The sequence below is a fragment of the Lolium perenne genome, chromosome 5 (assembly GCF_019359855.2).
Source record: "Lolium perenne isolate Kyuss_39 chromosome 5, Kyuss_2.0, whole genome shotgun sequence".
Lineage (NCBI taxonomy): Eukaryota > Viridiplantae > Streptophyta > Magnoliopsida > Poales > Poaceae > Lolium > Lolium perenne.
This window is the reverse complement of record NC_067248.2, coordinates 39,420,782-39,492,870: the sequence shown is the minus strand read 5'-3', so window position 1 is coordinate 39,492,870 and position 72,089 is coordinate 39,420,782. Positions and strand designations below refer to the sequence as shown.

The window sequence follows — 72,089 nt, the reverse complement described above, 5'->3', positions numbered from 1 at the left end:
AATCCAAATCTAGTATGAACCTTACTATCAACGACTTTACTTGGCACAACAATGCACAAAACTAAGATAAGGAGAGGTTGCTACACTAGTAACAACTTCCAAGACTCAAATATAAAATAAAATTACTATAGTAAAAACATGGGTTGTCTCCCATAAGCGCTTTTCTTTAACGCCTTTCAGCTAGGCGCAGAAAGTGTGTATCAAGTATTATCAAGAGACGAAGCATCAATATCATAATTTGTTCTAATGATAGAATCAAAAGGTAACTTCATTCTCTTTCTAGGGAAGTGTTCCATACCTTTCTTGAGAGTAAATTGATATTTAATATTACCTTCCTTCATATCAATGATAGCACCAACAGTTCGAAGAAAAGGTCTTCCCAATATAATGGGACAAGATGTATTGCATTCAATATCCAAGACAACAAAATCAACGGGGACAAGGTTATTGTTAACGGTAATGCGAACATTATCAACTCTCCCCAAAGGTCTCTTTGTAGAGTTATCAGCAAGATTAACATCCAAATAACAATTTTGCAATGGTGGCAAGTCAAGCATATTATAGATCTTTCTAGGCATAACGGAAATACTTGCACCAAGATCACATAAGGCATTACAATCAAAGTCATTGACCTTCATCTTAATGATGGGCTCCCAACCATCCTCTAGCTTCCTAGGAATAGAAGCTTCGCGTTCTAGTTTCTCTTCTCGAGCTTTTATGAGAGCATTTGTAATATGTTTCGTGAAAGCCAAATTTATAGCACTAGCATTAGGACTCTTAGCAAGTTTTTGTAAGAACTTTATAACTTCAGAGATATGGCAATCATCAAAATCCAAACCATTATAATCTAAAGCAATGGGATCATTGTCCCCAATGTTGGAAAAAATTTCAGCAGTTTTAGCAGTTTCAGGCAGTTTTTCGCGCTTTGCATTAGAAGTGGAAACATTGCCAAAACCAATTATTTTACCATTAATAGTAGGAGGTGCAGCAACATGTGGAGCATTAGCATTACTAGTGGTGGTAATAGTCCAAACTTTAGCTATATTGTTATCTTCTTTTTCGTTTTCTTCTTTCTCCCACCTAGCACGCAATTCGGCCATCAATCTTATATTCTCATTAATTCTAACTTGGATGGCATTTGCTGTAGTAACAATTTTATTATTATGATTTTCATTAGGCATAACTTTCGATTTCAAAAGATCAACATCAGCAGCAAGACTATCGACTTTAGAAGCAAGTATATCGATTTTCCCAAGCTTTTCTTCAACAGATTTGTTAAAAGCAGTTTGTGTACTAATAAATTCCTTAAGCATAGCTTCAAGTCCAGGGGGTGTGTTCCTATTATTGTTGTAAGAATTCCCATAAGAATAACCATAGCCGTTGCCATTATTATAAGGATATGGCCTATAGTTGTTACTAGAATTGTTCCGGTAAGCATTGTTGTTGAAATTGTTATTTTTAATGTAGTTTACATCAACATGTTCTTCTTGGGAAACCAATGAAGCTAACGGAACATTATTAGGATCAATATTTTTCCTATCATTCACAAGCATAGACATAATAGCATCAATCTTATCACTCAAGGAAGAGGTTTCTTCAACAGAATTTACCTTCTTACCTTGTGGAGCTCTTTCCGTGTGCTATTCAGAGTAATTAATCATCATATTATCAAGAAGCTTTGTTGCTTCGCCAAGAGTGATGGACATAAAGGTACCTCCAACAGCTGAATCCAATAGGTTCCGCGAAGAAAAATTCAGTCCTGCATAAAAGGTTTGGATGATCATCCAAGTAGCCAGTCCATGGGTTGGGCAATTTTTAACTAAAGATTTCATTCTTTCCCAAGCTTGTGCAACATGCTCATTATCCAATTGTTTAAAATTCATTATGCTACTCCTTAAAGATATAATTTTAGCAGGGGGATAATATCTACCAATAAAAGCATCCTTGCATTTAGTCCATGAATCAATACTATTCTTAGGCAGAGATAGCAACCAATCTTTAGCTCTTCCTCTTAATGAGAAAGGAAACAATTTTAATTTTATAATGTCACCATCTACATCCTTATACTTTTGCATTTCACATAATTCAACAAAATTATTAAGATGGGCAGCAGCATCATCGGAACTAACACCAGAAAATTGCTCTCTCATAACAAGATTCAGTAAAGCAGGTTTAATTTCAAAGAATTCCGCTGTAGTAGCAGGTGCAGCAATAGGTGTGCATAAGAAATCATTATTATCTGTGGTTGTGAAGTCACACAACTTAGTATTTCCAGGAGTACCCATTTTAGCAACAGTAAATAAAGCAAACTAGATAAAATAAATGCAAGTAACTAATTTTTTTGTGTTTTTGATATAGCAAACAAGATAGCAAATAAAGTAAAACTAGCAACTAATTTTTTTGTATTTTGATTTAGTGCAGCAAACAAAGTACTAAATAAAATAAAGCAAGACAAAAACAAAGTAAAGAGATTGGGATGTGGAGACTCCCCTTGCAGCGTGTCTTGATCTCCCTGGCAACGGCGCCAGAAAAAGAGCTTGATACGCGTACAGCACGCGTCCGTTGGGAACCCCAAGAGGAAGGTGTGATGCGTACAGCGGCAAGTTTTCCCTCAGTAAGAAACTAAGGTTTATCGAACCAGTAGGAGCCAAGAAGCACGTTGAAGGTTGATGGCGGCGAGATGGAGTGCGGCGCAACACCAGGGATTCCGGCGCCAATGTGGAACCTGCACAACACAACCAAAGTACTTTGCCCCAACGAAATAGTTTGTTGTCAATCTCACCGGCTTGCTGTAACAAAGGATTAGATGTATAGTGTGGATGATGATTGTTTGCAGAAAATAGTAGAACAAGTATTGCAGTAGATTGTATTCGATTAAAAGAATGGACCGGGGTCCACAGTTCACTAGAGGTGTCTCTCCCATAAGATAAATAGCATGTTGGGTGAACAAATTACAGTTGGGCAATTGACAAATAAAGAGGGCATAACCATGCACATACATGTTATGATGAGTATTGTGAGATTTAATTGAGCATTACGATAAAGTACATAGACCGCTATCCAGCATGCATCTATGCCTAAAAAGTCCACCTTCAGGTTATCATCCGAACCCCTTCCAGTATTAAGTTGCAAGCAACAGACAATTGCATTAAGTATGGTGCGTAATGTAATCAATAACTACATCCTCGGACATAGCATCAATGTTTTATCCCTAGTGGAACAGCACATCCACAACCTTAGAACTTTCTGTCACTGTCCCAGATTTAATGGAGGCATGAACCCACTATCGAGCATAAATACTCCCTCTTGGAGTTAAGAGTAAAAACTTGGCCAGAGCCTCTACTAATAACGGAGAGCATGCAAGATCATAAACAACACATAGGTAATAGATTGATAATCAACATAACATAGTATTCTCTATCCATCGGATCCCAACAAACACAACATATAGCATTACAGATAGATGATCTTGATCATGTTAGGCAGCTCACAAGATCCAACAATGAAGCACAATTAGGAGAAGACGAGCATCTATCTACTGCTATGGACCCATAGTCCATGGGTGAACTACTCACTCATCACTCCGGAGGCGACCATGGCGGTGAAGAGTCCTCCGGGTGACGAGGGAATACCTCGGCAATGCCTACGTATTGTAGACTAGGGTTTTGGGAGAGCGACGATGGAGATTCCGGGGACGAGATTAGGCACACGACATACCCAGCTTCGGGTCCCTCGGTGGAGGATCCCTACGTGCTGCTAGCAATCCAGTATAATATCATATGTATGTTTACAGGGTGTCGCCATAGGCGGATCTATGTTGTCTCTATTCTGTCTATCTGTTGTCCTCCCTATTTCGGGTGCCCTGGCTAGCTTTATATATGCAACCAGCCTAGGGTTTTACAAGAGTCCTAGTCAACTACTTCTTCGGGTTGCCTTGTTGGGCCTTCTCCATATTGGGTCTCCTCCATATTGGGCCGAGCCAGGTATACCAATAATGGGTACCCGAAGGGTATGCCCATGTCAGTAGCCCCCGAGTTTATAGGGAAGTCGAAGACTTGCGTAGAAACTCGAAGCATAACCATCTCCGAAGTCGAAGAAAATACAAGGCGAGGTCCATATCGTAGATCATGTGTAGCGTAGATGATGTCGACGATTCTTGAAATTATCGGGTGCGCGGCAGCGCTCCCGATGGGAGTAGCCCCCGAGTCTATGGACAAGTGCTTGCACTTGGGCATAGACTCAAGTTGTACTACTCAATGAAGAACTTAACTATATTTCTGGAAGACTTGATGAAATCCATGTGCTCCCGATGGGAGTAGGCTCCACTCGAGTCGTAGAATCGAGTTGAGTCTACAAACCTTAATTGCCGTAGATGCTGTCGAAGTTATCTTTCTATCGGGTGCGCGACCAGCGCTCCCGATGGGAGTAGCCCCCGAGGCTATAGCCAAGTGTTTGCACTTGGGTGTAGCCTCAACTTGCTTGTAATTGACTCCACAATTTTTCCTCTTTCTTATCGGGAGGGTGAACAATACTCTCGATAAGAGTAGCTCCCGAGCCTATGAGCAGGTACTTGCACCTAGGCATAGGCTCAAGTTGTACTACTCGATAAATAACTTGGTGCAGACCCTCTTTTTATCGACTCCAGGCCGTTGCTATTTTTATTTGACATCCATATCTATATTGTACAGGGATAATGGTAATTGGGGCTAGTTCATCTGACGGATCAGGTACTAGTTAACTGCTCTAGTGGCAATCCGCAAAAACCTACTTCAAGATCACGTCCCTGGACATGATCTCGGGATACTGGTGTTAACTCGACAGGTGCCGCTTAAGGTCTTACCATTCTGTCGAGTCCCAGTCATATTTTATCGGGTACCTAACGCGTCCGTTAGGATTTTCCTTCGTATCTGTTGATACGGATAAAAGTAGCAGAGCGCAGTCTTTGGCGATGCCACGCCACACAGAACGGATCTGGGGTCTTACCTTCGCAGAGTTTTGCGGCATTCAGAAATTGTTCGCAACTTTGACGTTCTGAGAATATTTTGTCAAGTGCCTTGTTCGGCTGATGCAATGACCCATTTTGCGGGTTTTTCTATTTTTCTCTCGGGCTTGATAAGACAGCTGAATATATTGGTTCTTCTATATTGTCAGGTACATCACCGATGCTCTTGCTCGGAACAATATGACGAGTCAATGGACCCGAAGATTTGTCCACCTTTTTTTTTTTGGGTTCCTCCTTGATGAAAATTTCGTCGAGTTCCTCCTTCAGGAAAATTTCTTCGGGTCCTCTTTGAGGATAATTCTTCGGGTCCTCCCTGAGGACAATTCTTCGAGACCTCCTTGAAGATAATTCTTCGAGACCTCCTTGAAGGTAATTTTTCGGGACCTCCTTGAAGATAATTCTTCGGATCCTCCTTAAGGAAAATACTTCGGATCCTCCTTAAGGAAAATACTTCGGGTTCCTCCTTCAGGAAAATTTCGCCGGGTGCTATTTTGATTTCGTCGGGTTCCTCCCTGAAGAAGATTTTGTCAGGTCATGTTCTCTCTTGAAAACAATTTCGTCGGGTTCTCTCTTATATATTTTGAAATTTTCTATCTCCTGCACAAATAAACAAACTTTTTCTATCTTTTCCTTGACTCTCTTTTTCGCATGCGGTGTCAGATGCTCGGATTCGATGATATGTAGAGTGAATATATACCGCGCAGCCCCCGAGTGTCGGGTGCGGTGAAATTAAATGATAATCAACTTTATGTGAAATAAAGGAACACTTAGCTTATTGGGCACGACGGAGTCGATGCGCGATGAGGTCTTTGAGTGCAGCGAAAAAGTTGAGCGGAAGTAGAAACACCGAATTAGCGAAAGTGGATACCACCAAATTGTTGATGAAGAGATAGCCGAGCCCCCGAGCACTGCTGGGGTGATGTCATGATTGTTGCTTAGACACGGTACCACAATTATAACCCAGGGAAAAGTCACTGTCAAGCCCCCGAGTATTTAGCCATGATGTCGAAAGAAGTTGACGGAGTTGCGACGTCATATAAGGTGACGCCATTTAAAATGAAGCCATAGACAATAATATATGAAGATGAACCCCAGATGAAGTATTTGAGATAAGTCCATATTGAAGATTACGCCGTTAAATATAGAGCATATATTGAAGATAAATCCATCGATATCATAGAGGATGAATCCATTGACCCGAAGAATCCAGTAATAACCATAGAAGATGAATCCGCTGACATCATAGAAGATGAATCCATTGATCCGAAGAAAATAGATCCAGTAATAATTATACAAAATTAATCCATTGAACCGAAGAATCCAGTAATATAGAAGATGAATCCACCGAAAAAAATAAATCCAGTAATAATCCTCGATGATAAATCCAGTGACCCGAAACGCCTCGGGTAATGTTGTATAAGAGTAAGCCAGTAATATTCATATAGATGAATTGTATAAGATGAATCCGATGAAAAAGAATCCAATAAGCCGAATAAGATGAATCCATTGATCCGAAGAAATTAATTCCATTGAGCCGAAAATAAATCCGCTTAGCCGAAGTAGATATATCCAGAGACGAAGAAAAGAATTTCACCAAGTAATCGAGTGTATTTATGGTAACAAAGTAATGACAAAGCCCCCCAGTGTTGATTGTATTTGCTGTAATATTGTAATGGCAAAGCCCCCGAGTATTTGGGTATAGCGAAAGTAAATAATAATTGACTATTGGAAGATAAACACTTAGCTTTATTGTTGGATGCGGCAAGGTCGAGTAGGTCATCCGGAAGATGGAGTCGACGAAGCGGATGTACTTGATGCAGCGGAGCCATGCGGCGTTTAGCCAAAAATATTTCGACACATTGGAAATAGTCGGCATGGAGAAGAGAATCGTCGAGTTCGCCGCGGGCGAGCCCCGGACGAGACGAGTGCGCATTGTCGGGTTCACGGCGGGCGAGCCCCTGAGCATGCGACAGCACGTGTTGAAAGTAATCGGAGCTTGTTCCGATCTGGAATTATACTGGGGCACGGAAATCTGCGCGCATAACAACACAAACCGAAAAAATATTTTGCAAAATAAATTTTTATAAATAATAGTTAACTGGAAATATAGCACCTGAGAGCCTTTGTGTCGGATGACGAATCCACGAAGATGAATTTCCGAACGGAACAAGTCCACCAAGTCTCTCTCTCTTTTTTTTTTCGCTTGGAAACTTACGTGAGAATTTTTGCCTGAACCTCATTGCAGATCGTCTCTTTCTTTTTTCTACACGAATCTTGCCACTTTGACCGGAGCTGCCAAAGGACAAGGCCACGTGATGACTTCGTATGATTGATGGATGTAGACATTGCTTCCTTCTGGCAGGTCAGATTTTCTTGGACTTGATGCACCGATTCCGTCGGGTTGCCTTTTCTCTCGAGCCCTGACACTTCTTCTTCTTCTTTCCTTTTACGGTAATTCCGTGCGCTGATACATCCGCGATCCGATCTGAATGCTTATTGACGGTGAATTCGATGATCCCGCCCGGATAACGAAATCCAGTCGTCGCGATTCCCACAGACGGCGCCAATTGACGAAGGAATACCTCGGCAATGCCTACGTATTGTAGACTAGAGTTTCGGGAGAGCGACGATGGAGATTCCGGGGACGAGATTTGGCACACGACATACCCAGCTTCGGGTCCCCTCGGTGGAGGATCCCTACGTGCTGCTAGCAATCCAGTATAATATCATATGTATGTTTACAGGGTGTCGCCATAGGCGGATCTATGTTGTCTCTATTATGTCTATCTGTTGTCCTCCCTATTTCGGGTGCCCTGGCTAGCTTTATATATGCAACCAGCCTAGGGTTTTACAAGAGTCCTAGTCGACTACTTCTTCGGGTTGCCTTGTTAGGCCTTCTCCATATTGGGTCTCCTCCATATTGGGCCGAGCCAGGTATACCAATAATGGGTACCCGAAGGGTATGCCCATGTCACCGGGAGATGATTCCCCTCTCCGGCAGGGTGCCGGAGGCGATCTCCTGAATCCCCCGAGATGGGATTGGCGGCGGCGGCGTCTCTGGAAGGTTTTCCGTATCGTGGCTCTCGGTACTGGGGGTTTCGCGACGAAGGCTATAAGTAGGCGGAGGAGATAGGTCAGAGGGCCACACGAGGGCCCCACACAACAGGCCGGCGCGGCCTGGGCTTGGGCCGCGCCGCCCTGCTGTGTGGCCACCTCGTGGCCCCACTTCGTATCATCTTCGGTCTTCTGGAAGCTTCATCTGAAAATAGGCCCCTGGGCGTTGATTTCGTCCAATTCCGAGAATATTTCCTTACTAGGATTTCTGAAACCAAAAACAGCAGAAAACAGCAACTGGCTCTTCGGCATCTCGTTAATAGGTTAGTGCCGGAAAATGCATAAAGTATGCATAAAACATGTAGATATCATCAATAATGTGGCATGGAACATAAGAAATTATCGATACGTCGGAGACGTATCAGGGGCCCCCACGGGTTGTACGGCGGAGGTGAAGGCGGCGGTTATGGCATGGCCGAGTCCTGTAGTGCCAGTCGTAGGGCTTCTTCCTCCGACAGGCCCGTCAGCATGATGCCGGTGGCGTACAGGGGCAGCGGCGGCTGCACACGTCGGTCGTTCTCCAAGACGAGGACGCCGAGCCTCGCGATCTCGTCGTCCGTCATGTTGTCTGGGTACTCTAACTTCCGGCCCTCCGCCATGGCCAGCCGCTATTCCTGGAAGATGAACGCTACGTAGTCGTCGCTGTCGTCCTTGGTCTCCTCGTTGTGGTACATCAGCGCCTCGTTGTAGTCGTCATCATCGTCGTCGTCGTGGTCGTCTTGCGCAGGCGTCGGCGCTTGCTGGGCACACGTTGGCGCCTGCTGTCTTCGACGATGAGGCGCCAGTGGACGGTCGAAGGGAAAGTCCCTGTCGCCCATGAAGCCTTCCCTCCTCCTCGGATCCCTCTCGGTCTCGAGATAGCTGCGCCAGCTATTGAAGTCGATATCGTAGGCGGGATTGGCGCGGAGGTCCGGTGGTAGGTACCGCCTCCTTCGCCGGATATCGGCGCTCCTATCTGGCTTGCGCGCAGGTACGGGAGGGATGGGCACCCGGCGTTAGCTAAGCCGCCAGCCGCGAGGCATTGCACGTCCCCCAGGCCTAGCACGGCGTCCAGTTCCGGTGCATCAGCCTCCCACGCTGACAGGTAGCGGCACCCTGTTCGGCCGCTCCTCCTTGGTGCCGGTGATGGACGTCTCGAAGTCGTTCTTCTTCCCCATGATGCTACGGCGGTGGTGGTGGGAGTGGAGGTGTGGGCGATGGAGGAACGATGCCGGTGGACTTTTAAGGCCGACCGCGCGTGGGAAACGATGTCATTGAAGGCGGCGCAGAAGCCCAGCCGCCGCCCGCTAGTGCGCGCGCAGAAGAGTCAGTCGCGACATTGATGACGAAGGCTGCGACTCACACCGGAAGCGCTGACCGCGGAAGCAATGACCTTGATACAGGCTCGCTGCCCGGCGGGCCCGGTGGAGATGCGAGCGATCATTTCGTGCGTCCGCCGCGACGCATTCTAGGCGCAAATATGTGCCGGGTTTGTGTGTCTACGGACGGCCCGGTCACGATGCGTCGCTCCACTGGAGGTTGGTACCAGACGCATTTTTGGTCCGGACGACTCAGCGTCCATTTGCGTCGCCCCGTTGAAGATGCCCTAAATCCTAATTTTTGACACTAAATTTATATAATTATGCAAAAAATAATATTAGAGCATTGCACATAAGTATTACCTTGATTCCTTTATGAAATCAAAGTGTGGAAGGGGGCACGGGAAGGTGATACCAAACTAACGCTACTAAGCATATACGAATGAAGACGCAAAAGAGCAATATCGAGCATTGAATCAATAATAATTGAAATATGAGCTAATGCATAATTCTACAAAATCATAAACGAAAATATCGACTGCCATACCAAATTTCATTAAAATTTCACTGACAATCAGCTGAAATATCAGCCACGAGAGTGAAAATGGCGCGAAATATCGGCTCTCATTATGAAAGTCGGCCGAAATATCGGTGGCGCGATAAACTGGCCGATATGCTAAAATCTTATCGGTTACCACCCGATTCACGATAAATCGGTATCTCGGCCGATTTTTTGAAATCTAGAACACTTTAGTTTGTCGAAGTAACCGGGTTGTCTCCAGTGTAACTTTTCTTGTGTTGTTTATTTGTCATTTTAGTTTTTAAAGCATGTGTACTTGTTTTGCCAGCAATATTGGCATGTTTTTTTTCAGAATTTATTCAGAAATAATTCATTGAGATCGTCATACCAGTATTTACATTTGTCGCTGCGTGAAGACAGATATGCACAGAATTGTGACCATGTGCAATTGACTTTCAGCAATCGCCATGTCGTCTCCTATGTTCGTTGGCAATGGTTGTCACAGCCTTGTTGGTAGTGCTGCCGGAGCTGCCATGCTTTTGTTCCTCTACCTCCAAACAACAAGGTCTCCTGACGCGATGGTAGGCATGGCTGTAACTTTCGTGATAGATGCCCACAGCTCCCAACCATTCTGATGACTAGGTGGCACCATAGCGCTTGATGGGGGGTGTTGATGTTGGTGACCACGACCCGTCGATCCAAGAAGATCTCGTTTGGGAGGGATCCTGCCCGGATTATGACCCCATGCACGACATTGTCCACTGTGGACGCCAAATATCATGGGTTTTTCCCCAACATCAGAGATTTTTTTTTTTTGAAGGAATTCAGCTCTTTATTGATTAAAACACATCAATACAAATGCGTGGAGTATCTAGGTAGATATCCTTCCCTGCGGTACAAGTGTTTTTTAACGCTTCCTGGTATACATGCGTTTGTATTTATTAAGATGGAGATTTTCAAGGATCGGAATTTCAACAATGTAGGCCAGTCTTACATCTTTTTTTTTTGACCAGGTAAGGCCCCGAAGGGCCGAGAAGCTCCATTAGTCGGTGGGTATAATTACAGAAAGGACCTTGGCTTTAGTAGCAATAGCACAAGAGTCCAAAGAAATTACAAAAAGGATCCCAGAAGGATAAAGAACAAATCAATCGGGTCCTTCTTCTCCACCGCGCTGATGATTGGACCTTGGACCATGGTCGCTGGCAGCGACGCCGGGGACTACGCCACTTGGTTCGTCGCCAGGATGGATCGCCACGCCAAGATCGAAGATCTTCCCTTTCAGCACTAAGGCCTGGAGGAAGTAGATACTCCCCGGAGCAGTTCCTTCCGAGGTGCGGAGAGGCCCCCTTGGCCAAAAATAGCGGCGGCTAAAGGCGCCGACGCTTGAGATCTGTCGTCGATAGTGAGCTTCCGTCATGGTGAGCACCACACGCTCACTAGTGTGCCTTTTAACTCCAGATCGACGAACTCTGGGCCTCTCACTCTCATGTCTGTCTCCACGACCACAAGGAGGAGGAAGAGCAGCCCAAGAACTCACCAAACCCAGAGCCAGAGAGAAGTACCTGGATCTCTGCTCCGCCGGGGAGAGCACACAGCTTGGCCTCTCCTCCTCGCATCCACGGCCGGCCAGAAGAAGCTCCATCGTGTGCCGCAGAAAGCATCGCCCCTCCCCCTCGCCTCCATGGCTGGCCAGGGGAGGCTCTACTTCACAGCGCCTCAGCAGCATCAGAAGATCCGCGGCCTCTACTTTATTTGCGGAGACCGTGGCTCCCTCCTCGTTTCTATGCTCCGACCACAGGAGGGTTAGCAGCAAGAAGAAGAACCCTAATGCCCAGATCTTGCCGCCTAGATCTGAGGTACACCTCCAAGCCGCCACTAGGGGATGAAAACTAGAAGAAAAACCTAAGTATGTACAGCCGGCGCCTTCTCCTTTCCATCTCCGGCCGGCTATTCCGGCGGAGAGGAGGAAGGAGCGGCCCGGAGAGGAGGGGGAAGAGGGAAGCTACTGTAGCGAGCTGAGAGCGGGTTGGGGGAGGGGGGGGGGGGGGATGAGCTCTTATTTCTGAACATCTGCAACTGTTACATCCTGACATGTCTTCCGGTCGACTGCGCGCGTGTCTTTCCATCTAGGCATCTAGCATATCTCTTTGCTGATCCCATGTGATAACGCCCACAGATGCTGCGACAAGCCATGCACCGCACCAAGGATCAGACCCTGCCGCGAGCTCCTGCATCTTGAGGTAGTTTGAATTATTAGTACATGATACTGCCGTACGATGATTCACTGAGTTCGTTCTCATCTTGCCTAAGCAGCTATATTCATGGTCACGCCTTCAATTTGAGCACCATGAAAGTAAACTGAATTCGCCTAATCTCGATCGGTGGTCTACAATCCAAGAAGTTCATGGTCACGTGTTAAATCGTGAGCGCCATAGAAGTAAATCGAGTTCGCCTAATCACGGTGGTCTACAATCCAGTAAGGAGATTACATGAAGAAACATCCATCAATATGTGAATTGGAGGAAGACCTATCCGAGGCTGCAAGCTGCTATGGCCGGCCTTGGAGCTATGGAGGATGAAGAAAAATATAATCAGGAACCGTTGAAGAACGATTTGCTTATCCAGATGGGCTCTCTGAAGAACAGACCACTTATTGATCCAAGATATGTGATCGATGTGCGCGAGAAATAAGCAAAGCTAGATCATGAGAAAAAAGCCGGGTCAACCGCCTGATGAAATTGGTATGGGCTCAAAAATCTATTTCCCTATTTTAAAATAAAACTTCAATGTTGATATGGTGAGGGGAGAACAGTCGCGCAACAATGAATAAGTTTTCATTGGGTGAATCCTAGCTATAATATATGTATGCGAAAACTGCAAATATGCCAAAAATAATAATAATAAGTGTACATCCTCTTCTCCAACATAGTCATCAGCTCACTTTAAAAACAGAATTTTTAAGATGAACTAAAATAAAAGAACGTAATAGAGATGTTTATTCGCTAGGAGAAGAGATCTCTACTTTACCCGTTAGCATTTGCGCAATTAAATCTCACCTTATTGGTACAAGTCTAGGATTTTTACTATAAAATTCCATACTCGGTTCTCATTATAATAAAACACGAAAGTGCTTCAAACTTTACAACGATTACGAATTTTACATTGTAGAGCATTTAATATTTGGACAGAGAACCAAAACTAATATGATCACCATGCACATATTTCTAGATTTATTTCACATCTGAGATCAATAGTATAAAAATAGGTCACCACAAATAGAACTGATACCAGAAAAAACACAAATGACCTAGAGCACCTGCAGATTACAGAGCGATAGGAAATGATAGATGTTTGGTAGAACTTAAGGATAAAGCAGCGATGTATTAATTAATGGAAAAAGTCTGTTTCAAACCTTGAATTCATAGATGAAGTCTGAAACAAACCTCAAACTCTTAATCCCTGAAAACTGAATCCTCAACTACTTGATCCCAGTCAGTCCCGGCTGATTTTGGTTGTACGCTCGTTTGATAATCTGGGAAGCTGACGTGCCACTCGGAAATCAGGATTAGAGGAGGATTAGGTGCCACGCTGGTCTATACGACGGGACCTGATGGTATGCCAGTTTTTTCCCCTCCCTGTTCGTCCGCAGGGAACGGAACCATCTCCGTATTCCCATGTTCCCATTCGAAGCTGCCATGTAGGCGAAATTAGGGTTTTAGAGGAAAATGGCTTGTCACCAGCGAGTTAGGAGAAGACTTCAACTATTACAGGGCCAAGCTTGCACTTGAAACACAAGATGCCAAAGACATCATGAATACAGAGCCAAAACATTGGGCAAGAGTATTTTTTGTAGTTGGATCCATGTGTGAGTCTGTAGACAACAATCTGAGCGAGTCATTTAACCATGCAATCCTAGTCGATCAAGATTCTATCGAACACCTCCGACAGCCTCTCCTAACTAATAAAACCTGATTTTCGAGTGGCACGTCAACTTCCCAAATTATCAAACGAGCGTACAACCAAAATTAGCCGGGACTGACCGAGATCAAATAGTTGAGGGTTAAGTTTTCAGGGATTATGAGTTCGAGGTTTGTTTCAGACTTCATCTATGAATTCAAGATTTAAAACAATTTTTTTCCTTAATTAAATCAAAGTTGAATAATAGAATGGTGCAAAGTAATGCCAATTATGCATATGTGTACCAAATCTAGCCGCGCAAATGCGCATGTTACCTAGCTAGTTCAAGTAAAAGGAAATATCAAACAAAATTATTCATATTTTTCGTTTAACCAGTAGTACATGTAATCAACAATTCGATTCGGCCGGCCACTCGCCGAGTCGCCATGGCGACCTAACTGTGCACAAACGTACGTTTATGTTTCAAGTTACATGCCAGCTTTTTTTTTTTGCAGGTAATACATGTCTTATTTATAGAATAAATATCAAGTTACAAGCCACATAAGCATCGACATGACATAACTGAAAAGATAGGAGAACCTAGCTTTTGCAAAAGGGATCCTCGGCTAGAAAAGAAAATTACAATCCTGACCACAGAAACCCTTAAGCAAAACACGAACGCATGTCCCTCGTCTTTGGCACCACCGTAGCAACCACCCAAGGAAAAGTGGACATATCAAATCTTCACCCGAGCTCGATGCGGCTCCATCGCTGTCCAACAGCTTTGCGAAACTCCAAGGTAGCCTGCCAAAGGCAGAGCCATTGCCACTAAAAGAATTAGACCAGGGCAACACCCCAAACACGCCATAGAACTTCAGATCTTGCACCCTCGCGCCAGTAACACGAAAGCATGTGAATCAAAAAAAACATGATATGTACATGGGATGCTACGAGTCGGGATTCAGAAGACGTGCAGTATAAAATTGCGTAGGATCCAGCGTAAGCGTTCGATGATATTTAACGTTCAGTTTTCACAACTAGATGCAACCCTTTTTGTTTAAAATCATTTTGAATCATTGCAAAATTTTAAATATTATTACTTTTTGGTTGTTAATTTTAAATATTGAGGATTATATATATCAAAAGTTTTTCCTATGTCTTGCTTGGCCGGAAGGAAAAAAAAAGTTATTTTAGTAATTCATTCTAAAAAAAACATCAGTTTTTTAGTCACTAGAATTTTATATTACTTTCATTCACAGAATATCAGTGTTCATGAATTTGTTGACCTGTTTCTTCTCTCGCAAAAATAAATACGATACCCACGCATCTGCGAGGGCCACCATGCTATTTTTTTAAAAGTCAAATCTGGTAGTGTTTGACCAAACCTTTAGAAGAATCTATCAACAAATATGATATTTTCTAGAATAATCTATCAATAAATATGATATTTTCTAGATACCATATGAATATATACTTCATTATCTATCTAATGGTATTGGATTTGTATTTTACCTGCTAATGGTTTCTAGTAAAAACTTAGTCAAACTTGACATAGTTTAACTTTCGAAAATAATATAAGTCTTATGTTTTGGGATGAAGATAGTAGGATGCATGGCCATTTTGTAGTAGCTTGATGATATTTGTCTCAATTTTCAATTATATATATAATTTATTTTTCGACTTTATCCTCGATTAAACTCAATATTGAGTTAGTTGTAGATTGTGTGTAAAGTACATGACACAAATCTAGCATAAAAATTGGATGTGCCCTTCTCGAGGTAGCTAGTGTGGTACTACCCAACAACGCATCGATCTTGACTCAGCATGTTCAAAGCAAATTTGAATCCAACATAATATATTTTTAAAGAAAAAATTGCACATGGAATCGTATGTGATGTAAACGATTGTAAGTACAAATACAGATCTAGGAATTGGAAGGTTTTATCAAAAACATTTCTTCACAAATATTCGATGTGTTTGCTTGGCTTTATTTGTATATATTGTAGGATAACGTTGCATAGAAAACAAAAAATTTCCTACCGCGAACACGCAATCCAAGCCAAGATGCAATCTAGAAGACGGTAGCAACGAGGGAGTATCGAGTCTCACCCTTGAAGTGATTCCAAAGCCTACAAGATGAGGCTCTTGTTGCTGCGGTAGACGTTCACTTGCCGCTTGCAAAAGCGCGTAGAAGATCTTGATCACGATCGCTTCCGGCGCCACGAACGGGCAGCACCTCCGTACTCGGTCACACGTTCGGTTGTTGATGAAGACGACGTCCACCTCCCCGTTCCAGCCGGCAGCGGAAGTAGTAGCTCCTCTTGAATCCGACAGCACGACGGCGTGGTGTCGGTGGTGGTGGAGAAATCCGGCGGAGCTTCGCTTAAGCGTGCGGGATGTGGTGGAGGAGAGAGACCGCTAGGGTTTGGGGAGAGAGGGGGGTTGGGCGCCGGCCCTCTAAGGGGTGCGGCCAAGGCTGAGGCTTGAAGTTGTCAGCCCGCTCTCCTATGCCCCTCATTATATAGGTGGAAGCCCCAAGAGTTGTAGTCCAAGTCTTCGAATAAGACCCCAACACTAAAACCTCCCATATGTGGGAAACCTACTCAAGGAGGGAGTCCCACTCAAGGTGGGACTCCCACCTTTCCTTGAGGTGGGGTGGCCGGCCACCTCTAGGTGGAGCCCACCTGGGACTCCTCCTTTAGGGTTTGGCTGGTCAAGCTTGTGGAGTCCTTCCGGGACTCCACCATCCATAGTGCGTTTCTTCCGGACTTTTCTAGAACCTTCTAGAACCTGCCATAAATACACCGGATCATTTCCAAACTTGGAATATGACTTCCTATATATGAATCTTATTCTCCGGACCATTCCGGAACTCCTCGTGATGTCCGGGATCTCATCCGGGACTCCGAACAAATATTCGAACTCCATTCCATATTCAAGTTCTACCATTTCAACATCCAACTTTAAGTGTGTCACCCTACGGTTCGTGAACTATGCGGACATGTGATGACCCACAAGTATAGGGGGTGTATCGTAGTATTTTCGATAAGTAAGAATGTCGATCCCAACGAGGAGCAGAAGGTGTTGACAAGCAGTTTCGATGAAGGATTCACTGTAAATGCTCACAGACAAGTATTCAGGGGGTTTTGATGTAACAGTTGAATAAAGTACGAGTAAGTAAAGTGCGAGAGTAACAATTGCAGCGAGTGGCCCAATCCTTTTTAGCACAAAGGACAAGCCGGTTTGTTTACTTATAATGACCAAACGTTCTCGAGGACACACGGGATTTTAGTCTAGTGCTTTCGCTACATACGGCTAAATAATCTTCATTGTTATGATAAGTGTTGTGTGGGTGAACCTATGCTAATGCACCGCCCTTCCTAGGACTAATACATACTTGTGATTATACCCCTTGCAAGCATCCGCAACTACAAGAAAGTAATTAAGAATAAATCTAACCACAGCCTTAAACTCTGAGATCCTGCAATCCCTCCTGCATCGATATACCAACGGGGGTTTAGGTTTCTGTCACTCCGGCAACCCCGCAATTGGAAAACGAATACAAGATGCATTCCCCTAGGCCCATAAATGGTGAAGTGTCATGTAGTCGACGTTCACATGACACCACTAGAAGAATAACACCACAACTTAAATATCATACCATTGAATATTACTCAACCATAGTTCACTACTAACATTTAGACTTCACCCATGTCCTCAAGAACTAAACGAACTACTCACGAGACATCATATGGAACATGATCAGAGGTGATATGATGATGAATAACAATCTGAACATAAACTTGGTTCAATGGTTTCACTCAATAGCATCAACAACAAGTAGAGATCGATACCGGGAGAGTTTCCCCTATCAAACAATCAAGATCAAACCCAAATTGCTACGGCGGTGACGGTGTCCAGCGGTGGAGACGGCGGTGATGATGGTGGAGATGATGATGATGGTGATGGAGATGATGTCCAGCTCGATGACGGTGACGATGGCGTCGATTTCCCCCTCCGGGAGGGAATTTCCCCGGCGGATTCCTGCCCGCCGGAGAGCTCTTTTCTCTCTGGTGTTCTCCGCCCCGCAGAGGCGGCTGTAACTCTTCGTGAGGTACCCTCTGTGGCTTAGGTTTTCGGGACGAAGGATTTCGCGAAGAAAATGAGGCGAAAGGGGTCGTGGGCCCCCCAAACCACATGGCGGCGCGGCCAGGGCATGGGCCGCGCCGCCCTAGGGTGTGGGCCCACCCTGGGTCCTCCTGGCCCCTCCTTCTGGCTTCCTTCGTCATCTTGAAAAATAGGATTTTTGGTATAATTTCCTTCCACAGTTGATCTTCTGAAATATTGCGTTCTGACGGTGCTTTTTCCAGCAGAATCCTGGCTCCGGTGCTTGATCCTCCAATAATGATGAAACATGCAAAATAGATGAAATAACATAAGTATTGTGTCCCAATGTGAAATATATCAATGAATAACAGCAAATTATGATATAAAATAGTGATGCAAATTGGACGTATCAACTCCCCCCAAGCTTAGACTTCGCTTGTCCCCAAGCGAAACTGAGCTCGATAGACAGGACCACATGTTTATGGAGTGAAGAGTCGATAAATAAAATACGGACAAGAAGCATCATATTCATTCACACAAGATATTATAGTAAACAACCTCTTATAACTCAACTTGAAACAAGTATAAGGTAATCACAAGTAAAGGTGCATAAAGAAATCATAATTGGTGATGGCAAACTTCGTTCTTGGTCAGAGAACAATTAACAGATTATATTTATCTCATTGAGCAGCGCTCTCATGTTAAAGTTTATAAGGCACAACTTGCATACTCAATCATAATGGTCTTTTCATAATCATTGATAACTTGCAAAGCTATATTCATTCAGATAAAACTTGTACTAAACAAGGAAGAGTAAAAAACATGATGAAGCGAATCACAATATAATGGTTTGATCACAACTACTCAAATGCTTGCTTTAGATGGAGGGAAATAGGTTTACTGACTCAACATAAAGTAAAAGACAGGCCCTTCGCAGAGGGAAGCAGGGATTAAATCATGTGCTAGAGCTTTTTCAGTTTTGCAATCATATAAAGAGAATAAAAGTAACATTTTGAGAGGTGTTTGTTGTTGTCAACGACTGGTAGCGGGTACTCTAACCCCCTTGCCAAACAACCTCCAAAGAGCGGCTCCCGTATTATTTTCATTTTATGTGGCACTCCTTCCAACCTTTCTTTCACAAACCATGGCTAACCGAATCCTTCGGGTGCCTGCCAACAATCTCATACCATGAAGGAGTGCCTTTTTATTTTAGCTTTATTATGATGATGACACTCCCCCCAACCTTTGCTTACACAAGCCATGGCTAATCGAATCCTTCGGGTGCCGTCCATCAATCACATACCATGGAGGAGTGTCTATTTAGTTTAATTAATTTGGGACTGGGAATCCCATTGCCAGCTCTTTTTGCAAAATTATTGGATAAGCGGATGAAGCCACTAGTCCATTGGTGGAAGTTGCCCAACAAGATTGAAAGATAAAACACCACATACTTCCTCATGAGCTATGAAACATTGACACAAATAAGAGATAACAAGTTTTGAATTGTTTAAAGGTAGCACATGAAATATTTACTTGGAATGGCAGAAAATACCATGTAGTAGGTAGGTATGGTGGACACAAATGGCATAGGTTTGGGTTAAGGTTTGGATGCACGAGAAGTATTCCCTCTCAGTACAGGTCTTTGGCTAGCAAGGTTAATTAGCAAGCATAAGAGTCGAGGAAAACAAACAAATATACATATGATAGAAACAATCATGCATCTTCCTTGTAAGCACAAACGATCTTAACTTTCGAATAGTAAGCTATGAGCTAACAAGAAAGACAATGAAACATCTACATGTATTTCTCTTTTCTACTTAAACCTCAAAGTGTTGTTGCTATTGACCAATGCTAAGTTTGCCAAAACCAAATAGATTTATTCAATGCTCCCAAAGTGATACCAATACTAACAACAAGGTAAATCATATAATAGAGATTGCAAACTAGAATAAGATGTGCAATATGTAAATGATAAGACTTCTCATTAATATTCCATAACGATAACTCACACCAAGGGATACATAGATAACCAACTAAAGAGAGATACTTCCAACTGCAACCCATCTTATATGATAACTTCCCTACTCATGATATGACACTACTTGACAATAAAAGTAAAAGGTAGTGATAATGTGATACCGCGGCACTCCCCCAAGCTTGGAACAAACCAAGGGGATGCCAATACCGATGATGAATTACTCCTGTGGTGATGGTGGTGATGAACTCCCTTCATCAAACTTCCAAGGAAGAGGCTCTCCATCAAGAAACGACATCTTGGTCTCGGGAATCCTGAAACTAGCAGCACGGCTTATGTATTTAAATCTGTTTTCATACTCACAGTTCTGATTATGAACATCATAGAGTTGTGCTTGGAGCTTGCTGGTGGTGTCATGAAGTGAGAGGATGTCGCTCCAAAGCTTTGCAGTTTCCTTCTCATGTTCAGCAATGAGTTCAGACACAATCCTGTGGAAAATATCCACCTCACGCTCAGCCATCTTCTTGTATTTGAAAACCTCCTGTTCTAGCTTCTCCATCCTGTCTTCCAAGCTTCCTTCTCCTTTAGGACCCTGGACATCCTTGACCTGCAGTTCTCCTTCAACGAGCAGCAACTCCTTGGGGTGCATCCTCAGCTCCTCCATGTACAAGTTGCCAACATCCTTGCTGGAGCTGTCCTTCGGAGTTTCCGATGAAGACATGATGGCTCTAGATCCGAAGCAAATCCTGGCAGAAACAACTCGAAACAAAACACGTCGAGAAAACGATATACGGACCTCCAGGGGTCCGAGGGATTATATAGCAAAAAATTTCACAACAAACGGAAAGTACCAGATCGAACCAGAGTCGGAAAGGGGCGACGGGGCGGCCAAACCATAGGGCGGCGCGGGCCCAGGCTTGGCCGCGCCGACCTATGGTGCCACGCCCTCGTGCGTCCTTTCCACTCCGTTTCGAACTCGTAATTTTTCATATTTTCCAAAAACAGTGAAAATATTGTTCGGAAAGTAAATTGCGTACTTTTCATTACCAGTACTGTTACCTATTCAAAGTCGAGTTCTGGCGGACTGTCAATTTGCCCTTTTATGAAAGCCTCCGGTGTTTCCACTTGAATAATATCAACATCAACATTATAGGAATCACCTGAGATATAATGCTTGAGTCTTTGTCCATTCACCACTTGCGTAGCATTGCCTTGGAGAGAGCTAATTTTGATTGCTCCTGAACGATACACCTCCTCGACAACATACGGTCCTTCCCATTTCGAGAGTAATTTCCCTGCAAAGAATCTGAGACGAGACCGATACAATAGGACTTTATCCCCAATATTAAATTCTCTTTTGATAATCCTCTTATCATGCCATTTTTTAACTTTCTCTTTAAAGAGTTTAGCATTTTCATAAGCTTCACTTCTCCATTCATCTAGAGAACTCAATTGCAACAACCTCTTATCACCGGCAAGTTTAGGATCTTTATTTAATTCTCTAACAGCCCAATAAGCTTTGTGCTCTAGTTCTAAAGGTAAATGACAAGCTTTCCCATAAACCATTTTATAAGGTGACATTCCCATGGGATTTTTATAAGCAGTTCTATAAGCCCATAGTGCATCCTTCAATTTACTAGCCCAATTCTTTCTAGTTTTATTAACGGTCTTTCCCAAAATAGATTTAATCTCTCTATTTGATAATTCTACTTGACCACTAGTTTGAGGATGATAAGCGGAAGCAATTCTATGATTAATACCATACTTAGCAAGAGTTTTTCTAAAACCTCCATGAATAAAATGAGAACCTCCATCAGTCATAATATATCTAGGTACTCCAAATCTAGGAAAAATAATATCTAAAAGCATTCTTAAAGAGGTCTCACCATCAGCACTTTTTGTAGGTATAGCTTCCACCCATTTAGTAACATAATCAACAGCAACAAGTATATGAGTGTTACCTTCTGAAGACGGAAAAGGTCCCATGAAGTCAAATCCCCAACAATCAAACGGTTCAATAACAAGAGTATAATTCATAGGCATTTCATTACGTCTGGAGATATTACCAACCCTTTGGCATTCATCACAAGATAAAATAAATTTCCTCGCATCCTTGAAGAGAGTTGGCCAATAAAAACCTGATTGTAGAACCTTTTGCGCGGTTCTTTCTCCGGCGTGATGTCCTCCATAAGCACTACCATGACATTTACTCAATATCTCTTGTTGTTCATATTCGGGAACACATCTTCGCATAATACCATCCACTCCTTTGTATAAGTGTGGGTCATCCCAGAAATAATGCCTCAAGTCATAAAAGAATTTCCTCCTTTGCTGAGCTGAAAAGGTTGGAGGCAAGTACTTGAAAACAATAAAGTTAGCATAATCAGCATACCAAGGACTGTGTCGCGAGCTCACCTTTATTACAGCCAATTGTTCATTTGGAAAACTATCATTAACAGGAACAGGATCATAAGCAATGTTTTCCAATCTAGACAAATTATCAGCAACAGGATTATCAGCACCTTTCCTATCTACAATATGTAAATCAAATTCTTGCAAAAGAAGTACCCATCTAATAAGCCTCGGCTTAGCATCTTTCTTTGTCATAAGGTATCTAATTGCAGCATGATCAGTATGAATAGTAACTTTTGAATCAACAATATAAGATCTAAATTTATCACAAGCAAAGACTACAGCTAATAATTCTTTTTCAGTTGTAGCATAATTTCTTTGAGCAGCATCAAGAGTTTTACTAGCATAATGAATAACATTCAGTTTTTTATCTACTCATTTGTCCAAGAACAGCGCCTACAAAGAAAATCACTAGCATCACACATAATCTCAAAGGGTAAGTTCCAATCAGGAGGTTCAACTATAGGAGCAGTTGTTAAGGCTTTCTTAAGAGTTTCAAAAGCTTCCTTACAATCATCATCAAAAACAAAAGGTACATCTTTTTGAAGAAGATTAGTAAGAGGCTTTGAAATCTTGGAGAAATCTTTAATAAATCTCCTATAAAACCCAAAGATGACCAAGAACACTACGAATACCTTTAACGTCCCTCGGATAGGGCATCTTCTCAATTGCTTCAACTTTAGCTCTATCAACTTCAATACCTCTCTCAGAAATTTTATGTCCCAATACAATTCCTTCATTAACCATAAAGTGGCATTTCTCCCAATTAAGAACAAGGTTAGTTTCTTCACATCTCTGCAAAACTTTATCAAGGTTTCGCAAGCAACTATCAAAAGAATTCCCATAGACGGAAAAATCATCCATGAATACCTCTACAATACTTTCACAAAAACCATGAAAAATAGCAGACATGCATCTTTGAAAAGTAGCAGGAGCATTACATAAACCAAAAGGCATGCGTCTATAAGCATAAGTTCCATAGGGACAAGTGAAAGTGGTTTTCTCTTGATCTTTAGCTTTAACAGCAATTTGTGAAAACCCAGAATAACCATCAAGAAAGCAAAAATGAGTATTTTTAGACAATCTTTCTAGCATTTGATCAATAAATGGTAAAGGGTAATGATCTTTCTTAGTAACTTTATTAACTTTTCGAAAATCAATGCACATTCTATACCCTACAACTACTCTTTGAGGGATGAGCTCATCATTATCATTAGGCACAACAGTCATTCCTCCCTTCTTGGGAACGCAATGCACAGGACTAACCCATCTACTATCAGCAATAGGATATATAATACCAGCTTCAAGAAGTCGTAATACCTCATTCCTTACCACTTCCTTCATTTTCGGAATTAGACGACGCTGATGTTCAACAACAGGCTTTGCATCATCTTCCATATTAATAGCATGTTGGCAAATAGAAGGAGAAATCCCTTTCAAATCATCAAGAGTGTAGCCAATAGCTCCTCGGTGCTTCTTCAATATTTCCAATAACCTTTCTTCCTCAATCTCTGAAAGCTTAGAACTAATAATAACAGGATATATTTTCTTATCATCAATATGAGCATATTTAAGATTATCAGGCAAAGGCTTTAAATCAAAAACAGGATCTTCCTTTGGTGGAGGTGTTGTACCCAAATCTTCCACCGGTAAATCGTGCTTCAGAATAGGTTGGCGGAGAAAAATTTCCTCAAGCTCATCACTTTCTTTCCTAAAAACTTCACTCTCGCTATCCTCCAAATGTTGCTGCAAAGGATTATTAGGAACAAGAACAATAGATGCACATTGCTCCATTTTAAAATCATTACTAGGCAAGTCAGCTTTATAAGGAGTTTTAGTAAATTTAGAGAAGTTAAACTCATAAGATTCACCAGCAAATTTAGTCAAAATTTTCTCTTTCTTGCAATCTATAATAGCTCCACAAGTATTTAGAAAAGGTCTACCAAAAATAATAGGACAATAATCACTAGCAGCAGAACCAAGTACCAAAAAGTTAGCAGGATATTTAATCTTACCGCATAATACTTCCACATCTTGAACAATACCAATCGGAGAAATAGTTTCTCTATTAGCCAGCTGAATAACCACATCAATTTCTTCAAGTTCACAAGAATCAATTTCATGCATAATCTCCGTGTAAAGCTCATAAGGAATAGCACTAACACTTGCACCAATATCACATAATCCATAATAGCAATGATCACCAATTCTAACAGATAGCATAGGAACACTAGCTTGTTTGGGTTTATTAGGATGTGAAACAATATTAGAAGCATCTTCACAGAAAATAATATGACCATCCTCCACATTTTCAGTCACAAGATCTTTGACTATTGCAACAGCAGGTTCAACTTTTATTTGTTCTTCAGGTTCTACAGGTTTCTTTTCACTTTTATGAACCGCACTATTTATAACAGAGTACTCCTTCATTTTAGCAGGGAAAGGAGTTTTTTCAATATAAGCTTCAGGAATAACATGATCAGCAGTTTCAACTACAACGCATTTATTAATAGATGAATCAATTTTATCTTTATACGGTTCATGATACTTATCAAAATTCTTCTTTGGCAATTCATAATGAGAGGCAAAAGCTTTATAAAGATTTACAGCAACTTGAGAATCAAGACCATATGTAGCACTCATATTACGAAATTTATCAAGATTCCATAAAAGCTTCAATGCATTTATAATCATAAATTATACCGATTCTCTATCCTTGTCGTTCTCCCAACCTTCAGGTATTTTCTTGGATTCGATCAAGAAGGTCCCTTTTAAACTCTTCTTTATTGCGTGTAAATGATCCAGAACAAGAAGTATCCAAAGAAGGTCTTGTCTTGAAAAGAAAGTCTTGCATAGAAATTATCAATAATAACATTACCAGGAAGCTCATGAATGGGGCATTTGAGCATTAAAGACTTCAATCTCCCCCAAGCTTGGGCAATACTCTCTCCATCATGAGGCCAAAAATTATATATGCGATTCCGATCCTTATGAATTTCACTTGGAGGATAGAACTTAGACTAAACCGGGGCACAATATCATTCCATTCAAGAGAATCCCCATTATCCAAGGTAATTTATACCAATGCGCCGCTTTACGAGACGGCGATAAAGAGAATAGTTTCTTCCTCACTTCATCCATAGCAATACCTGCACATTTGAATAACCCACATAATTCATGCAAAAACAGTAGAATGATCACCGGGATGGACCGTGCCATCCCCTTCATCGGGGTTATCCATACCCCGTTCAATAATTTTCATAGGTATTTTATATGGTATCACTTCCTCACTGGCGCCCCATCCACTACCGTTGCGGTAGTAGTAGATTTTCCAAATAAAAATTGAAGAGAAGATCTCTCCATAATGACTTATAGCAAGAAAGTGAAATAAAATCAGCACAAACAAGTAAAGGTTTTCCTTACCAATTCCACTTACCAATAGCGCTTCACTCCCCGGCAACGGCGCGAGAAAATAGTCTTGATGACCCACAAGTATAGGGGTGTATCGTAGTATTTTCGATAAGTAAGAATGTCGATCCCAACGAGGAGCGTAAGGTGTTGACAAGCAGTTTCGATGAAGGATTCACTGTAAATGCTCACATACAAGTATTCAGGGGGTTTGATGTAACAGTTGAATAAAGTACGAGTAAGTAAAGTGCGAGAGTAACAATTGCAGCGAGTGGCCCAATCCTTTTTAGCACAAAGGACAAGCCGGTTTGTTTACTTATAATGACCAAACGTTCTCGAGGACACACGGGATTTTAGTCTAGTGCTTTCGCTACATACGGCTAAATAATCTTCATTGTTATGATAAGTGTTGTGTGGGTGAACCTATGCTAATGCACCGCCCTTCCTAGGACTAATACATACTTGTGATTATACCCCTTGCAAGCATCCGCAACTACAAGAAAGTAATTAAGAATAAATCTAACCACGCCTTAAACTACGAGATCCTGCGATCCCTCTGCATCGATATACCAACGGGGGTTTAGGTTTCGTCACTCCGCAACCCCGCAATTGGCAAACGAATACAAGATGCATTCCCCTAGGCCCATAAATGGTGAAGTGTCATGTAGTCGACGTTCACATGACACCACTAGAAGAATAACACCACAACTTAAATATCATACCATTGAATATTACTCAACCATAGTTCACTACTAACATTTAGACTTCACCCATGTCCTCAAGAACTAAACGAACTACTCACGAGACATCATATGGAACATGATCAGAGGTGATATGATGATGAATAACAATCTGAACATAAACTTGGTTCAATGGTTTCACTCAATAGCATCAACAACAAGTAGAGATCGATACCGGGAGAGTTTCCCCTATCAAACAATCAAGATCAAACCCAAATTGCTACGGCGGTGACGGTGTCCAGCGGTGGAGACGGCGGTGATGATGGTGGAGATGATGATGATGGTGATGGAGATGATGTCCAGCTCGATGACGGTGACGATGGCGTCGATTTCCCCCTCCGGGAGGGAATTTCCTGGCGGATTCCTCGCCTCACGGAGAGCTCTTTTCTCTCTGGTGTTCTCTGCCCCGCAGAGGCGGCTGTAACTCTTCGCGAGGTACCCTCTGTGGCTTAGGTTTTCGGGACGAAGGATTTCGCAAAGAAAAGGAGGCGAAAGGGGTCGTGGGCCCCCCAAACCACATGGCGGCGCGGCCAGGGCATGGGCCGCGCCGCCCTAGGGTGTGGGCCCACCCTGGGTCCTCCTGGCCCCTCCTTCTGGCTTCCTTCGTCATCTTGAAAAATAGGATTTTTGGTATAATTTCCTTCCACAGTTGATCTTCCGAAATATTGCGTTCTGACGGTGCTTTTTCCAGCAGAATCCTGGCTCCGGTGCTTGATCCTCCAATAATGATGAAACATGCAAAATAGATGAAATAACATAAGTATTGTGTCCCAATGTGAAATATATCAATGAATAACAGCAAATTATGATATAAAATAGTGATGCAAATTGGACGTATCAACATGGTTGAGTACTCACTCCGACCAATAACCAATAGCGGGATCTGGAGATCCATAATGGCTCCCACATATTCAACGATGACTTTAGTGATCGAATGAACCATTCACATACGATACCAATTCCCTTTGTCACGCGATATTTTACTTATCCGAGGTTTGATCTTCGGTATTACTCTATACCTTGTTCAACCTCGTCTCCTGACAAGTACTCTTTACTCGTACCGTGGTATGTGGTCTCATATGAACTCATTCATATGCTTGCAAGACATTAGATGACATTCCACCGAGAGGGCCCAGAGTATATCTATCCGTCATCGGGATGGACAAATCCCACTGTTGATCCATATGCCTCAACTCATACTTTCCGGATACTTAATCCCACCTTTATAACCACCCATTTACGCAGTGGCGTTTGGTGTAATCAAAGTACCTTTCCGGTATAAGTGATTTACATGATCTCATGGTCATAAGGACTAGGTAACTATGTATCGAAAGCTTATAGCAAATAACTTAATGACGAGATCTTATGCTACGCTTAATTGGGTGTGTCCATTACATCATTCATACAATGATATAACCTTGTTATTAAAAACATCCAATGTTCATGATTATGAAACTAACCATCCATTAATCAACAAGCTAGTTAAGAGGCATACTAGGGACTTCTTTGTTTGTCTACATATCACACATGTACTAATGTTTCGGTTAATACAATTATAGCATGATATATAAACATTTATCATAAACATAAAGATATAAATAATAACCACTTTATTATTGCCTCTAGGGCATATCTCCTTCATATATATCCGGTGAGCATATGGATGCAAAATCCTTAACAAACTTATATTTAACATATGACCCAATTTTTAAGAGATCATGGGCATCTCTTCATGGTAATCAACTTTTCCAACAAGAGATTCAAATATTTGTACATGAAATAGTGATTATACATTTTATTATTGCATAAATTAAAGAGGGGCTAAATGTGTGTGCTATTTTGTGAAGGGAGTGGTGCTACTAAATTAATAAAAAAAGTTGCATATTGCCAGAATTCCAAACTTCTTGGGAAATAGAGACCTTAATTAATTATTTTGGTCAGGATGCATGCATGGATATTTTCTATCGTTGATGATATTTTTCTGAATTAATTTGCAATCTATATATGGGTTTATTTTCTAGCTTCGGGCTAATAAATTTCAACATTGATTGTAGATTATGTATAATTAGTACATGTCATACAATCTAATAACTTTTTTTTGGATGTGCCCTACGAGCTAGTGTGTTGTACCCTAGTAATTAGTGTGATGGCCCCGGAGTTACCCCTATTAGATATGCTTGTTCTTTTTATTTTATGCATCATCATGTCATCATGCATCATATCATCCATGATTTTACTAAATAAATTCATTTTATAAACCCTAACTGTTTTTATTTATCCCTCTCATATAATTCTATATGAAACCCTCATCGATGTCTATACTTTTGGTAAACCCTAAAGCCAAATTGAAACAAAATAAAACGGTTTAAATGTTTTCCTTCTCAAAATAAAACTCTTGGAATTTGTTTTGCTTTCAAATGTTTTCAAAACAGTTTTATACCAAAGGAAAATAAAATTTAAACAAAACCCTAACCTATCTTTTCCTCTTTCTTTTCTCTTCCAGCCCAGCTCTCCCTATCTATTCCGGTGGCCCATATCGCTCTCCCTTCAGCCCAGCCATCTGGTCTCCTTCTTCCCCAACCCAACACCAGCCCGGCCTTTTCCCTTCCCTGGCCCATACCTCTTCAGCAAGGAGAGGGTCCTCCTCGTTGTCCTTCTCCCCGCTCACGTGAGCTCTCTACCGCTCCGTCGCTCGTATCGAGCGAGTCGAACAGAGGCGACCGACCGCGACCAAGCAGGCGAACCCTAGGCGGCGGGCGGAGGCGGCTCGGCTGGGCAGAGGCAGCGGGCCACCGGCCGGCGATTCACCGGCGAAGGCAAGGGCGAGCGGGCGGGCGGACCGGCTCCACCGCTCCAGCCTCCAGGACTCCAACTCGCCCACGCCCAGGTACATCTCAGCACCGCACGGATCCCCTTTGCCCTCTTTCCATTTCATTTTAGTTGATTTGCCTATAAAATTCGCAGTTAGCAGTACCAAATTAGCATTGTAGATATATAAAGTAGCAGCAACGGAATGAGTAGCAGATATAAAATCTTAGGATCTATCAGTACTAGATGCAAATGCAACCATATAAGTTACGACTTTTTTTCTGTATAATGTAGATGAAGAAAAAGAGTGTCGCTGGGCCTGCTGGAAGCAGCATCTATATAGGCTTATATAGGCTTTAGTATTACTAGTAAATTTGCCCGTGCGTTGCACCGGGTAAACGGAACACAAATGCTTCAACAAATCATTCGTGATGAAACTTCTACCTTGTGACACCGTCGACAAAGGTGGTCTCATTTTCTCCTACTCATGACACACGATTAAACGAATGAAAATTAGCAATGCAAAAAAAGTAGATTTCACATTGAGTACGTTGTTCCAAACATTGTATGTTCTGTATAGTCTGCTCATCGCAGCTTGTTTTTATATATCCTCGTCCTTGATAATATCTCCGCAATTTTAGCTCCCTCTTTGCTACATTGTCAACACATATTTCAGAACATCGTAGAACAATACACTTTACGCATTGTAGTCTATAGTGTGCCAGGGCACTGGATTTGAAACATCAAATTTAGTATATGTAGTATGAGCAAATAAATTAGAGATTGAAAAATCATAATACCTGATGCCATAGAGGAGCACAGAAGATCACAATGTCCAGAATTTTCACTTCCTTGAACAAGTATGACACCTACAGATCACATTATCATAAAAAAAATTCAGAACCAAAGTATGACACCTACAGATCAATTATCGCATGGAGTAGCAAAAATTGCAAAGTAAACCATCAGACAATCCCTATGTTTGAATGGCTAATCCATGTAACCGTGAAGACAAACAAAATTGTCAATCGATCTAGCACCATTCTCTAAAATAATGCAATGGACATATACTGAAGCATGAGTACACTGAACGCTAATAATCGCTGAATCTAGATTCTGCCGCTTGTCCAGTGACATAGCGAGTTCATCTTAAGTTTTCAACCTAATCAGCTTGACATGGGCAAGAAGTACTCAATTCCAACGCGCATACAATGATCTCAGAGCAGGGCAATGTCCTTGTTTCCAGAGAAGCCCATCAATATCCGTCAGCAGCTGGATTATGGTTTGCTCCTTCTCGTTACTTTCACCACCCATCCTGGCACCATGCTGCCTTTGATGGATTCGATCTTATAAGCGAATACCATGCACCTTGCCCTGGACCTTCTCGAACATGAACATGTTACAGATCCCTCACCCTGGACGCGCCCACTCCAACGAAGAGCTCGACAAACTCCGACGCGACGCAGGAGAATAACGGCTCCCCGGCGGCCCGGCCTCCCCGGAGTGGTGTACTTGTCAGTGTTCTTCAGAAAACTCGACACCCCTCTTGCAGCTCGAGCTTGTCTTGGTCAGCGCGCGTCAGCAACGTCCTGTAAACTGACTCCGGCCATTGGCACCTCCTAGAACTTGCTCTTGGAGCGTCCGCCGTCCTTGAAGAAGCGCCACATGATTACATGAACTCGCTATAGCTCCACACGATTACATGAACTCACTATAGCTCCACACGCCGCCACCTCGATGTAACCGCGTGCGGAGTATGACGCCCCAATAGCTGACGTACGAAATTTCCATGGACCCCGGCTCGCCGGAATCAGCTTGGTCCTCCAGCGCCTCCTGCTGTCCTGTCGCATGCTAAAGATGGACCTCTCGGGTCGTCATGGAGCACCGATGAGGCGGAGGCGCGCGGCGAGCCTCGCCGGGACAAAGCCGGGTTATCGCGGCTTCTTGCATGGCCCCGCCATCATCATCGTGGAATAAAATCCGTGTGCATAGATTGTTTGTCCCGGCTGGGTGCTGCTGGGCCTTGTTTATATGGCGACCTCTCGGGTCGTCATGGAGCAACGATGAGGCGGAGGCGCGCAGCGAGCCTCGCCAGGCCAAACCCGGGCTGTCGCTGCTTCTTGCATGGCCTGGCCATCAATATCATCGTGAAATCAAATCGGTGTGCATAGATTGTTTGTCCCGGCTGGGTGCTGCTGGGCCTTGTTTATATGGCATCAGATCGATTGGGATTGGGATAAGAACATGTGACGCCCCAAAACCGGTACCATGAGGATCCCAGCGAATCCGCCGAAATCCGCACGATATCGGTTCTAGGAGACGCACCACCAAGCGCCTCGTACACGCCGAAGCATGCACGCGATGCGGGTGGAATCAATCACGAGCAGTAACATTACAACAGGGTTACAATAGAGCCCACAAGAAACATATATATTACAACAACGACTCCAACGAGCCAAGATACAAATAGATACATACAAAGATCCAAATCATACAGAAGATCAAATACATCCGAGTACGGACAAGATACAAATTGGACTAAGAGTCCTGAAGATAACCAGTGGCGTCCATAACCCCGCCCGTGCCAAGCGGAAGGGTAACCTTGCTAGCGTCGTCTTCATCGAACATATCTTCATACCTCGCCGGTTATATCCCGTAGAAGCGACAATAAGTACGGGTTCGTACTTAACAAGACTTCAAGACGTATAAGCATTCGTCAACCGATCGTCCTTTGTACTTGAGGCACGCGAGGGACTTAGAGGACGCAAGAGGAACGTCATAGGCAATATGGTGGAGTTAAGCGGCAGTGCGCAAGCACTAAAAACCTATAGAGACACTCTACAACGATCGTCTATCGTAGAAGGTGAGAGAGCGCATAAACTAACGCTTCTATACTCGCAAACATAACACGGCCGATGCGTTCCCCCTCGCAAGGAGGTACTTACAAGGGCACTCACACGGTTGACAAGTTTTACCCAGGTTTTATTGAAGTGATGCTGACTTACTACGCAAGTTATTAGTATTGAAACAACAGGTGTAAGTTGTCTATGGTCGAGTCATACAGCTCCAAGTCGTCCATAACCGCGGACACGGCTTATCGATAAGATTTTACCCTGCAGGGGTGCCCAAATGTGCCCACACGCACGATCAACCCACTTGCGACAGGTGGATATAACGACTCGCACTCTTCTTCACGACAACAATGTCCAGGAAGCCACCTAACCAAGTTGAACCCGTATCGAAGTCCGGCCGTATCTCCGAAGCGGACCTAGCTGTTTGCGACAGCGTACTAGGTGGTTTAAACACACACTGGGGCGATAAACCACTTCGCAGCGGCTCCGCGACCTATACGTGCATACCAGAAACAAAGGATACAAGGCACCCAGGGGCTTCCCAAAATAAATAAGTAACAGGCTGGCATGCACGCAACAACAAATGGTAAAACATTGCAAACTAGTTGTGGCCACTGGACAAAGCTGTAGATTCCGGCAGTGGTCGAGGGGAGACCCAGAAACATACCCACGTGTGGTTAGAGCGCTCAGTCTCGGAACAGATAACAAGAACTCGGGGTCCTAGATTTCATGGAAACACAAGTGAGCCGTCATAAAACGAGCAACTGACCCACCGATGTCTCCGCTAACAACTATTAACAAGTAACCATGATACTTCCAACAAATATATCCATAAACCATGTGTCATGATTCCCCAACAGATAACCCGATAAGATAGCAGTAACGGTAACACGATATAAAAGCACTAGCATGCACTACGACACGCAAGGCAGACCCGATAACCAAATAATAGCTGTAGGTGGTTGGTGGAGACAATATAGGCTGCTTGAGGTAACAAGTGGAAGGGTCACGTGACAAGAACGCAACTTAAGGATAGCATGAGGGAGAAAGCAAAATAAAATAGGTGAGCGACTTCTGCAGGGGCAGAAGTATAGGGGAAAATGCTTGCCTGTTAAAGCTTGCCGAGGAACATCCGGAGAGCTCGTCGTATCTCAACACACCATTTCGTGATCCTATCCGGGAAGAAGCAAATGCTGAACAAACAATGGATGCAAGTCTTACTACTATGGATAAAGAACCAGCATGATCAAGATATGCATGACATGGCAAGGATGATGCGATGCAACTATCCATATTAAGCGGGATCGGAACCCGGACAAACAAATTATTAGGTTCGAGTTGCATTTCCTACCGACAAGTTAAGTGTTGATTAGCATGGCAACACAAGGCATGGGTGAGCTACGTCAATATTAAGCGGAGCGGGGAAAACCACGTTGGTGTTCCGAAATACTCCTCATATATATTAGGTGATCATGCATAACTATCACGTCACGACATGATGCAAGGTGCAAACAAATGTATGGATGTCATATTAATGTTCTTTGCATTTTTCTGATAAAAATTCATATATAAAACATGTTCGTTTGAGTTACAGAATAGATGATATGAATATTGCAAGATAAGGGCATTTTCTGGAATTCTGAATAGAACAAAGAAGGGTTGGGGATTTTCTCACCTAAGGAAGAACCAGCCCAGGTCAATGACCACTGGGACCGGAAGGTGACTAGGCGCTGACGAAGCAACAGGATGCAGAGGTGGCGCAGACAGAGGCTGACGGCGAGACCCGGCTGTCATTGAAACAAGGAACAAATGGGATTATAAAAAGAATTGTCTTGCATGCAATTGGATTTGACCCTGGGAACTCACGGTTGTATTTAGAGGAAGTGTACCAGATGGGCTACTGCACGAATTTGATCAAGAGCAGCCGCGACAACTGTTGAACCGGACCAAGATGGAGACCCGGATCAGGTGGCCGGCCGGCCAGAACGATCGGACGACGCAGAACCAGCTGCCAGTTACACAGCGAGCAAACAACGATCATCAGGTTTCTGTCAGGAACGGAAAATGGATACGAGCCGCCAGAAGGGAGAAGCAAGCAAGATACCAACACGTTGCCGATGTGCTCGTATTGCGTATGAATGCGCAGCCAACTTGAGGTGCAGAAAGGCCGCGCATAGGACCTGGGCGACGCGGAGGAAGACGGAGCTGAGGCGAGCGAGACGGGGTCGAGCGGCCAGATTCGTGGGCCTGTGCACACGCGTGCATGCAGGTGCCGACCATGTGATGCATCACGCGCAGCCTCCTGGATGCTGGACGTCTGAGACGGCGAGACGCGGGTAGATGGGAAGGTTGCGCCTTCGCTGGAGGAACCAGATGGGGGAGCGGAAACTTGGTCGAAGGAGGACTGGAGCATGCCCACGACGTCGTCCTGCGGAGGTGAGCGGCCGGTGAACATCGGGGCAATGGAACGGAGCACAACAGCGAAAGAGGACAAGAGGTTGGAGGTTACCGGGAGATGGAGGATGGAAAACGACCGGTGATCTTGACGGGACGGACGGAGCCGGCCAATGAACGTCGGACAGAGCTTGAGGCGCGGTCGAACGCCGGGACGATGGAGGTCGGGACGAGCACGGCGCGGCGCTGCTTGGACACGCGCATGAGGCGAGGAAGACGTGTGCGACGAGGTCGCTGCAGGGGGCCGCTTCTGGCGACGGTGATGATCTGGGCGGATCAGGCGGCCGGGACGAAGTGGCCGGAGGCGGAGTCGCGCGGAGCGGCTGGAGCATGCGTCTCGCATGGAGCTGGGCGACGAGGCGACGTCCGGCAAGGACGCGGATGAAGACGAGCTGGAGGGCGACGGCCGCCGTACTTGATAGGAGCCAGAATAGATGGGTTGGAGATGGCTCGATCGAGGACGTACGCGCGGAGGTGAGGTCGACGTAGACGCTGACGGGGTGTCGCCATCGAGCATGGTGCAGGGACTTGGCGACGAACGCAGCCGAGCAGGTTGACGACGAGCACGGCCCGGAGAGGAACGAGGCGCGCCCGCGGCACACGCACAGCCACGGAGAGAGCAAGCAGAGGCAGGGAAACAAGCCACTAGAGGAGAAAGTGGCGGCGCGGATGGGATGGAGAGGGACTAGGGTTCGGTCTAGGCTGCAGTGAGTTTTATACAAGGGGAGTGGTGCATGGCAGCCGTCCCATCATCAGGTGGAGTACGTGGCTCCGCTCAGATTCATGCCGTACAGGAGGTAGAAGGAAGGAGGGCAAGCTGGGCTACATCTGTAGAGATGGACCGGTCAAGGTGGGCTGGAACGGAGGAGGAGGAAGGAAGAGATGGGCTGCTCCGGTAGATAAGATCCAGGGAAGATTAGCTAGGGTTTTCTTTAAAAAAAAAACATCTTTGCTTATTTTATTTGAAAACTGGTTTGAGACCTTTTTGAAAATCACTTTGAATTCACAACCAGAACAACAAAATATTATTTGAATTTTGAAAACATTTAAAATAGTTATATTTGTGAGATATTGTTTTGGTGTTAGGGTTTATTAAAAGAAAAGATAAGGGGGAGGTTTATATTTAACCCGAAAGAGAGGGGAAATCCAAATAGTTTTTATTTAAAATAATTTTATTTTTGTTAAAATCATGTGGATGATATGATGCATGATGCATGATGATGCACAAAAGAAAAGCAACAAACAATTCTAATAGTGGTATTTTTCCGGGTCGCTACAATCGACACCACTAACAAGGAACCTCGCCCCGAGGTTCCACGTCAACCTAAGGGGGAGTTGGTTAAACTATCGGGTCTTCATGCACTGTGTAGATTGTCGCGACACCACTAACAAGAGTTCTTGCTCCATGTTATTCGGGTCGACACCACTAACAAGAAGTCGTTGTTCTGTCGATGATGATGCACTTCTGTTGAGATCCTCCGAAGATCGAACCTAATAGGTGAGGGGCAAAGATCGTCCAACCCGTGTAGAGACCTAAACTCAGAAAACTCAGGTAAGGGAGAAGACTCAAAACTCGCAAAGGTAAGAGGAGAAAGAATATAGATAAGGAGAAAAATCAGAGCTAATCAGAACTATCCAACGAATTTCAGAAAATAGTTTTGACACTAGACACAACGTCCGTCCGTTTGGCAAGGTCATCCTACAGGCTGGACTAGTGGGGTACCGTCAACCTGATGCTCTGATACCAACTTGTGACGCCCCAAAACCGGTACCATGAGGATCCCAGCGAATCCGCCGAAATCCGCACGATATCGGTTCTAGGAGACGCACCACCAAGCGCCTCGTACACGCCGAAGCATGCACGCGATGCGGGTGGAATCAATCACGAGCAGTAACATTACAACAGGGTTACAATAGAGCCCACAAGAAACATATATATTACAACAACGACTCCAACGAGCCAAGATACAAATAGATACATACAAAGATCCAAATCATACAGAAGATCAAATACATCCGAGTACGGACAAGATACAAATTGGACTAAGAGTCCTGAAGATAACCAGTGGCGTCCATAACCCGCCTGTGCCAAGCGGAAGGGTAACCTTGCTAGCGTCGTCTTCATCGAACATATCTTCATACCCGCCCTGCTATATCCCGTAGAAGCGACAATAAGTACGGGTTCGTACTTAACAAGACTTTAAGACGTATAAGCATTCGTCAACCGGATCGTCCTTTGTACTTGAGGCACGCAGGGACTTAGAGGACGCAAGAGGAACGTCATAGGCAATATGGTGGAGTTAAGCGGCAGCCGCGCAAGCACTAAAAACCTATAGAGACACTCTACAACATCGTCTATCGTAGAAGGTGAGAGAGCGCATAAACTAACAGCTTCTATACTCGCAAACATAACACAGCCGATGCGTTCCCCCCTCGCAAGGAGGTACTTACAAGGGCACTCACACGGTTGACAAGTTTTACCCAGGTTTTATTGAAGTGATGCTGACTTACTACGCAAGTTATTAGTATTGAAACAACAGGTGTAAGTTGTCTATGGTCGAGTCATACAGCTCCAAGTCGTCCATAACCGCGGACACGGCTTATCGATAAGATTTTACCCTGCAGGGGTGCCCAAATGTGCCCACACGCACGATCAACCCACTTGCGACAGGTGGATATAACGACTCGCACTCTTCTTCACGACAACAATGTCCAGGAAGCCACCTAACCAAGTTGAACCCGTATCGAAGTCCGGCCGTATCTCCGAAGCGGACCTAGCTGTTTGCGACAGCGTACTAGGTGGTTTAAACACACACTGGGGCGATAAACCACTTCGCAATGCTCCGCGACCTATACGTGCATACCGTAAACAAAGGATACAAGGCACCTGTGGGCTTCCCAAAATAAATAAGTAACTGGCATGCACGCAACAACAAATGGTAAAACATTGCAAACTAGTTGTGGCCACCGGACAAAGCTGTAGATTCCAAGAAGTGGTCGAGGGGAGACCCGAAACATACCCACGTGTGGTTAGAGCGCTCGCCTCTAACAGATAACAAGAACTCGGGGTCCTAGATTTCATGGAAACACAAGTGAGCCGTCATAAAACGAGCAACTGACCCACCGATGTCTCCGCTAACAACTATTAACAAGTAACCATGATACTTCCAACAAATATATCCATAAACCATGTGTCATGATTCCCCAACAGATAACCCGATAAGATAGCAGTAACGGTAACACGATATAAAAGCACTAGCATGCACTACGACACGCAAGGCAGACCCGATAACCAAACAATAGCTGTAGGTGGTTGGTGGAGACAATATAGGCTGCTTGAGGTAACAAGTGGAAGGGTCACGTGACAAGAACGCAACTTAAGGATAGCATGAGGGAGAAAGCAAAATAAAATAGGTGAGCGACTTCTGCAGGGGCAGAAGTATAGGGGAAAATGCTTGCCTGTTAAAGCTTGCCGAGGAACATCCGGAGAGCTCGTCGTATCTCAACACACCATTTCGTGATCCTATCCGGGAAGAAGCAAATGCTGAACAAACAATGGATGCAAGTCTTACTACTATGGATAAAGAACCAGCATGATCAAGATATGCATGACATGGCAAGGATGATGCGATGCAACTATCCATATTAAGCGGGATCGGAACCCGGACAAACAAATTATTAGGTTCGAGTTGCATTTCCTACCGACAAGTTAAGTGTTGATTAGCATGGCAACACAAGGCATGGGTGAGCTACGTCAATATTAAGCGGAGCGGGGAAAACCACGTTGGTGTTCCGAAATACTCCTCATATATATTAGGTGATCATGCATAACTATCACGTCACGACATGATGCAAGGTGCAAACAAATGTATGGATGTCATATTAATGTTCTTTGCATTTTTCTGATAAAAATTCATATATAAAACATGTTCGTTTGAGTTACAGAATAGATGATATGAATATTGCAAGATAAGGGCATTTTCTGGAATTCTGAATAGAACAAAGAAGGGTTGGGGATTTTCTCACCTAAGGAAGAACCAGCCCAGGTCAATGACCACTGGGACCGGAAGGTGACTAGGCGCTGACGAAGCAACAGGATGCAGAGGTGGCGCAGACAGAGGCTGACGGCGAGACCCGGCTGTCATTGAAACAAGGAACAAATGGGATTATAAAAAGAATTGTCTTGCATGCAATTGGATTTGACCCTGGGAACTCACGGTTGTATTTAGAGGAAGTGTACCAGATGGGCTACTGCACGAATTTGATCAAGAGCAGCCGCGACAACTGTTGAACCGGACCAAGATGGAGACCCGGATCAGGTGGCCGGCCGGCCAGAACGATCGGACGACGCAGAACCAGCTGCCAGTTACACAGCGAGCAAACAACGATCATCAGGTTTCTGTCAGGAACGGAAAATGGATACGAGCCGCCAGAAGGGAGAAGCAAGCAAGATACCAACACGTTGCCGATGTGCTCGTATTGCGTATGAATGCGCAGCCAACTTGAGGTGCAGAAAGGCCGCGCATAGGACCTGGGCGACGCGGAGGAAGACGGAGCTGAGGCGAGCGAGACGGGGTCGAGCGGCCAGATTCGTGGGCCTGTGCACACGCGTGCATGCAGGTGCCGACCATGTGATGCATCACGCGCAGCCTCCTGGATGCTGGACGTCTGAGACGGCGAGACGCGGGTAGATGGGAAGGTTGCGCCTTCGCTGGAGGAACCAGATGGGGGAGCGGAAACTTGGTCGAAGGAGGACTGGAGCATGCCCACGACGTCGTCCTGCGGAGGTGAGCGGCCGGTGAACATCGGGGCAATGGAACGGAGCACAACAGCGAAAGAGGACAAGAGGTTGGAGGTTACCGGAGATGGAGGATGGAAAACGACCGGTGATCTTGACGGGACGGACGGAGCCGGCCAATGAACGTCGGACAGAGCTTGAGGCGCGGTCGAACGCCGGGACGATGGAGGTCGGGACGAGCACGGCGCGGCGCTGCTTGGACACGCGCATGAGGCGAGGAAGACGTGTGCGACGAGGTCGCTGCAGGGGGCCGCTTCTGGCGACGGTGATGATCTGGGCGGATCAGGCGGCCGGGACGAAGTGGCCGGAGGCGGAGTCGCGCGGAGCGGCTGGAGCATGCGTCTCGCATGGAGCTGGGCGACGAGGCGACGTCCGGCAAGGACGCGGATGAAGACGAGCTGGAGGGCGACGGCCGCCGTACTTGATAGGAGCCAGAATAGATGGGTTGGAGATGGCTCGATCGAGGACGTACGCGCGGAGGTGAGGTCGACGTAGACGCTGACGGGGTGTCGCCATCGAGCATGGTGCAGGGACTTGGCGACGAACGCAGCCGAGCAGGTTGACGACGAGCACGGCCCGGAGAGGAACGAGGCGCGCCCGCGGCACACGCACAGCCACGGAGAGAGCAAGCAGAGGCAGGGAAACAAGCCACTAGAGGAGAAAGTGGCGGCGCGGATGGGATGGAGAGGGACTAGGGTTCGGTCTAGGCTGCAGTGAGTTTTATACAAGGGGAGTGGTGCATGGCAGCCGTCCCATCATCAGGTGGAGTACGTGGCTCCGCTCAGATTCATGCCGTACAGGAGGTAGAAGGAAGGAGGGCAAGCTGGGCTACATCTGTAGAGATGGACCGGTCAAGGTGGGCTGGAACGGAGGAGGAGGAAGGAAGAGATGGGCTGCTCCGGTAGATAAGATCCAGGGAAGATTAGCTAGGGTTTTCTTTAAAAAAAAAACATCTTTGCTTATTTTATTTGAAAACTGGTTTGAGACCTTTTTGAAAATCACTTTGAATTCACAACCAGAACAACAAAATATTATTTGAATTTTGAAAACATTTAAAATAGTTATATTTGTGAGATATTGTTTTGGTGTTAGGGTTTATTAAAAGAAAAGATAAGGGGGAGGTTTATATTTAACCCGAAAGAGAGGGGAAATCCAAATAGTTTTTATTTAAAATAATTTTATTTTTGTTAAAATCATGTGGATGATATGATGCATGATGCATGATGATGCACAAAAGAAAAGCAACAAACAATTCTAATAGTGGTATTTTTCCGGGTCGCTACAATCGACACCACTAACAAGGAACCTCGCCCCGAGGTTCCACGTCAACCTAAGGGGGAGTTGGTTAAACTATCGGGTCTTCATGCACTGTGTAGATTGTCGCGACACCACTAACAAGAGTTCTTGCTCCATGTTATTCGGGTCGACACCACTAACAAGAAGTCGTTGTTCTGTCGATGATGATGCACTTCTGTTGAGATCCTCCGAAGATCGAACCTAATAGGTGAGGGGCAAAGATCGTCCAACCCGTGTAGAGACCTAAACTCAGAAAACTCAGGTAAGGGAGAAGACTCAAAACTCGCAAAGGTAAGAGGAGAAAGAATATAGATAAGGAGAAAAATCAGAGCTAATCAGAACTATCCAACGAATTTCAGAAAATAGTTTTGACACTAGACACAACGTCCGTCCGTTTGGCAAGGTCATCCTACAGGCTGGACTAGTGGGGTACCGTCAACCTGATGCTCTGATACCAACTTGTGACGCCCCAAAACCGGTACCATGAGGATCCCAGCGAATCCGCCGAAATCCGCACGATATCGGTTCTAGGAGACGCACCACCAAGCGCCTCGTACACGCCGAAGCATGCACGCGATGCGGGTGGAATCAATCACGAGCAGTAACATTACAACAGGGTTACAATAGAGCCCACAAGAAACATATATATTACAACAACGACTCCAACGAGCCAAGATACAAATAGATACATACAAAGATCCAAATCATACAGAAGATCAAATACATCCGAGTACGGACAAGATACAAATTGGACTAAGAGTCCTGAAGATAACCAGTGGCGTCCATAACCCTGCCTGTGCCAAGCGGAAGGGTAACCTTGCTAGCGTCGTCTTCATCGAACATATCTTCATACTCGCCCGTTATATCCCGTAGAAGCGGCAATAAGTACGGGTTCGTACTTAACAAGACTTCAAGACGTATAAGCATTCGTCAACCGTCGTCCTTTGTACTTGAGGCACGCGAGGGACTTAGAGGACGCAAGAGGAACGTCATAGGCAATATGGTGGAGTTAAGCTACAGCCGCGCTAAGCACTAAAAACCTATAGAGACACTCTACAACAGTCGTCTATCAGAGAAGGTGAGAGAGCGCATAAACTAACAGTTCTATACTCTGCAAACATAACACAGCCGATGCGTTCCCCCCTCGCAAGGAGGTACTTACAAGGGCACTCACACGGTTGACAAGTTTTACCCAGGTTTTATTGAAGTGATGCTGACTTACTACGCAAGTTATTAGTATTGAAACAACAGGTGTAAGTTGTCTATGGTCGAGTCATACAGCTCCAAGTCGTCCATAACCGCGGACACGGCTTATCGATAAGATTTTACCCTGCAGGGGTGCCCAAATGTGCCCACACGCACGATCAACCCACTTGCGACAGGTGGATATAACGACTCGCACTCTTCTTCACGACAACAATGTCCAGGAAGCCACCTAACCAAGTTGAACCCGTATCGAAGTCCGGCCGTATCTCCGGCGGACCTAGTCGTTTGCGACAGCGTACTAGGTGGTTTAAACACACACTGGGCGATAAACCACTTCGGCGGCTCCCGCGACCTATACGTGCATACCGAAACAAGGGATACAAGGCACCCAGGGCTTCCCAAAATAAATAAGTAACAGTGGCATGCACGCAACAACAAATGGTAAAACATTGCAAACTAGTTGTGGCCACCGGACAAAGCCGTAGATTCCTATGGTCGAGGGGAGACCCAGAAACATACCCACGTGTGGTTAGAGCGCTCAGTCTCGGAACAGATAACAAGAACTCGGGGTCCTAGATTTCATGGAAACACAAGTGAGCCGTCATAAAACGAGCAACTGACCCACCGATGTCTCCGCTAACAACTATTAACAAGTAACCATGATACTTCCAACAAATATATCCATAAACCATGTGTCATGATTCCCCAACAGATAACCCGATAAGATAGCGATACTGTGAATAACACGATATAAAAGCACTAGCATGCACTACGACACGCAAGGCGTAATTCGATAACCAAACAATAGCTGTAGGTGGTTGGTGGAGACAATATAGGCTGCTTGAGGTAACAAGTGGAAGGGTCACGTGACAAGAACGCAACTTAAGGATAGCATGAGGGAGAAAGCAAAATAAAATAGGTGAGCGACTTCTGCAGGGGCAGAAGTATAGGGGAAAATGCTTGCCTGTTAAAGCTTGCCGAGGAACATCCGGAGAGCTCGTCGTATCTCAACACACCATTTCGTGATCCTATCCGGGAAGAAGCAAATGCTGAACAAACAATGGATGCAAGTCTTACTACTATGGATAAAGAACCAGCATGATCAAGATATGCATGACATGGCAAGGATGATGCGATGCAACTATCCATATTAAGCGGGATCGGAACCCGGACAAACAAATTATTAGGTTCGAGTTGCATTTCCTACCGACAAGTTAAGTGTTGATTAGCATGGCAACACAAGGCATGGGTGAGCTACGTCAATATTAAGCGGAGCGGGGAAAACCACGTTGGTGTTCCGAAATACTCCTCATATATATTAGGTGATCATGCATAACTATCACGTCACGACATGATGCAAGGTGCAAACAAATGTATGGATGTCATATTAATGTTCTTTGCATTTTTCTGATAAAAATTCATATATAAAACATGTTCGTTTGAGTTACTGAGAATAGATGATATGAATATTGCAAGATAAGGGCATTTTCTGGAATTCTGAATAGAACAAAGAAGGGTTGGGGATTTTCTCACCTAAGGAAGAACCAGCCCAGGTCAATGACCACTGGGACCGGAAGGTGACTAGGCGCTGACGAAGCAACAGGATGCAGAGGTGGCGCAGACAGAGGCTGACGGCGAGACCCGGCTGTCATTGAAACAAGGAACAAATGGGATTATAAAAAGAATTGTCTTGCATGCAATTGGATTTGACCCTGGGAACTCACGGTTGTATTTAGAGGAAGTGTACCAGATGGGCTACTGCACGAATTTGATCAAGAGCAGCCGCGACAACTGTTGAACCGGACCAAGATGGAGACCCGGATCAGGTGGCCGGCCGGCCAGAACGATCGGACGACGCAGAACCAGCTGCCAGTTACACAGCGAGCAAACAACGATCATCAGGTTTCTGTCAGGAACGGAAAATGGATACGAGCCGCCAGAAGGGAGAAGCAAGCAAGATACCAACACGTTGCCGATGTGCTCGTATTGCGTATGAATGCGCAGCCAACTTGAGGTGCAGAAAGGCCGCGCATAGGACCTGGGCGACGCGGAGGAAGACGGAGCTGAGGCGAGCGAGACGGGGTCGAGCGGCCAGATTCGTGGGCCTGTGCACACGCGTGCATGCAGGTGCCGACCATGTGATGCATCACGCGCAGCCTCCTGGATGCTGGACGTCTGAGACGGCGAGACGCGGGTAGATGGGAAGGTTGCGCCTTCGCTGGAGGAACCAGATGGGGGAGCGGAAACTTGGTCGAAGGAGGACTGGAGCATGCCCACGACGTCGTCCTGCGGAGGTGAGCGGCCGGTGAACATCGGGGCAATGGAACGGAGCACAACAGCGAAAGAGGACAAGAGGTTGGAGGTTACCGGGAGATGGAGGATGGAAAACGACCGGTGATCTTGACGGGACGGACGGAGCCGGCCAATGAACGTCGGACAGAGCTTGAGGCGCGGTCGAACGCCGGGACGATGGAGGTCGGGACGAGCACGGCGCGGCGCTGCTTGGACACGCGCATGAGGCGAGGAAGACGTGTGCGACGAGGTCGCTGCAGGGGGCCGCTTCTGGCGACGGTGATGATCTGGGCGGATCAGGCGGCCGGGACGAAGTGGCCGGAGGCGGAGTCGCGCGGAGCGGCTGGAGCATGCGTCTCGCATGGAGCTGGGCGACGAGGCGACGTCCGGCAAGGACGCGGATGAAGACGAGCTGGAGGGCGACGGCCGCCGTACTTGATAGGAGCCAGAATAGATGGGTTGGAGATGGCTCGATCGAGGACGTACGCGCGGAGGTGAGGTCGACGTAGACGCTGACGGGGTGTCGCCATCGAGCATGGTGCAGGGACTTGGCGACGAACGCAGCCGAGCAGGTTGACGACGAGCACGGCCCGGAGAGGAACGAGGCGCGCCCGCGGCACACGCACAGCCACGGAGAGAGCAAGCAGAGGCAGGGAAACAAGCCACTAGAGGAGAAAGTGGCGGCGCGGATGGGATGGAGAGGGACTAGGGTTCGGTCTAGGCTGCAGTGAGTTTTATACAAGGGGAGTGGTGCATGGCAGCCGTCCCATCATCAGGTGGAGTACGTGGCTCCGCTCAGATTCATGCCGTACAGGAGGTAGAAGGAAGGAGGGCAAGCTGGGCTACATCTGTAGAGATGGACCGGTCAAGGTGGGCTGGAACGGAGGAGGAGGAAGGAAGAGATGGGCTGCTCCGGTAGATAAGATCCAGGGAAGATTAGCTAGGGTTTTCTTTAAAAAAAAAACATCTTTGCTTATTTTATTTGAAAACTGGTTTGAGACCTTTTTGAAAATCACTTTGAATTCACAACCAGAACAACAAAATATTATTTGAATTTTGAAAACATTTAAAATAGTTATATTTGTGAGATATTGTTTTGGTGTTAGGGTTTATTAAAAGAAAAGATAAGGGGGAGGTTTATATTTAACCCGAAAGAGAGGGGAAATCCAAATAGTTTTTATTTAAAATAATTTTATTTTTGTTAAAATCATGTGGATGATATGATGCATGATGCATGATGATGCACAAAAGAAAAGCAACAAACAATTCTAATAGTGGTATTTTTCCGGGTCGCTACAGAACACGATACAATGTCGATTTCTGTTCTTGTTTCGGACGTTTGTCGTTGTATTCTAATCAAGGTGGAGGGATTCGTGAGAAGGCGGAGTTAGAACGTTTCAGGTCTCAGCGCCAGTGTATGCGGGATAGAATACGTACGATGGTTAGCTAGCTATTTGAGATGCTCGATCGCGATCCTGCCGGACTCTATGGGTTAGCTGCCCACGTAACCGTACACGAGTTCTATACGGTTCTTGGTTTCTTGCGGAGCAAATTGATATGCACGATTCTTAAACGATCGACGGACGAAACCACGGTAGAACGGACCGACGGACCAAACCACGGAAACGCTTTTGCTTTTATTATTAGGTATAGATGTATTGTACTGAAATAATTGTTCTACTCTTACTGAATTTATTGTCCTACTGAAAATATAGCCTATATAGGCTTTTGTTTGTGTTTTTTCTACGCTTTGTGAAAATTATACACGTTTGTTCCTGTTCTTCTTTGCTTTGAGATTTTTTTTTGGCTGGTGGGAATAACCACCAGCATTTTCCTGGAGCTGCCGTTGCCTAGTATGCGCGTATGCTCCGGATGCATGTCATTCTGATTGTTCCCCCATGCCTCGTCTCGTCCCTGATCCCGTCCTGCGCGCGCGCTCAGTTTCTTGATCGAGCTCGCTTCTTCAGTTCAATCGGCTAAATATATATACTACGGGTTTATTTTCCGCCTAGGTTGCAAAGATGCTGCCCGAGACAGGTGTTCCCGCGAGCAGGAAACGAAAAATCGGCACAGATGATGGAGGTGAGCGAGCCATTGTTTCTGCCACTTCTTCCCTAATTTATTGCACAACTTGTGTGGCTTTATAACCGCACCCGCCTTTGTGTTGTGTGCAATGCTCCCTGAACCAGGAGATCTGCATCTGGCCAGCTCTCGTGGAGAAGAAGAGGAATTCGGCAGCCCGAGCGATTATGGTCAAGGAGTCAGTGAACAAGCTGCTTCAAACTGGGCTCAAAGTGTTGTATCGCTCACTTCATCTGATGAGGGTGATTACTTATACACATCAGTTAACTTTGCATGTTTTTTTATCTAATTACTCTGCATATAGTTCGTGATCGAAATTAATTCCATGTGCAGGCGGTTCCATACATCCTCCGTGCACAGGCATAGTTTTTCACCACACCAAAACTAGAGCATGTCTTCTGACTTCATTAAGCTTGTTTAGATCTAGTGATGATGAGAGAATGATCAGTTTCAGAACGGAGGTCGGTACTGCCAAATTTTTCGTATTATCTATTGCTTGCCTATTTAAGATTAATGGTAATCGTTGAGCTAACCGGTGTTATACTTGCTGTCTCGCTTCATCACCAGACTAAAGTGCGCCTTCCAAATGACCAAGTTGTCAATGGAATTCCGATATTCCACGACGTAAAAAACAATCTTTCTGTTGTCAGTGTGTTGCCAAAAGGTGTTGTTCTTCGTGCAGCGTGTCTAGATCATCAGCAACAGTTTGAGTCTCACAGTCAAGTAGTCTCTCTTCGGCGCTGCTTCAGCTCAGGAGAATTAATGACTGCAGCTAGGATGTTGGCTGGCGATCCAACAAGTGCTGATCCTGAAGAGGTTGTGGTCTCGACATGTGAAATTTCTATGGTGCCCTGTTGATTTCTCTTTTACTTCTGTACATAGTGAAAATAAATATTGATATAGATGACTCAATTTACCATTATATGCACCGAAATTCATATTTTGTCACACCAAACGTTACTCTCTCAGTTATGCAAACCTCGTTCAACAACACTGTCTTTTAACGCTTGACTGAGCCTTATTCCGTTTCTAGGCTGGAGCTGAAGGACTCTTTGTTGATTCTTTTGGGAACTTTGTTGGGTTGAACTGCTATTCTAAAGGAGGGACTACTTTCATACCAAGGAGTACAATTCTGGAATTCGTGGCCGGGTTTCAGAAAGCATGCACCAAAAAGTATGTACTCCGCACTCTCTGCACTTATGAACTACATAGTCTCAAGTTGGCTTTCACATGCGTAGGGAAATTTGTAATATTAGGAATTCTAATTTAATTGTACCTTGTTGTGATGTCATGCCATGATTTTCCTTTACTTGTTTTCATTATTGGCACAGTACACAGCAGAACACACTTAGTGTCTGACTCCAATTTCTCCTTTTGTCTTTGCGGTCCCTCTTTATCATTTCAGTTTGCACAGTTTTCTATTTATATGCACGTATGATGCATGGTCTACTTTTTCTGGAGTTACTCTTATCAGTTAACCAAATTCTGCAGGACGGCTAGATCAGCTGATCTTAGACGTAAAATCGGCTCGCAGTATGAGCTCCCCATGAAAAAGTTTGGAATAAAAGGAAGAGCAATCAAGTTGAAAGCATGGTCCCCATCTCATATGTCTGGCTTAGAAGGTGAGAAGAGCACACTCGCTCCTTAAGTACTGCTAAATTCTGAACTATCTGGATAACCATCACCACAATGGTAAATTTACAACGACATTTGTAGTTTCCTTGCCAGTGGTGGTGCAGATTTAACTAGTTTTATGATAGCATCAATTGGTGTTAGTCTGTTAATTAATAGTACGAAATTCAAGGATATGGAATGTGATAATATAATCATGTCCTGTACTTCATTGCACTTTTTAGTGGTTTGAATTCTGGTTACTCCTCTTTGTCTCTGTCTTTTCAATATTAGGCAGCTCAACACTGGAAAAGAAACAGTCTGCATGTCATTACTGTGATCCAGAAGGTCAATCAGGTTGGACCTATGCCACTTCTAATGTCACTATCATTGGTATTCTGTTATATACATAGTTATTAATTGATTTACGTTGTGTCACCAGCACCGGGAGACCGTTTGAAACGTTTATTCCCTGGTCCTAGTTGGCCAGCTGATGGTGATGGTGGTAAGTCTCTGCCTTCTTGCTACTCCCTCCGTCTCAAAAAGAGCTGCTCAACTTTTTCTAGATTTGAATTTACAACTTTATCTAGATACGGATGTATATAGATATATTTATACATCCGTATCTAGATAAAGTTGTACATTCAAATCTAGAAAAAGCTGAGCAGCTTTTTAAGGAACGGAGGGAGTAATAGTTACACACATATATATATGCGTGGTTAATCACTCCACCATGTTTCACCAGTATCCAAGGAGGCTGCTAGGAATACGTTAAGGTCCAGAGGTTATCCTGTCCCAGTTAAGCACGATGGTGAGCTTTTCCTTTTCTCGTGTTGATTACTCTATTTCGCTGCACACTTTCAGTTCACTACCTTAACTATTGCACCCTGATTCTGCAACCAGGTGGCATGCGTTTGCTTTGTAATTTTGAAGAGGAATTTGCTGAAGATAACTGGAGTAAACTCACAGAACGAGTTGCTTCGCATATGTCTCAAAGTGTTGTCGCGCTGGCTTCATTCAGAGGTACTGAGTATATAATAAGCTCATCACTCTTCGCCCTTTATTCTTTTTCATGTGCCATTACTAACTACAGTTATCTCAATTATTCCTTTTGTAGGAGATAAAAGGTTTTTTGCTTGCACAGGCATATTTATAGACTGCAATGAGTTAACCACAAGAGTTCTGACCTCGGCAAGTTTGGTTAGAAATTCTGATGATGAAGATAAGGTTGCTGACAACTTGAAGGTAGGCACTGCTAATAATAGTTAACCTGTAATATACTAGTTCATTATGACACAGTTGGTCAATCTCACTAGCTTTATTGTATCAGATTGAAGTGTGCCTTCCAGATAATGAACATGCCACAGGCACGTTGCAATATCAGGATTTACGTTACAACATCGCCATCATTACCATTGTGGGTTCTCACTGTACTCAGACAGCGCAAATCTATGATCAGTTGCAAACTGAACCTCATGGGGAAGTAGCAGCTGTAGGGCGCGTCTACGAATCAGGCAATTTAATAGCCACAGGTGGCACTTTGATTGACAAGTCAAGTGAACTCGATTGCAAAGAGCTTAAGATGTCCACATGCAAAATCACAAAGGTGCTAGATGCGTTAATTTGTACATTCTGAATCTGTTACGGTTTGTAAATATCATCTTTTACTTGCTACTTTTGTTTTTGTGTTAGGCTGGGATTGGAGGGCCTCTTATTGATTTTGATGGGAATTTTATTGGCATGGACTTCTACGGCTTGGAAGAAACTCCGTACCTGCCCAGAAATGTAGTGCTTGAAGTCTTGAGGAGTTTTGATGCAAAGTATGTTAATTTCTGTATCCATGTAGATTTTTGTATGGTTTCCAAGTATTTTTTTCTGCACCACAGTATTCAAGCTGGAGGGAAGCATCTTCCTTCACTAGAATTTTGTCATCTTTCTATTGTCTCCTAAATGAATTTGTGATCTTTTTAGTGTTCCTATAAATGAATTTTGGGTCATTACAACCTGAAGTCATAATTAGACATATGAACTGCTGTGGATGCTTTTGATCTTTTCATGGTGTTTATTGTTCAAGCCTTTTGAAATTAAAGATATTTTGTTCTTTCTGTAGGTCTGGTGTTACTGATTTGATCAACGGTGATAACCCAAACAGGTATTACACCTTCAGTAATACATCTTTCATATGTATGTTTAAATGATATACCTCCATTCTGAAATATAAGCCCTTCTAGAAAGCTAAACTAGCTTTCTAAAAAGGCTCAAGTTTTGGAATGGAGGTAGTATTATTCAACATCTTATTTTTTTCTTCTAACTTGTTAACAGGTGGCCCGTGCCTAAGCCTTTTTGGTGCTATCCGATATGGCACATCTATATGGGGGAAGGTGTAGATGAAGATGACCTACCCCGGCCTATATGGACGTGATTATCAAAACCATCTGTTCTCCTATAGTGCGAGGTTTGGCGGAGGTGGAAGATACCAGACCATAGTACTATAGACGTACGTTTGTATTGCATATTTAAGTTTCATATGGAAGTTGGTTTGTCAATCAAGATAGTATATATTTATGTATATGCTTGTTGCTAGATTTGTCGAACACACTTTCATGTTTTGTACGTCTATATCGGTATGATTTTCTGAATTTATTCAGGATACATATCCACAGAGTCCGTGAGCGTGCGCCATAGCCGTCTCAAGTCTCCATACTCGCAGAATCTGTCTACTCTGTGTTGGCCTCCATTGTCGGCGCATTCACGATGGGCTGGTAAGCACAAAAGACAGATATGGTTGTGGGCTTAGATAGGCTGTAAAACTGAGATAAATGTATGCGCTGTATGAGGTCCAAGAAAGGAAGGTGGGGATCCTTCATGTCTCTGTTTAAAAATGTGTTAGTGGGAAGATTCATGGGAGGGCACACTACCATAGAATCATCAATACTTGGTTCTTTGTCAACCCTACATCTTTGTTATATCTAATTATTTTGCATTTGTCTGCATTTATTTTTTGAAATGAGTACTTGAATTACTCGGTTCCCATTTAAACCTACATGACAATAAAAAAAAAAAGGACGTACCCAGTGCTGAGAGCTCCCGCACTGTGCGGGGTCTGGTAAACCTACATGACAATAAAGAGGAAAAATTGACAGTCATGACAAGTTAGAAAAATCCAAGCAACTAGACATAGTCTCTAATTAAAATAATAATGAAGATAAAAAAATGAAGGCCCAAGGCTCAGGATCTTCTGGAAGATCATGGACATATTCGTTAGGATTGATTCACAGCTCTATGGAAGCACTGCCCGCCTTCAGTCTTCCAAAAACCGCTGCAACTGCATCATGGATCCGCCTTCAGTCTTCCAACAACTGCATCATGGATCTGCTTCGAAAAGCTGCTCATAGGAATCTTCTTCAGAAGCTTTATGGCGTGGGGTGCTACATCACAGATCTTTCAACTTCTTCAAAGATATTTCCCCTAGCTGCCCACTTGGTCGTGTTGTCAATCTCTCTGGGTGATTCGTCCAAGTTCCTTGATAAAGATGCAGAAGAAGTTCCACTAGGGTGTTGATCAGAGCTGGAACTAGGGTTTAGTGTATTCTTCCTCCTCAGTCACGACGCCAGACTCTCTTCATCTTCATCACAAACGTCTCCGATTGTGGACCGGGTACCAGGTGCGGCAAGCCTTTTTCTGCCAAACACCTTATTTATCCTTGGCTTTGGTGGCCCGACAACTGGACCTTTGATTTAGCAAGAGGAGGATCCAAGACAAACAGCTTGAGGCAATGCAGGGTTGCGGAAGAAGAATTCAGGACCGTTCAAGATATGTTGGTGATGAGGAGTGACCCATATCTTCTTGCCCGCAACTTCTTCTAATTTTAAAAATATTTATTGGGATTTCTTAGATGCCAAGCTGATTAAAAAAAATGATGCATGGATTTCTGACTCTGCTAGGCTAACCCTCCTTGACTCATGTCTATCTGGTATCCCTTCATATTACGTGGCTATGTTCTTATTGAATAACACTTTTATCGAGAAACTTGGTAAGCACAGGAGGAGATTCTTTTTGGGATGGAAATAAAAAAAAACTTACTACATGGTCAAATAGAAAAGAGTTTGTAGAACAAAAGAAAAAGGGGGTTTGGGAGTAGAACACCTCATGAAGCAAAATATCAGCCTCCTGTGTAAATTGTGATGGAAATTATAGACTCAAGATGGTTTACGACAAAGAATTGTGAAACATAAATACCTGAGAGATAAATCTGTATCCTATATGAAACCTAGAGTCAATGATTCCCCTTGTTGGAGAGTCCTTTTAAAAGTGAGAGACACTTATTTTGGTGGGAGAAAGATAATCTTGAAAAGGTTTAACATGACAGGTTTTTGGCTAGATTTTCCTGGCTGGATGTAACTGCTTTGTGTGTAAATTACTAAGTTATCATATTCTGTTTGACATATCTTTAGCCCAAGATGTTACTTTGAACATGGTATCCAGGCAAATTTTAATATCCCCTTCAGGGGACATATGAACCCTGGTATGTTGGTTCGGTGGAATGATATTAAAACCAGGATTGTCCAGACACAAAGGTTTTATGAGCCTGGTATTATTTGATGGTCACTTAATGCAAACGAGAGGTTTACCACTAAATCTGTGTATAGATGTCGGAAAATAATCTCTCTCGTGCTAACAATAAATGAATTTTGAAACAAAAATTGCCTTTCAAAATATTTTTTCCCTTTGGCAGCTACAACAAGATATTGTGTTAACAAGAGACAATATGTGAAAGAGGAATTGGTTCGGAGCTCCCACTTGTTCTTTTTTGTAATAATGTGGAAATTGCTGACCATATGTTTTTCTCTTGTGGTGTTGCTAAATCTGTGTGGGGAGATTTGGCTTCTTGTTTGGATGCTAGTTCTTGCCGAAGGAATTTATGGCAAAGTTTGGCCTGGTTATATGCCTATTTACCTGGTGATAAGAAATTCTACACTCTCTTAACTGCTGCTGTTTTCTGGTCAATATGGATCATGCGAAACAAAATAACGTTTAATAAGCATGTGCTCAAGTCTCCTGTGGCGATCATCTTTACAATGTGTTCTTTCATGAACTACTGTGAAGGTCTCTATGAAACAGATGAATGCTGGAAGATTGAAGACGGGAGCTAAGAAGTTGGCAGACAAGCTTGCAAATCTGGCGAGGGCGTCTTAAGAAGTTGTTTCTTCCTCCACGACGGTGCTGATAATATAATTGCCTTAGAATTATGACCATTCTCCTGTTGTTTGGTGTTCTGTGTTGAAAACATATGTCTTTTTTATGATATGTGTTTGAACTTAAATATGTAAGCTCTAGGTTTTTCCCCCGTAGTGGGTGCTCGATGTGAGCACCTGTCCGCGGGTTTCCTACTAATGCAAGGTCATCCTCTTTCCCCTTCCCTTCCTCTTTCAGATTAACTTCTCCAGGAGTGGGGCAACTCAAGAGTTGTTCCGAGGGAAACTCGTTTATCACTTTTGACTTGGTCATCTACTTCTCTGTCGTGTTCCCTGTTAATCTAGCGGGGATGATCTTTCTCTTGAGTGAAGTGTCAGTTTTGGTCAGAACTTTCTTTGTTGAGGCCATCTAGCTTTGTCGGCTTTCAACGAGGGATGGCTTTCCCACAGCGAACTGTTGTTATTATCATAGAATTAACGACATAGTAGGGGTATCTATTCGCACGTAGTCACGACACTAAATGAGTAGAGGGGGCGTACGGCAATATTCAGAGAAGGTCGTCATACACTAACAAGCATTGATGCAACAATAGTATTTGAATAGGCTAGTCACTTTGTTAGAGCATAACTTAGTCCTATGTTAGGAAGTCGTTGAGGGAGGCTTGGTAGAAAGCTCGGGCTGTACTCAACTTCTTGAGGCCTACTTTCTAGACACTCTTACTCAATGTAGAGTCATACACTTTCTTAAACATAAGGTCACATGGTCTAACTTTATAGATAAAGCCAACCATCACCATAAGCATACGGTTTTACAACGGGTTCGAAACTCACCACATAACCAGTTCAGCAAACACAAAGCACGAAAGAAATGTCGTGCACTTCTCCGATTCTTCTCCGATTCGACCATATATATGCTTCCCGTACTTGTCTTGGAGCACTGGTGCCCTCCACTTGAGTTTATTCTAGTGAGATTGAGTGATGTACATGTCCATAGGGAGCTCTACTTTTTTTTTTGCGAGACATAGGGCGCTCTACTTGTAGGCTAGTAGTTCTTGACACATGACCAAAGCTACTCTTGAGATGGTATATAGATCGAATGGGTATCTGAGGTAATTACTTGGTCCACTCATCCACGCTTCATCATGTAGCCCAAGCTACATTTGTAGTTTCTCTTTGCACTTTCATTTTACAAATTTATATCAATTTGTAAAATGCAAATTATACTTGATTTTTGTTGCGTTGGTTTTATTTTTACGATGAGTTGTGCCGGTGTTGAACACTTTTTTTAAAAAAAGAGGGCAAAAGCTTTGCCCTATTCCATTCATTAAGGAGAAGTAGGAATAGTTTTACATCACACCCGGTTAAACTCTCGAAGCAAAGGGAACTACTCTCGCGGCATCAAATTGCTCATACACTTATCACCCGCCAAAACCCAAAGTCTAGCCTCTAACTTAATATTGTGGAAAATCACTGAGGGTGGCACATGCTTGTTTTTGAAGACCCGATCGTTTCTTTCGTTCCAAAGCTCCCAAGACGCAAGGAAAGTTAAGGAAGCCACGTCCTTGCGCTTCGTCATCTTGCCCCACCAAGGATGAAGAGTGGTGGCCGGCCATAGATTGAGGTCAAGCGCTTGAATGCCAAGCCAATCATTTAGAAGACCCCAAAGTCGAATGGTGTAACGACAATTGGCCAGAAGGTAATCAACGGATTCCATAACTCGTTTGCATAGGGGACAATCCCGGCAATTTGGCCACCCCCTCTTCTTTAAACGGTCATTAGCCAAAGCCTATTTTGAAGCGCGACCCACATGAAGAACTTGTATTTAGTTGGGGCCCAAAACTTCCACATCGAGGAGGCGATCGGGGAAGATGTTGCTCCAAAGAATTGAGCACGGTAGGCAGAGGTAGATGAATAGTGGCCATTGTCGGTGAGGTTCCAAGTGATTTCATCTTCGATGCCCTCTTAACACTTGATTGACGACTCATGCCACTATTGTGATGTGGCAAGGTCTCCGCACATTGCTCTTCAACATCAACGACTAACTGCTCCACCTTGACTTGTCTCCATCGACGGATTATTCGTCAGCTCTTACTCTTCGCCAACCACTAGAACATGATGGCGGTTGTGGAAAATCTCACACATGTTATCACCTTCTGGAGGCCGACATCGGTGGTGCAACTGTATGAGGGGAATCAAGATACGTATTCAAATTTTTATCCCGTTACAACGCACGTGCAACTTTCCTAGTTCTCTATAAACACGGATACACGGAGTGATTAGATATAAGCATACAAAAAGGCAACTTGATGTGTGTATAAGTAAGCACCCTCATCAAACGGAGCAAGGGATACGACGCTTTTATCCCACTTTGAGGCAACTTGTTCATGACCAGAATCACTTGACAATTGCTCTTGTTCTTCTTCATCAGTGTTTGCCAGATGCATATCTCCTAGTCCAGGGAGCATTGTACACAACACAGAGGCGAGTGCGGTTATAAAGCTGTACAAGTTGTGCAGGAAAGGAGGGGAGAAGTGGTAGAATCAATGGCTCGCTCACCTCCATTGTCCGTGCCGAATTTCCGTTTCCTATCGGTGGAAACATCTGTCTCGGTCAGCATCTTTGCAGCCTAGGGGGAACAATAAATCCGTATGGATTATTTAGCCGATTGGTGAAGACCACGAAGAAGGAACTCAGAAACACAGCGCCGCACATGACGAAATCAGGGACGAAACAAGGCAGGAGGAGGAATAATCAGAAGATATAATAGCGCAAGTGCGCAAGGGCATATACTAGTATATCTATATTTTTCAGTATGGTGCTGTTCTGCAGATAGCTGAGCTGACTGGCTTCGATCGTTGGGACTAGGGTTGCGATTATCCCGTCGGAAGATCCATCCGTACCTGATGGCGGCAGCTTGAGGGAAGGAAGGCGGTGCTGCAGCGGGTTACGCCGGCCGACGAAGAAATCGGCGACAAACGTTTCCAACCCTTTCCCGGCTTCAGATGTGTCAGCAAACTACTCCGCATAAGAGCATGTCCAGCCGCGTCCCCCAAAACGTCCCCCAAAGGGATTTAGGACGCGCTGGATAAAAAAACCGTTCCAGCCGCGTCCCCCAAAGCCCATTTTTGTCCGGCGCGCTCCCATACGGTGTCCGGCGCCCCGAGCCCGTCCCCGTCCCACAGGGGACGCACCGGGCACGCCGGACACAACGAAAAGCGAGGCGGGGAGTGGCGGGGCCGACCCGTCAGCGGCACAGTTAATTTTAACCTAACCGTCGCCTACCTCGCGACGGAAGTTATTCGCGCGCAGTGCATCTTTGCCTTAATGGCGACGGAGGGGCAGGCGAGACGTCTCGTCGGTGCTGCGCAGCCTTCACGCATCGCCGGCGTTCGCACGCCACCGCCCGTTTCCGCGCGATCTTCCCGCCTCTTCTCGCCCGTTCCCGCGCTTTCTTCCCGACGCCGGCGTCTATAAAAGGTCTCCCGGCTCAACGGTAGCCACCACACCCCGCCGGCAACAAACACAGCCCTCGTCGCTCCACCGCCTTCTCCTCCACCACCAGTGGCAATGGCGAACCGCCCAGGCGCTGGCCAGTCCCCTCCACCGCTGTCTCCTCCACTCCCGGACTCGCAGTTCGGCATCGACGTCGCCGCCCGGGAAGAGCGATGGCGCGCACACCGTCAGCAGCGGCGGGAGGCAATGCGGCGATGAGGCCCGCGGCAGCCGGGAGGCGGCACAGCGGCGGATCTGGCGGCGTTCGCGCCCATGGCCCCGCTCGGCGAGGCCGCGGCCGGCAGCAGCAGGACGCCACCGTTGCAGCGTCCGACGCCTCGACGAGACAGAGGTGCGACGGTGCTTGCACGGCGAGAATGGAGCAGGCGGTGGGTCGACGAGCGCCAGCGCCAGCGCGGTGAGCGGGAGGCGCTGTACCGTGAACGGCGGGAGTCGATAGAGCGCCGGCGGTGGGAGTCGATCGAGCGCCAGCGGCGGGAGTCGGCGGAGGAGCGTCATCAGCGGGAGGTGGCGCTGAGGGCGTTATGGGGGAGGCGGGCGGACCAGTTGCGGGCGGAGGACGCCGTGTTGGCGGCGGCGATGATGGAGGCGCCAACAGATGTGGAGGAGGAGGCGCCAATGGAGGAGGAGGAGGCCGAGGCGGAGGAGACCGAGGTGGAGGAGGACGACGACGACGAGTTCGAGTGGTCCGACGACGACGGGCCGCACCCGGACGAGACGGCCGATCAGCAACGCGCGCTCGTCGAGTCCTTCGAGTCGGAGCAGAAGCTCCAGGACGACGCCCGTGCCCGCGAAGAGGCGCAGATTCGTCGCGCCGTCGAGCTCTCCCTCCAGGCGTTCCAGCAGGGGAGGGCGGAGGAGGACGCGCGGCGGGAGCGGCACCGTCTAGCCACCGCCGAACGCAAGGAGAGGAGGCGCGCACAGGAGGAGCTGCGGCGTAGGGGAGGCGACGACGGGGCGGGGCCGTCGAACGCACCGCCGGGCGGTCAGTAGTTTAGGTTTAGATGAAATCTAGCCGTTTTCATTCAAACTTTGTAATATATAATGAAAATTGAATGAAAACCTTTATTTTCGTGCACCAATATTCATTTGGGGGCGGCGTTTGGGGGACGCGGCTGGGGAGCGACATCCCCCAAAGACGGCACGAACAAAACACGTCCCCCAAACGCTCAATCCGGCGCGCTTTGGAGGACGATTTGGGGGACGCGGTTGGAGATGCTCTAAGTGCACAACGGTAGGGTACTCTCCGCAGATCAATCGTGGCAGCCTCGCTCGTAGGCCCGACCTCCCCACGGGGTGGGCCGTAGTCTCGTGGATCATTTCATCGCAGTCTCGAGCGTAGGACAGACATTCTCTCTGCGTGGGCTCTGAGCTGTAACGCATTGGCCTGTTTCCTTTTTCTCTTGCGTTTTTTAAGGACAACGCTAGCAATCCTTTCGACCAGCCTCCTGCTTCACCTGCTCACACGTGTCTACTTTTAGGCAAAATTTTAACTTTGCTCGTTGCAGAAAAAATGCCACGCTTTTATTCCATTGAAGTAAAAACGGCTCATTTAAATAATTAAAATAGAAAAGACCCATCGAATGCAGACCTTGCCAGATACTCGCCGGAGACCTTGTTGGAGACATTGTAGCACAAGAATTATACTAAAGTAGTAGAACTGCATAACATTTGTAGCAAAATATTTATAAAATATTTATACTATTGTAGCATTGAGAATTACCCCTTGCCTACGGACTGCTAGCAGCATGTCAACACCTGCTGACAGTACCGTCACTTGCTTCTTGCAACATCGCTACTGATTGTTGGTAGCACCATCAGTGACCATTTGCAGCACCGCCACTAACCTTTTGTAGCATGACCACTAACTGTTGGCACCAACGCTAACAATTTGAAGCACCTCCGCTAACTAGTTGCAGCGTAATAGCTCTTCTTTTCCAGCTCAGCTGAACACCATTCACATCATCGCCACTCTTTCTTTGCAGCTCCGTTGACACACACCTCTCGCAGCACAACAACCCCCTTTTTGCAGCTCCGCCACCAACCACACGCAGCAAGGCGGAGCAGCCTTCGCAGCATCGTGAAGCCGCAAATAGAAGCCGGCCTGCGTTGCCTCCTAGTGTCCAAGGAATGACCAGTATCCAACGCCGCACTCCGAGCAGGAGCTCCATCTCGCCGGAGACATTGCAGCAACACTGACGATGCTGTCTGCCATGGCAGAGGAGATCCCGCGAGTAGCATGCCCTCGCCGGTGTTGGTGGCTCCGGAGACATCGTTGAGCACATCGACGCCGTTAGTGGTGGAGGAGGTGTTGCACGACACCATTGTGGAGGCCCTCGATGAGCAACACGTACTTGCTGGTCCTCGCTGGTCTGCGCGGTGGAGGTCGGTGGTAGCTCCCTAAGCGCACTGGGTGCTGAAGTGGAGATCGACGAGTTGGAGATCAATGACGACACCCATAGGTACAAGGCTGTATAGTGGAGGTTGGCGCTGGCACGCCCAGAGCGTTGGGCAGCACACTGAAGGACGTCGGTGACTCACCCAGACGGCTTGTTGCTCTAAGATGCAGAGGTAGCGACGATGGTGGCGGTGCGAACGCATCGGGAATGGAGGTGCGTTGTGGTCTTCGAATTCCCACGGGGAAGATGATATGTTTTCATTGACTTGAGAACGTGAGCTGGCCCCACGATAGAACATGACACACACATTCCCGGAGGATGAAGGTCATCCAATGGCGCATCATCCGGAGGCTGCGATCGCTCGCGTGCCTCCGTGTGATATGGATCATTTTTTATTTTTAAGGTCTTTTTATCTTGCATTTTTTGAAGGAGATATTTTAGTTTTCTCTTGAATTTTTTGAAGGTCTGTTATTCGGCATGTAAAGAGGGCAGCCGGTGACTAGGTTCCTACGATCAACAACAGGATTGTTGTAGTACTTGTAGCAGCAAATATTATTTATATAAGTTCGTCCCTAAGAAGCTTTGCAAATGACTATAAACACAACCCCGCAACTGCGTTGTCAGGCGCAGCCACATTCACACCCGAATCATTTTTTGAAAATAGCATATACTATAAGTTGCTAAGATGGAAATAATTTGAGAGAGTTTTAAGTAATCTAAGAGTAAAGTAAATAACAGATGTAAACTAAACAAGAGAGTGTTGGTTGAGTGTGTTTGTGATATGATTGAGGCCTTCTTGAGAAGTGTAGGTTCCATCACTAGTATTGGTACTACTTACGCTTATGATGAACTATGTATTTTGGTACGTTATGTATGGGGAGAGCTCGGTAATAAGATGTACGGGTGCATCTCCTAATAACCACTGCAATGACCTTGAGCAAGCCACCTATTGATCCATCACAATTAAAGGTTTCCCCATGGTTATCGACGCGAGCATAACGAGTCCCTACTTATCCCCTTTCCCATATGATAGTGCGCCGCACACGGTATGTCACTCCGGAGCACACACTACCATATTTTCAAGGGTAATTCCCTCTTTTGTCCCGGAGGCAAATATTATGTGGTTCACTTCATATAAGATCAAGAGGAGAACTAACACATAATCATTATACAAAGTTATAGATCACCTTTATTTTCCATCATAGTAATATTAGGGTTTCTCCATATCTCCCCAAGAACAAAGGAACTACTCATACATGAAGGGGATCAACATCATGATAATAATATGGATTGAATATGATGATACAATTTTATACAAGTGAAATCCTAATAGAGTTCGGATCACAACCAAGTAGATAAAGGGGATCACGGTGAAGACGTTGATGATGATGTTGATGAAGATCGATGCATTGCCCTTCAAGATCCTAGTCCTCTCCTCCTCTTCTATGTCGGTGGAGATGGTGATGTAGGCGGCTGATACGTCTCAAACGTATCTATAATTTCTTATGTTCCATCCTACTTTTATGATGATACTCACATGTTTTATACACACTTTATATCATTATTATGCATTTTCCGGCACTAACCTATTGACAAGATGCCGAAGAGCCAGTTGTTGTTTTCTGCTGTTTTTGGTTTCAGAAATCCTACAAAGGAAATATTCTCGAAATTGGACGAAATCAACGCCCAGGGTCTTATTTTTCCACGGAGCTTCCAGAAGACCGAAGGGGATACGAAGTGGGGCCACGAGGGCCTGTAACCATAGGGCGGCGCGGCCTGTATGGGGCCCGCGCCGGCCTATGGTGTGGGGCCCCTGCGCCGCCTCCAACCCTGCCCTTCCGCCTACTTATAGCCTCCGTCGCGAAAACCCTATTACCGAGAGCCACGATACGGAAAACCTTCCAGAGACGCAGCCGCCGCCAATCCCATCTCGGGGGATTCAGGAGATCGCCTCCGGCACCCTGCCGGAGAGGGGAATCATCTCCCGGAGGACTCTTCATCACCATGATCGCCTCCGGATTGATGTGTGAGTAGTTCATCCTTGGACTATGGGTCCATAGCAGTAGCTAGATGGTTGTATTCTCCTCATTGTGCTATCATGTTAGATCTTGTGAGCTGCCTATCATGATCAAGATCATCTATTTGTAATGCTACATGTTGTGTTTGTTGGGATCCGATGAATATGGAATACTATGTCAAGTTGATTATCAATCTATCATATATGTGTTGTTTATGTTCTTGCATGCTCTCCGTTGCTAGTAGAGGCTCTGGCCAAGTTGATACTTGTAACTCCAAGAGGGAGTATTTATGCTCGATAGTGGGTTCATGCCTCCATTGAATCTGGGACAGTGACAGAAAGTTCTAAGGTTGTGAATGTGCTGTTGCCACTAGAGATAAAACATCGATGCTTTGTCTAAGGATATTTGTGTTGATTACATTACGCACCATACTTAATGCAATTGTCTGTTGTTTGCAACTTAATACTGGAAGGGGTGCGGATGCTAACCCAAAGGTGGACTTTTTAGGCATAGATGCATGCTGGATAGCGGTCTATGTACTTTGTCATAATGCCCTGATTAAATCTCATAGTAGTCATCGTTATATGTATGTGCATTGTTATGCCCTCTTTATTTTTCAATTGCCCAACTGTAATTTGTTCACCCAACATGCTATTTCTTATTGGAGAGACACCACTAGTGAACTGTGGACCCCGGTCCATTCTTTTACATCTGAATACAATCTACTGCAAACATTGTTCTTTACTGTTCTTCGCAAACAAACATCATCTTCCACACTATACATTTAATCCTTTGTTTACAGCAAGCCGGTGAGATTGACAACCTCACGGTTACGTTGGGGCAAAGTATTTTGATTGTGTTGTGCAGGTTCCACGTTGGCGCTGGAATCCCTGGTGTTGCGCCGCACTACACTCCGCCACCAACAACCTTCACGTGATCCTTGACTCCTACTGGTTCGATAAACCTTGGTTTCTTACTGAGGGAAACTTGCTGCTGTACGCATCACACCTTCCACTTGGAGTTCTGTCAACACCCGGATTTTTAAGTCCAGATGCCTATTATGCCATTCATCGCAATCCCAGGAATATTGTTTTTACGAGACATAATAGATTGATATCACAACACATCATCCATTACATACCATAATCGTCTTACAAATAAAGGATCACATGATCCAGTCTCATTACAATAATAGAGGTTCTATTTATTCATTACATAACACATAGCGGAAGCGAAAGTAGCGTAGCAGTAGTCCATCTATTCCACAGGCAACTGTTGGCGTTAGGAGTGATCCTAGTTGTCGTAGACGTCCTGCTGTCCTTCTTCCGGGTTCTGGTACTCGTCTTCATAGTCTGGCCATTTGAATAGCCAGGGACACAGCCGTGAGTACTTCAAAGTACTCGCAAACTAATACTAAGGTAAATACTATCAACTATAATAAGGGGGTTCTAAGCTCTAGTTTCATTTGCATAAAGCCAGTTTTATTTCATAAACACTTTAATAATCAAAGCCTCTTCATTTGCTTAACTAACTCAAGTGGGAACATTAGTGTCATTCCCACAACTCAGTTGTGATTCAAAGTCAAAGTCACCTTTCAATTCAAATCACAAGTCACCATTCATATTTTTAGAAAAGTTCTGATGACGGAACAGTATGGCCTTTCCAATTGTCCATAACCGAGGACGCGGCTATTCGAATAGGTTTAACTCTGCAGAGGTTGTACACTTGTGCCACAACAATTGCAGTAGTTCGTCAGGGGTAACTGGCCCTGATTTATCGTACGCAGTACGCGAACTACCAATCCTAACCTTTCATTTACATACTCTAGTATAGGCACCTCTCCCCATGAGCTTGGCCTCCCAGTGAAGACACGCGGTCGGCACAGGAAGCGCACAGGCTTGGGCCGGACATTCACCTCATTTCACGTCATTTCACATCACTTCACCAGTACGGAGGCAGCCTCGGCATAACCCCTATGACGCTTGTTTAGAGGGAACCCATACTAAAATACATAAGTTTCCAGCTAAGCCTTACCCAGATTCAGGTATTGTGGAGGTACTTGTAAAATTGGAATGGTATCGCATCCGAACCCAACCATCAGTTTTGGTAAAATTCACCAAGTCATTCACCAGTCATATTCACCTTCAAAATCTTTCAATAGAATGACTCATCATTCCAAGGTTTTCAAAGTCATTTCACACACACAAGTTCCCATCTAGAATAGCCAATTTTAATTTAGCACTAGCATCTAGGTATGAGGGGTGCTAAGTAATTTGCTTTGCTTCTAGGCTAACTTTGATACTCTTGTACTAATCCAAGACTAATCAAGTGAATCATAAATCAAAAAGTACTTTGATAAAACAAAAGTAAATAAAGCTTGTAAAGTAAAACGGGGAAATAGGATCCTAAGCATAAAGTAAATGGGGTAATGCCTTGCTCATGGTGAGCTTTGCACTTTGCAAGAGTATTATCTTGCAAGAATATTAGCTTGCCTTGGTTGAGGTGGTGGTCAAAGTTCTCTTCTCCTTCCTCTTTGTAGAATACCTCCTCCTGATAGTCTCCGGTACTAGCGTCTAAAATACGAGTACGGGGTACACAATCATCATACCAAACTTACATACTAAACTAAGCACACACAAGATTTACACAACTTAAACTAGCATCACACACTACTATTAAGTGGGTGGATGTGTTCCTTTCTTATTTTAAGAAAAATAATTTCCTCTCATACTAACTTAGGTGTTACTTTCAATTACTTAGAGAAATAATTTCCTCTCATTATCTTATTAAGATTTAATTTCTCTCATGAACAATATATGACCTAGGTTGACCAAAGTCAACCTCTTCATACTTATCATTTGAGAAAAATGATTTAAATGAGGTTCCATACCTCATGCAATTTAATACTAACATGGTAGTGATTTAATGTCACCAAATAACTCAACATGAGATTATATAGACCATGGTTACTACCTCATGTTGAATTACTTGAGAACAAGGTTTAAATGAGAGGAATACCTCTCATATGATTTAACACATAGTTGTAACTAAGTTAAAAATTACTATTAAGGTGACTTAATATTCTCAAGAAGAATCCTATGGGGTCATGAAGACTAAGGTCATCACCTCACATTGAATCACTTGAAATACAAATTTAAATGAGATGCTATACCTCATACAATTTTAAAACTATTTTTGAAAAGGTTTAAATGGGCTAGTTATTGACTACATAGCCAATATTTTGCTTCTAGCCCATGATCATACACAGTACCTATATCATATTTTTACATAAACAAATAGAGTTTGTGAAATGTGAATTATGAGAGGTGGAATCACCTCAAAATTCAAAAGGGTTGATTTTTAATAATTTTTCTAAGGCAGAAAAGTCTCTGTCTTGTTTATTTTCCCACTTTAATTCTATAACAGATCTAGGTTTGAATCCAGTGGCATTTGATAGAGAAAACTCTAAGCTTTCCAAAAATATAAAGTTTGTAAAATTTGGCCAAGTAGATTGGTCCCTATTGATTTTTGAAGTTGACGTCAGATTGCAAAATTTATCTATTCTGGAAATTTTGAATTTAAACTGTGGGCTGGCGGGAAGGCTAAGTGGGCTGCACAGCGAGGGGAAGAGGTGGGCTGGCCCAGTATCTCAGCGGGCTGCCTGACAGTGGCCCCCGCTTGTCAGCGGGTGCTCACAGGCGAATCGGTACGCTGCGCGGAGACCGTAGGATTAAAACATGGATCGACGGCTGACGGCCATCCTCATCCTCGACGAGGCTCGCCGGAGAAGGAACCCTACCGGCGGCCAGACTAGGGGGTCGGGGAGCTACCTGGTGGCGGAAGAGCATCGGCGAGGTGGGCGGAGGTCGTGGAAGACGGTGGTGAAGCTCCTGGCACCAACAACGGCTCCAATGGGGGCTCCAGTTGCCGGCGAGGTAGCAGGGGTGCTGGCGGAGCTCCGGCAAGCGATTCGAGGGCTACGGCCTAAATTGGTGGGCGGCGTTGCTCGAGGGAAGGTAGTGAGATGAGGGAGGAAGGTTGGCGTGCTCAATTTGATCAGAGGGCGTCTCTATTTATAGGACGAGGGGGTGCTGCGGCGCTCGAGGCAGGTCGTCGATGGAGTCAGCGTTCCAGGGCGGCGAAGGGGCAAGTGATGGGTTCTGAGCGCGGGCGACGTCAAGGCGAAGCTGACGAGCGTCGTGGCGAGGCAGGGGAAGGAAGGTTCGCGTCGTTCTCTTCCTCGCAGCATGGCAGTACGGTGGCGGGAGTTCGTCGTCCGTGACGACGGCTACAGGGCGAGCGCGTCCACATGGCGTTGTCTGGGAGGTAGACGGGACCGTGGCGACGCGATTGGCGCCTGGGGAGAGCGAGGGGGAGGTCAGGGTCGATGGGGCATGGCGGTGCTCTGACGCGTCCAGAGGCGTCCTGGCGCGCGTCCATGCCGATCCTGGCAGGTGCTGGGCGCGTCCGGGCGCGCGTGGCACAGCAGTGTGGTGCGTGTCTATGGCGTTGGCGTGTATCAGCGGTTTCAGGGTGACGTAGGGAGCCTCCAGGACAGGGTGTGGCATAGCTGAGGTGAAAGGAGGAGGTGATGGCATGGTGGGTGACAAGGTGGCCGGCATGGTCTTGACATGGTTCATTTCCTGGCTTTGTCTATGGTGCAAGTGGGTGGTGAGGTAGAGGAGAGGTGCAGGGAGGCAGAGGTGGTCAGGTTGGACTTGGTCCAAGTCAAAAAATCCAGCATGGGCTCTAGTTTAGATGCTGCCCACAAGGTGTTTGATGATATGGCCGAAAGAAAAATGTTTTCAAAAATTTGAATGATTTTTGGTGGGTTGCATTCATATATTTTTTGAAGTAGAAAGGTGGTGGTGGTGGTCAATTTGGTGTTGATTTGCAAAGTTTCAAAATGGGGTGAATCTTCTCTCTATTTCAAAGTCTCAACTTGCCTCATTTATTCTGGTCAACCTGGTCAAAGTCAGCACTAGTGGTCAACAGCAAAAAGGTTCACCTTGACATGGTCTTGGATGACATGGCAAGAGTTGGTCAAGGTTAGTTTGGGAAAAGTCAAAACCAGGGGTGCAAAGTGGTGAAGATGTTATAAATGGGCAAAGTGACCATTATCTTATGTGAGTTGAATTTGAATTTCTTTTTGATTTGAATTGAGTTTCTTTGATTCAAAAGGGTGTGTTATTGATATATAAGTGTTTTACAAACAATGGCACAAGCCAAAGTGGCCTTGGTTGAAGATTTGCAAAAATGGCTAAATGTGTCTGTGAGTGAAAAATGGGATTTTCTCTCTATTTGATTTCTCTCTTTTTGATTTGATTTTTCTTGACTCCAAAGTGATTCTTATTAGTTTAGGAACATTTCCAAACCATTGAAACCATTCCAAAAGGTCTAGCTCAAAGATTTGCAAAAGTGGCCATAACACATAAGAGGTGATGTGTCAATTTTTCTTATTCTTGTAAATTGGTTCTCCTTGCTTTACTAGGGCAAGGTTGAGTGTCAATTTAGTGTTAGATTAGGTTTAGAGATGGTTTCACACCATTTGGGTAAGGTAGAAGTGCATAGGTCAAGATTTGGTGGAATGGCTATGTGTCACATATGCCTCTATGCATATGTTGCATTTGATTTTTAATTTGACTTGGCTTGACCCAAGTGATGTTGTTGAGTGTTGAAATGGTATATATGAGTGATCCAACCATTCACCACAAGTCTTAGGGTCAATATCCTTAATTTCACAATTTTGCATTTTACTCACATATGCCTCTATGGCATTTTTAGTTTTCTTTTTATTTTCTTTGGTTTCAACTTGGAAATGATTTGAGGGGTACTAGATAAGGTTTATGAAGCTTTTCCAATCCTCTAAATAGAGTGGAAAGGTCTAGGGTAAAGTTTTATAAAAATAGCCATAGGCACATATGCCTCTTTCTTATTTTAATTCTCTTTTATTTTATTTTAACTTGGATTGGAAAAAGGGAGTGGGAGGTTTAGGGTTTAAGAGTATTCCAATATACTTTAACAAGCAATCATGGCAATATCACAAGAATTCAACAAGATTACTATGCATCAAACTTAATTTAATAAAAGTTTTTGTTGGTTCCAAAATTTGGAACTAGGGAAATTCATTTTGTTTTCTTTTGAAATTTTTGGGATGTTACAAACCCTTCCCCCTTAAACAAATCTCGTCCCAAGATTTTAAGAAAAGTTAGGTTCCTAAGAAAGATTGAGCAGTGATATTAACAGGGGAACATACTTGGCATGGCCTGAGGGGCTTCCTGGGCTTCATTGGCAGTCATGTGGTAGAAACGGCCGTTGTGGTTGTTCTGGTTCCTTCTTCCGGCAAAGCGGCGCTATTGCTGAGCAGGTGTTGCGGTATTGGCGGCAATCCTGGCAAGCTTTTTGGGGCACTCATTGGAGAAGTGACCCACAACTCCACATTCGTAGCAGTTGACGGTGGACTTGTCTTTGGGGTTTACGGGGGTTGCATTGCTTCCAGTCCTTGGGGCAGTATTGGTGTTGTTGTTGTTTCCATTGTTGTTGCTGTTGTTGTTGCTGTTGTTGGGGTGGTTGTTGTTGTTGTGGCTGTTGTTGTTGTTGCCTCCGGGCTTCGGGGTCAGCGAACGGAATGTTCACTAACACAGTTTGCATTTCATCATGCAGTCCGTTCAGAAATCTCTCCTTCCTTTTCTCGTTGGTGTCGGTCTCATCCGGGGCGTACCTTGACAGAGTAAGAAACCTGTCGCGGTATTCCACAACGGACATTCTTCCTTGCTTGAGTTCCCAGAACTCGTCTCTCATTTTCTTGATCAGTCCTTGGGGCACATGGTATTTGCTAAACTTCAGCTTGAAGTCTTCCCAAGTCATCATCTGTCCTGCATTCATGGCACGGGTGCTGGTCCACCAAGCTCTTGCTGGTCCTGCTAAGTAGTGCGTAGCGAACAACACTTTCTCTGCGGCTTCAACTCCCGCAACTTCGAGGTTGTTCTCCATTGTCTAGAGCCAGTCATCAGCATCGAGGGGTTCTTCAGTCTTGTTGAATATTGGAGGGTTGGTGTTTTGGAAGTTCTTTAGCTTTGATCCTGGGTGATCATGATGGCCCTGATTGTTGTTGGCAAGCTGTTGAAGTGCTGCCAGGTTGGCTTGGCGTTCAGCTCGTTCAGCTTCCCTATCTTCCAGCATGGTTTGCAACATCTGCATCATGGTCTCTTGGCTTGCGCTACGAGTGGGAGGGGCCATCTGAACAGTGAGGTAGCTGATAAGATAAGAGGGAAATTTCTATGGTTTGTTTTGTTAAAGTTTAAAAAGTTCACAATTTGAAATTTTGAGTAGTGTTGCGGGGGTAAAAACCAACAACACTTTTCATTCATACCAAGCATCACACATTACACAGCTAACACACCGTTGGTTTGAAGAACCATTCATCGCTCTACGTCCTGATACAACTCACACCTACGAAAGTGCTTTAAATGAAACTACTCTTCAGGGGGGGGGGGGAATTCTTCGTCTTCACGGGTAATGTGCTTGGCGAGAGGCGAGGGCGTTGTCCAAATCCCTGCGGGTTTTGTACAGCCTGAAGTCCTGATGTGCTACATTGGGGTTCATCTCCGTGTGTGGTGGCATGGTCATCGATCTTCCCATGGAGTCATGTCTTGGGTAGTAGATGAAGCGAGTGTTCTTGATCTTGTTCTCATTTTGTCCACACAGACGGAAAATTGCTTCTTGCATAGCTCTGACTAGTCCTTCCTTCCAAGTGTTTCCCGTTACAGAAAACCAGATGGTTTCCCATACCGGGGCTCCAAGCTTTCTTCGTAGATCAGTAGAAACTTCCCACCGAGGGGGTTCTCCGGAGTGGTTGTTAAGGGGTATTCCGAAGAACTCGGGATACGGGTGTCCTAGATATTCCACTAGTTGCTTCAAATCCTTTTCGAACCTCAGTTCTCCTCCGTGACCAAGCTGATAGCACTCCCATTTGTATTCCATCTATGAACAAAGAGGATGAGTAAATTAGAGAAGTATTCAAGTGTGCAAAGTTTTAGATAGTTCTACAAAGAAAAAGTAGAGCATGAAATTTTTCTTTTGAAAAAGATCTTAAGGATAAGAGTGAGAATAAGTTTTTCCCAAATATTTACTTCTTTAGTTTTTGAAACTAAGTTTTACAGACGTCCATTCTAACTAGGGTCTCCTAAGGTCAAACAATGGCTCTGATACCAACTTGTCAACACCCGGATTTTTAAGTCCAGATGCCTATTATGCCATTCATCGCAATCCCAGGAATATTGTTTTTGCGAGACATAATAGATTGATATCACAACACATCATCCATTACATACCATAATCGTCTTACAAATAAAGGATCACATGATCCAGTCTCATTACAATAATAGAGGTTCTATTTATTCATTACATAACACATAGCGGAAGCGAAAGTAGCGTAGCAGTAGTCCATCTATTCCACAGGCAACTGTTGACGTCAGGAGTGATCCTAGTTGTCGTAGACGTCCTGCTGTCCTTCTTCCGGGTTCTGGTACTCGTCTTCATAGTCTGGCCATTTGAATAGCCAGGGACACAGCCGTGAGTACTTCAAAGTACTCGCAAACTAATACTAAGGTAAATACTATCAACTATAATAAGGGGGTTCTAAGCTCTAGTTTCATTTGCATAAAGCCAGTTTTATTTCATAAACACTTTAATAATCAAAGCCTCTTCATTTGCTTAACTAACTCAAGTGGGAACATTAGTGTCATTCCCACAACTCAGTTGTGATTCAAAGTCAAAGTCACCTTTCAATTCAAATCACAAGTCACCATTCATATTTTTAGAAAAGTTCTGATGACGGAACAGTATGGCCTTTCCAATTGTCCATAACCGAGGACGCGGCTATTCGAATAGGTTTAACTCTGCAGAGGTTGTACACTTGTGCCACAACAATTGCAGTAGTTCGTCGAATGCTTGGCCCTGATTTATCGTACGCAGTACGCGAACTACCAATCCTAACCTTTCATTTACATACTCTAGTATAGGCACCTCTCCCCATGAGCTTGGCCTCCCAGTGAAGACACGCGGTCAGCCTGGGAACTGCACAGGGCTTGGGCCGGACATTCACCTCATTTCACGTCATTTCACATCACTTCACCAGTACGGAGGCAGCCTCGGCATAACCCCTATGACGCTTGTTTAGAGGGAACCCATACTAAAATACATAAGTTTCCAGCTAAGCCTTACCCAGATTCAGGTATTGTGGAGGTACTTGTAAAATTGGAATGGTATCGCATCCGAACCCAACCATCAGTTTTGGTAAAATTCACCAAGTCATTCACCAGTCATATTCACCTTCAAAATCTTTCAATAGAATGACTCATCATTCCAAGGTTTTCAAAGTCATTTCACACACACAAGTTCCCATCTAGAATAGCCAATTTTAATTTAGCACTAGCATCTAGGTATGAGGGGTGCTAAGTAATTTGCTTTGCTTCTAGGCTAACTTTGATACTCTTGTACTAATCCAAGACTAATCAAGTGAATCATAAATCAAAAAGTACTTTGATAAAACAAAAGTAAATAAAGCTTGTAAAGTAAAACGGGGAAATAGGATCCTAAGCATAAAGTAAATGGGGTAATGCCTTGCTCATGGTGAGCTTTGCACTTTGCAAGAGTATTATCTTGCAAGAATATTAGCTTGCCTTGGTTGAGGTGGTGGTCAAAGTTCTCTTCTCCTTCCTCTTTGTAGAAGACCTCCTCCTCCTGATAGTCTCCGGTACTAGCGTCTAAAATACGAGTACGGGGTACACAATCATCATACCAAACTTACATACTAAACTAAGCACACACAAGATTTACACAACTTAAACTAGCATCACACACTACTATTAAGTGGGTGGATGTGTTCCTTTCTTATTTTAAGAAAAATAATTTCCTCTCATACTAACTTAGGTGTTACTTTCAATTACTTAGAGAAATAATTTCCTCTCATTATCTTATTAAGATTTAATTTCTCTCATGAACAATATATGACCTAGGTTGACCAAAGTCAACCTCTTCATACTTATCATTTGAGAAAAATGATTTAAATGAGGTTCCATACCTCATGCAATTTAATACTAACATGGTAGTGATTTAATGTCACCAAATAACTCAACATGAGATTATATAGACCATGGTTACTACCTCATGTTGAATTACTTGAGAACAAGGTTTAAATGAGAGGAATACCTCTCATATGATTTAACACATAGTTGTAACTAAGTTAAAAATTACTATTAAGGTGACTTAATATTCTCAAGAAGAATCCTATGGGGTCATGAAGACTAAGGTCATCACCTCACATTGAATCACTTGGAATACAAATTTAAATGAGATGCTATACCTCATACAATTTTAAAACTATTTTTGAAAAGGTTTAAATGGGCTAGTTATTGACTACATAGCCAATATTTTGCTTCTAGCCCATGATCATACACAGTACCTATATCATATTTTTACATAAACAAATAGAGTTTGTGAAATGTGAATTATGAGAGGTGGAATCACCTCAAAATTCAAAAGGGTTGATTTTTAATAATTTTTCTAAGGCAGAAAAGTCTCTGTCTTGTTTATTTTCCCACTTTAATTCTATAACAGATCTAGGTTTGAATCCAGTGGCATTTGATAGAGAAAACTCTAAGATTTCCAAAAATATAAAGTTTGTAAAATTTGGCCAAGTAGATTGGTCCCTATTGATTTTTGAAGTTGACGTCAGATTGCAAAATTTATCTATTCTGGAAATTTTGAATTTAAACTGTGGGCTGGCGGGAAGGCTAAGTGGGCTGCACAGCGAGGGGAAGAGGTGGGCCGGCCCAGTATCTCAGCGGGCTGCTGACAGGTGGCCCCCGCTTGTCGGCCGGGTGCTCACTGTGAGCGAATCGGTGCGCTGCGCGGAGACCGTAGGATTAAAACATGGATCGACGGTGACGGCCATCCTCATCCTCGACGAGGCTCGCCGGAGAAGGAACCCTACCGGCGGCCGGACTAGGGGTCGGGGAGCTACCTGGTGGCGGAAGAGCATCGGCGAGGTGGGCGGAGGTCGTGGAAGATGGTGGTGAAGCTCACGGCA

The 72,089-nt window shown here is 44.6% G+C and overlaps 1 protein-coding gene and 3 long non-coding RNA genes across 10 annotated transcripts; 1 reads left to right on the top strand and 3 right to left on the bottom strand.

The window, feature by feature from the left end:
- The first annotated feature begins 29,145 nt into the window (after positions 1-29,145).
- LOC127298540 (uncharacterized) lies at positions 29,146-53,063 on the top strand. Of its 6 annotated transcripts, none has more exons than XR_007849825.2 (18): positions 29,146-29,360; positions 46,192-46,261; positions 46,369-46,503; positions 46,595-46,722; positions 46,829-47,077; positions 47,295-47,434; positions 47,753-47,883; positions 48,167-48,229; positions 48,315-48,377; positions 48,618-48,683; positions 48,776-48,895; positions 48,990-49,117; positions 49,203-49,478; positions 49,565-49,692; positions 49,983-50,024; positions 50,195-50,369; positions 50,536-50,634; positions 52,979-53,063. XR_007849825.2 is itself a non-coding variant. In XM_051328391.2 (16 exons), the coding sequence occupies exons 2-16, from the start codon at positions 46,201-46,203 to the stop codon at positions 50,292-50,294; spliced, it is 1,830 nt and encodes a 609-aa protein (XP_051184351.1). In that variant the 5' UTR covers positions 29,146-29,360; positions 46,192-46,200; the 3' UTR covers positions 50,295-50,455. The 6 variants fall into 6 exon arrangements, 1 of the variants encoding a protein (XP_051184351.1); XR_007849822.2 differs by having other exon boundaries at positions 50,521-50,634; XR_007849823.2 differs by having other exon boundaries at positions 50,521-50,634; positions 52,994-53,011.
- On the bottom strand, positions 32,228-35,264 carry LOC139829848 (uncharacterized). Of its 2 annotated transcripts, XR_007849832.2 has the most exons (5): positions 34,643-35,264; positions 34,238-34,561; positions 34,023-34,141; positions 33,809-33,920; positions 33,034-33,326 (listed from the first exon to the last, which is right to left on the bottom strand). It is a non-coding gene; the product is annotated as an uncharacterized lncRNA (long non-coding RNA). The 2 variants fall into 2 exon arrangements; XR_011744742.1 differs by having other exon boundaries at positions 32,228-33,326; positions 34,238-35,264.
- Positions 37,658-40,068, bottom strand: LOC139830008 (uncharacterized). Its single transcript, XR_011745916.1, has 4 exons — positions 39,043-40,068; positions 38,828-38,946; positions 38,614-38,725; positions 37,658-38,131 (listed from the first exon to the last, which is right to left on the bottom strand). It is a non-coding gene; the product is annotated as an uncharacterized lncRNA (long non-coding RNA).
- Positions 42,685-44,876, bottom strand: LOC127298543 (uncharacterized). Its single transcript, XR_007849835.2, has 5 exons — positions 44,255-44,876; positions 43,850-44,173; positions 43,635-43,753; positions 43,421-43,532; positions 42,685-42,936 (listed from the first exon to the last, which is right to left on the bottom strand). It is a non-coding gene; the product is annotated as an uncharacterized lncRNA (long non-coding RNA).
- Positions 53,064-72,089: the final 19,026 nt, after the last annotated feature.

Coding starts and splice junctions, on each gene's coding strand:
- LOC127298540 (XM_051328391.2), top strand. CDS start 46,201: ATGCTGCCCGAGACAGGTGTTCCCGCGAGCAGGAAACGAAAAATCGGC. Junction 46,504..46,594: donor GCTCACTTCATCTGATGAGG/GTGATTACTTAT, acceptor TTCCATGTGCAG/GCGGTTCCATACATCCTCCG. Junction 46,723..46,828: donor TGATCAGTTTCAGAACGGAG/GTCGGTACTGCC, acceptor CTTCATCACCAG/ACTAAAGTGCGCCTTCCAAA.